Here is a 72089-nt window from a genome sequence, read left to right as displayed (position 1 = left end):
GCATTTTTAGGGGGACACCAGCAAGCTCCCAAACCTTGGCATAGAGACTTATTATTAGTTATGGATGCTTGGCCTAGCTTAGGTTCATCTCTGGCTAGCTCTTTCAACTTAAATTAGCCTGTTTATCTGCCTTATGCTCTGGGGCTTTATACCTTTCATTCTTTCTGTAAATCTTTCCTGCTCTCTCCATGTCTGGTTGGGGGCTGCCAGGCTCCTGGCCCTGGGTGTGTTCCTCTCTTTCTCCCTCATTCTCTCCTTCCTTCCTCCCTCTCTTTCTTCTGGAGCATAGATTTCTGATCCTGTTTATTCTCTCTGCCCACCATCCCTGTGCATACCTCTTCAGCCTAGGTGCTGGCCATTCAGCTTTTCATTAGACCACTCAGGTACCTTAGGCAGGCAAAGTGAAACAGCAACACATCTCTTCATAATTAAACAAACGCCGGATAAACAAATGTAACACATCCTTACATCATTAAACAAATGCAGCAGATACAAATATCACACCTTCACATAAGATAATATTCCACTTCATAAACAAAGGTAACAAATCTTTGTCCAGTTAAGATAATATTCCACAGCATATTACTCTTTCATTTATCCTTACTTGATTTCCCAGGGCATGTGGAGAATACAGAGATAATATAACAAAATACTACATAACCTGTCTTACTGACTCTTCCCTTGCTGTGAAGCACTATGACCAAGGCAACTCTTTTTGTTCTTTTTGTTTTTCCAGACAGGCTTTCTCTATGGAACAGACCTGGCTGTCCTAGGAACTCACTCTGTAGACCAGGCAGGCCTCACACTCACAGATCTGCCTGCCTCTGCATCTCAAGTGCTGGGATTAACAGCAAGCAACACTACCACTGATTTAAACATTTTAACAAATTAAACCCAAAAGACTTCAGTCCAGCAAACATGGAGAGTCACAAATCTGTCTGATCACAGCCCAGACCAGACTCAATTGGGAGAAAATGGGGCCAAGCAACATCTTGTGTCTGGGGACTGAGGAGAAGGTGAACGACCTGGATGACAACAACTGGCTTCAACGGTTACAGTCAGTTGGGGAAACTCGTCCATGGACTCAACTGTCTCTGGTTGGGGTCGTGGAATTCCTTCCTCTGTTCCCTAGCTGCATGGGGCCTACCTGCCTAGGACAAGGGACCATCTCCTCCTACATACATGCAAACCTAAATAAAGAGTCTCTTAAAGGAAAGGGTGTAACAATGCCCATTTAACCACGGAGAGATGTGGACCCCACTGAGAACTGTGCCTAATGGAGGATGGACTTCCTTAGCAGGGAGCAGGACTAACCTTGAGTAGAAAGCAACCATCTGTCTATTATGTCAATATTATATTATGTCAATATTATATTATGAGAGTGCAGAATTGGAGTTACAGATACAGCAAAGACAAATTAAAGTCTAACAATTTATGGTACAAAGTAAATTGCATGAGAAACAAAAATAACATGAGAAAATGTCTTCATGAATGTAAAATTGATCATCACAGGACTGAATCAATAGTCCATAAACACTGTGACACCATCTGACTTCTAACTTTGAATGAAATTGCAATAAAGACTGCAATGAACTGGGCGGTGGTGGCGGCACACACCTTTAAAGGAAGCACTTGGTTGTTTGAGGCCAGCCTGGTCTTCAGAGTGAGTTCCAGGACAGCCAGGGCTACACAGAGAAAACCTATCAAAGGGAAAAAAAGAAAAAAAAAGACTGTACTGTCTGGGAAAGAATAAAGAGATCAACAGAACATGAAAGCAATCTTAGAAATAAAAACACAATAAATATAGAGTCGATTTTGCCACATGAGGCCAGGAATCATACTAAGTCTGGCCTTAATGACACAGGTAAATGAACCACTATGGCATCTAAATGCAAATGTGTTAATGACACACTTTACCCCCTGCACAGAATTAACTGCAGGAGGATCCTACACCTGAAGGTTCGGTGAAAAGTGCAGAACTTTTAGAAGACACTAGGGTAACCAGGGCTCTGCAAGTTAGCAAATCTGCCTTCCCTGCCTACAGTTTTTACTGAATGAAATGAAAAAATGATCACCATGCTCACCATGCCTTGCATGGTGACTAGGATATTTCCGCACAAAGGCTCACACTCCCCCATGCTCTGTGAAGGCGCAAACACCAGCGATAAATCACTCAGAGGTCCTGCTTCTGCCTGGGTGTTGCAGGGACCTCAGGGGACCAAAGGGAATCACTCCAGACACCGAATCCTGACGCCATTTCCACAGCCCCAGGGGGGACCCCACACTGGCTCCCGTGGCTTCTCCCCACGTGGGACGGTGGCCCCTCACTCACCATGGCCGATTCCCTGCTCACCCGATCGCCTCATGTCTCCCAGCAGCCAGTTACAGCCCAGCACACAGAACAGGAGATCCACCTTTAACCACTGAGCCACAGATCTTCCTGCAGGGCAGACCGGAAGTGCCCACCCCATTCTGATTGGCAGTCCATCTGGAGGTCCTGACTGGCTACTGAGGCCTGAGTGATCTAAACAGCTCTCTTAGGGACAGTGCTGTGAAGTGAGGGAGCCCAATGATTGGCAGCCCTGGCTTTCACCCCAGGCACAGAACTGTAACAGCCCTGTAGAGATTCACATTGATGCACAACTTGGGGCTGGACTGCAAAGTCTTTTCCTGAATTATTCCTGCGCTCAGGAGGACTCTTTTCTGGAGAATTAGGTTTTGCTACGAACTGAGAAAGGACGAAGGAATCCCGCCACTTTCTGGGCTAGCAATACCTCAGGCGTGCTGTAGAAAACGCGCTATGATTTTCATTTTTGTAAAAAAAAAAAAAAAAAATTATGATTAAAAAAAAAACACCTATACACTAATATGCATTCTCTTAAACTGTTATTCTGTAGAAAAGGCCCATCAATATAAATACAGGATTTAGAGAAGTAAACCCTACAGAATCAGAGTGATCTTTTTACTTATATCCATATTTACTAGAGAGCCTCAGTACTCTAATGACTAAATTATATATAATTTATTTAATTAATAATAAAAAGAGAAATTTATATATTTTTAATTATTTAAATAATAAATATATATGTTATTGCCCATTTGACATAGGAGTTTACTGCGGTGATATTGTATCCTCCAACATATTCTGCACCCTAATAAACTTACCTGGGGTCAGAAAACAGAACAGCCACTAGATAGACATAGAGGCCAGAAAATGAGAGCACACACCCCTTTAATCCTAGCATTCCAGAGGCAGAGGTCCATCCAGATCACTGTGAGTTCAAAGCCACACTGGAAAGAGCCAGGCATGGTGACACATGCCTTTAATCCCAGGAAGTGATGGCAGGAAACAGAAAAGTACATAAGGCATGAAGACCTGTTGTGGGATGTTCTGTATGGCAAATATGTTGCTAATTAGTCAATAAATAAAACACTGATTGGCCATTGGCTAGGCAGGAAGTGTAGGCGGGACAAGGAGGAGAATAAAGCTGGGAAGTGGAAGGCTAAGTCAGAGAGACACTGCCAGCCGCCAGGATGACAAACAGCATGTGAAGATGCCGGTAAGCCACGAGCCATGTGGCAAGGTATAGATTAATGGAAATGGATTAATTTAAGCTGTAAGAACAGTTAGTAAGAAGCCTGCCACAGCCATACAGTTTGTAACCAATATAAGTCTCTGTGTTTACTTGGTTGGGTCTGAGTGGCTGTGGGACTGGCAGGTGAGAGAGATTTGTCCTGTGGGCCAGGCAGGAAAACTCTAGCTACAAATGATGTCCAACGTGGTGGCAAAAGTTTCCACCTAAAACCCGAGAAAAGATTCTAAAACGGAGCTAAAAACAGCTTCCTAATTGTCTCTCTCAAATGAGCGGCAGCTGCCGGTTTGAGGTACTTGTGGGTTCCTAGTGTGCGTGCTCCACCTGCCTTATGGCGGGAATGAGGCCTCTGCAAGTGGCACATTAAGCTGCATGGTGGATTTAGCCTTTGCTAGTACAAAACAAAAAAAGAGGTTTCTGGGCTACACGCTGCTTGGATAAAAGCATAGACCCGCATAGACCCACAATAGCTCCCAGAGCTGGTGGTAAACCACCGCCATGTTGGGAAGCTGAGGTGGGCTGAGCCAGCAGCTACAGATGCTGCAGTTTAAAGCAATAGATTCACAATAAGACAGATTCAGATGTAATAGTTTACAATGTGTGTAAAATATACGTAGGCTTGAAAGAGACAAAAACGGTGATATATACAGTTATAAAAACAAATAAATAGTTTTTTAAAATAAAGTCTTTAAAGAGACAGTAAAATTAATATAAAAAATAAGCCACGTAAAGATGAATATTACACAGAGAATCTGGATTGTGTTGTCTTTGGGATTTTTAACTGCAGAAAAACATTTGATTGTAAAAGCTGTTGAGTTATGCCAAAATGTATATTTTAAAGGTACCTTGACTTCAAAATTTGGATATAAGGATATGTTGCTTTGGAAAGGAGACTCTGCTTTTGTTTCCACAGAAAGCCAAAGGCTATGGATTTGTTCCAGATTTAGAAACATCAGGTTTGACCAGCCAAGACCCCCTGAAAGGTCTCCGATGACACCAAGGCCCAGATGATCCAACATCCAGAATGGTTTGAAGGCAACTGGCTCAGAAGATACAGCCTCACGGACTACTCCATGATCCTTAAATTTTCTTTGTGTCCTCATAAGATACAGCGCCCCCCTCCAGCAGGAAGTAGTAAGAGAAGCTATGCCCAAATTCCCAAATTATATGTAATTTTACTTTCTTAAGGTTAAAACCTTCCTTTTGGAAAAAAAAGTGGGGGAAGTGCTGTGGGATGTTCTGTATGGCAAATGTGTTGCTAATTAGTCAATAAATAAAACACTGATTGGCCATTGGCTAGGCAGGAAGTGTAGGCGGGACAAGGAGGAGAATAACGCTGGGAAGTGGAAGGCTGAGTCAGAGAGACACTGCCAGCCACCACGATGACAAACAGCATGTGAAGATGCCGGTAAGCCACGAGCCATGTGGCAAGGTATAGATTAATGGAAATGGATTAATTTAAGCTGTAAGAACAGGTAGTAAGAAGCCTGCCACGGCCATACAGTTTGTAACCAATATAAGTCTCTGTGTTTACTTGGTTGGGTCTGAGTGGCTGTGGGACTGGCAGGTGAGAGAGATTTGTCCTGTGGGCCAGGCAGGAAAACTCTAGCTACAAAGACCAGGAACTAGAATGGTTTTTAAGCTTTTAGCTGTCAGCAGCAGTTCAGGTGAGATCCATTTGCATGAGTACTCAGAAGCTTTCAGTATGAGGAAACAAGATCAGCTGAGGAATTGGCAAGGTGAGGTTGGATGGGGCTTGTTCTGTTTCTCTGATCATTCAGCGTTCACCCCAATACTTAGCTCTGGCTTCATTTATATTAATAACACCTTTTAAGATTCGTGTTACAGTCTACAGATTTGTTTTCTCTGACTTCTGCATCATTAGTAAAAATAAGTAAAGCAAATGAAGAATACTTATTTTTACATCATGTTTCTATTGTTTCATTTTCTTTATCAGGGTCTCATTCTGCAGCCCTGACTGGACAGGACCTTGATGTGCTGACCAGACTAGCCTAAAAATCATAAAGAAAAGTTTGCCTCTGCTGTAGAGTGCTAAGATTAAAGGTTTGCTACTCCCTTCATGATTTGTAGTAATTCTGCACAGTTACTAATGAAATAAATAGCAGCTGTTAAGATTCAGCCTCAGATCCTTTCATTCTGCTTCCCTCACCAACTCCACACCTTCACTTTGGACCTGAACCTAGACAGAGCTGGACTCTGGCAATAAAGTCCCTGTCAAAGAGTTTTTATAATGGGGAGAGAGAGAATTTTCTGCTGGACAAATATGGTGATATTGTGTTCTCCAAAACATTGTGCACCCTAATAAACTTATCTGGGATCAGAGACAGAAGAGCCACAATATTAAACATAGAGGATAGGCAGTGATAGCACATGCCTTTAATACTAGCATTCCAGAGGCAGAAATCCATCTGTTCAAGGATACAGCCAAGCATGGTGACTCAGGCATTTAAAACCAAAAATCGAGCCTTTAATCCCAGGGAGTGATGGTAGAAAGGAAAGATATATAAGGTGTGAAGACCAGAAACTAGAAGCATTTGCCTGGTTAAGCTTTCAGGCTTTCAAGCACCACAGTTCAGCTGAGAGCCATCTGGATATGAGGACACAGAGGCTTCCAGTCTGAGGAAACAAGATTAGTTGAGAAGTTGGCCAGGTGAGGTTAACTATGGCATGTTCTGTCTCTCTGATCTTCCAGTATTCACCCCAATACCTGCCTCAGGTCTGATTTTATTAATAACAACTTTGAAGATTCATGCTACATCTGGTGCCCAACGTTCGTGATATGAATTCATGAAAAAGCTGCTTGCCTGTGGCCTTGTGGGCCCCAGCTCAGGCCCAATCTACACTAGACTGGTTGTGGTGGCACACGCCAGTAGGATTTACTGAAGGAGGGACAGGCAAGAGGTCCTGAGTTTTAGGCCAGCCTAGTAGGCTTGGGAGAAGCTTCAGCCTGGGCCAACCACAAACAGTGGTGGGACCATGGAGGCAGTGGCTGCTTTTCTGAATTGCCACTCCTTCTCATCCTTTTGGTGACTGTGGTGATGCTGCTATCTGGGACAAAGGGTTTACTGCTGCTTGTTCAGAGAATAATTGCCTGGACCATCGTGTTACAAGAAAGCATCAACAAAGGTCAATTTGGAAAAGGTTGGCAAGACTAATGGTGGGGAGAAATTGCTGTGAAGATTTTCTCTTCTAGGGAAGAACATTCATGGTTCCGAGAGACATACATTTATCAGACTGTGATTGCTCCAAATCACAGAGGAGACACAAACACACAAAAAAAGTCTGCAGGGAACCATGACCACGCCTAACAGCAACTTTGAAATCTTCAAAAGGAAGACAGGACTCCACAAAGATGATTCCACATGGACTATGGTAAAGCCATTAAGCTGATTAACACCACGGAAAGATCTGCTTTGGACTACAAACTGCTCAGAGAAATTTCGAGATGGCTAGCTGAGATGATTGAGCCTGACAGACTACTTGAACAAGGACTTGAAACAATATTTTGCAGCGACTGGACAAATGATACAGGACTTGACAATTAACCCAGAAATTTTCTTTTCAGAATTCCTTAAAGATGTCTTCACCCCAAGAAAGTGGGAAGTAATTTTAAGAAAAAGACACCCACATTCCCAAGAAGTGGTGTGGGTAGTTTTTGGTCATTTAATGAGTTATGGATATTGTCATTGTTTACAATGGTTGGTTGCAAGTTGTTGATTGTTAATAGTCAGGAAAAAACTGAACAAGGAGATAAGAGTCAGAGGTTTTGTTTTAAAAAAAAGAAAGAAAAAGATAAAAAGAGAATATAGATATGAAGTAGATCGAATCTACTCTGAGAAAAAAGATAAAGAAATGATAGGATAAATGGGTAGATCACTGAATCTACACTAAAAAGAAAAATAGGAAGATATAAAAATGACAAAAGGTAAATTACTGAATCTATTGTGAAAAGAAAAAATACTTTTAAAAAGGAATTACTTGTTTTAAATAGGATAAGTAATGTTATTTTTCTATGAGTTTATCAAATGTTACTGGACTGGACATTGTTAATATATACAATGGAATATTTGTCTGAATCTGTCAAATGTTAATGGACTAGACATTGTTAATGTAATTTTTGACTGTATATATTGTATATACTTATTAGATAGTTTTTTTGTATTAGTTATAAGCTTTTTTAAATTTTAGACAATAAGAGAGGAAATGTGGTGGGATTGTGTTCCCCAAAATATTGTGCACACTAATAAACTTCTCTGGGACCACAGACAGAACAGCTACAATATTAAACATAGAGGATAGGCAGTGGCAGCACATGCCTTTAATACTAGCATTCCAGAGGCAGAAATCCATCTGTTCAAGGATAAAGCCAAGCATGGCGACTCAGGCCTTTAAAACCAGCCTTTAATCCCAGCAAGCGAGCCTTTAATCCCAGGGAGTGATGGTAGGAAGGAAAGATACATAAGGTGTGAAGACCAGAAACTAGAAGCATTTGCCTGGTTAAGCTTTCAGGCTTTCAAGCACCACAGTTCAGCTGAGAGCCATCTGGATATGAGGACACAGAGGCTTCCAGTCTGAGGAAACAAGATTAGCTGAGAAGTTGGCCAGGTGAGGTTAGCTGTGGCTTGTTCTGTCTCTCTGATCTTCCAGTGTTCACCCCAATACCTGCCTCAGGTCTGATTTTATTAATAAGACTCTTTAAGATTCATGCTACAGATGCATCTTGGCCACAAAGACTAAATTTATTCTAGACCTTTAGACTTCCAGGCCAGCCATGGACCTTTGATCCTTTCACAGGATCTGACTGAAACTCAGATCTCTTCTCCTGATCCTTTAATGGATGCTTAATTTCATGATATATGAACTAATGGAGCACATTTCATAATTTTGAACTGTATCATTAGGTGTGCTTGAATGAGAAAAAGAATAAAAAGGAAAGGACATGACTCCTCCTAAGTATGGTGGAGGAGAAAGTTTATTGTAGTTGTGTGGAAGAGCATAGTTAGAAGCAGGGATGTCTGAGGGAATCTAGAGTGGATAAGGCCAGATTTAGCTGGGTCATGTGGAGATAGAGAGAGGGGAAGGGAAGAGGTGGGAACCAGGTGGAGCAGTCAGGAGGACAAACATACAAAAGAGACAGGTGACCAAAATGTCTAAATTACATATAGAAGAGCCTCTGGGGGAAGGATAGTCCTGCCTCTGGGCAGGGGAGTTCAGGGAAGGGGGTTCAGTATGCCAGCCATACCCTGTATCAGGTAGAGACTGAAGGATTCTGGGAGAAACTGTTGACCAAATCCAGATTTGGTATGATAGTCACCTCAGCTATTTGTCCCAAGTTTGAAACTTAACATCCCAGCCTTTTATTGATAGACAATCAGGCAGCAGTTAGAGGCTTCTGCAGCATTTGATTGCTTAGAAATCTGCTGAAAGAGATACATATGAGCAACATAAGATAAAGCTAAGGAGGTTGGGGGAAATTTTTTTCTTAGGTGTCCATTTGAAACCTTTAGGTCCACAGTCCTTGTCACTCTGGGAGGGGAGTCCCAAGACCAGAGAAAGGGGAAGATTCCACCCTCAGGAATAGTCAGGTGGGGAAGCAGGCTGTTGATTGACAAGAGTATATATCTGGAGTCCATTTCACATGTGACAGGTGGATGGAAGTAGATGACCTGAAGCTTATAAGAATTTTTAAGTTTATATGAAGAGGTACAAGTTTTAGATATGTTAGCATTACTACTGTTTAATACTCACATCCACATTGTAGGAAGAGCAGTAGACTCATGCCCTTGTGTCATGGTAAAAGCTTGGGGACCCAAAAATGATTCTGGGTTAAAAGCATGAACACTCTTTAAGGTGATATCAGAGAGGAGAGAAACATCCTGGAGAGTAGAAGGGCATTAGCTCAATTGGTCTTGATTTTTAATATGAAAAAAGCAGGGCCTCTTCTCTCTATCCAGAAGACTGGATGTATGTAGATTATTCTGGTATTTTAGCTCAATAAGAAGAACTTTTAAGTCTGTACCTCAAAAAAAACCAAATGGAGTTTAAAATCTCAAGCTTGTGACTCTGACAATAGAAGCAAAGCTTTCCCAGAGCTACATTAATAGCTTATCATAACTGCATTGATTAATAAGACTTTGAGTTTTGAAGTCTTACATAAATGTAGCATGATGAGAGTCAGAAATTTGAAGCATTATTCAATCTCCTTAAGACCAATGGGGATCAACTGAAAGCCATTCTCCACCACCTGACCCAGTCTTGACAACCCAAGAATATGAATGACAACTCTTCCTCAGATATTAAGGGGTCACATATATAGATAAAGCCACAGCCTAGGCCTTCTTCCCCAAACCCATTGGCTAAATGGAATGATTTTCCACAATACATAGGACTTTGGCTGCCAGACCCAAGTCTGAAATTTTGTTCTGTGGAGGAGCAACTTGGGGGAGTGACATTATTTTAACTAGGCAAAGTATGGCAATGAATCCAAAAATATTCAGTTTGAGGAAAGCCCTGACATCAGGTAAGGCATAGAGCAATTTTCCCAGTGGTTAGTTGCTCCAGGATGGTCTGTCTGTATGCTGTGAATATGTATTGCTCTTGTTGGTTGATAAATAAAGCTATTTTGTCCAAATGCCAGGTAGAATAAGATTAGGGATTACATTCAAACTAAGTAATGGATTAGGAAGGGCGGGGCCAGGGAAGAACCTATAAATATACAGCTATGGATAGAAATGGGTTAATTTAAATGTAAGAGCTAGATAATAATATGTCTGAGCCATCAGCCAAATGTTTATCATTAAGATAAGCCTCTGAGTGGTTATTTGGGAATAGGCAGGTGGGAAAGATTCATCCATTGACAGTTAGTGTTACCACAATCCAGACAGAGTTGCCCTGTGCTATCTATATTCTTTGAATGCCTTAATGGTTCCTTCTATGTTTGGGCAATTCTATCTGCAACAGGGAGCCTAAACATTTTCTTTTAGTTTTTCAAGACAGGGTTTCTCTGTGTAGTTTGGTACCTGTCCTGGAACTCACTCTGTAGACCAGGCTGGCCTCAAGAGCTTAAGCATTTTAAATGCCATATTCTACAGATCTCTGAAGCATTTTAGAACCACCTGTCTATTAGGTATGTCTGAATAGACATACTTTGCTTGCTTCTAGTCACTTGATTTAGGATTAAGTTTGAAAATATAGACAAGGGGCTAAATAAGGCTTATTCATATAATTAATTACATTAGTACTTAGAATGACTACATGTATAGTTCTGATCATATTTAAGAATTTTATCATTTAAAAGGTGACTAACCATTAACTTGTAATTCTTAATTATCTCTAAAATTTACAGTAAGTTAGGAGCTTTCATAAGACTAGGACTTTACATTCCAATTGTATTTAAGGTGACTGACCATACCTGGCATTTCTTAATCATCCCTAACAGGTTACAATAAGTGAGTAACTTTCATAAGAGTAGGAATATATGTTCCCTCCCTTTTAGGTTTTTGCCTTAAAAATGTTTTTGTATTGCAGCTCTTTTAGTATCAAAATAAAACTTTTAGCCTCAGTATAGTCCATAGAGAGACTGGAAACTCTACTGATCCTTTTATAGTGTATCATGAATGAAAATGGGTGCAGTAAAGAAACCAAAAAACACATTCTGAGCATGAAAAGATATTTTCATGTCTAGTATATTGAGTTCTTTACATATTTTAGAGATCAGCCCTCTTTCAGATGTGGGGTTGGTGAAGAAGGTCTTTTCCCATTCTGTAGGCTGTTGTTTTGTCTCACTGAGAATGTCGTTTACCTTACAGAAGCTTTTGAGTTTCAGGGAGTCCCATTTATTAACTGTCAATCTCAGTGTCTGTCAGACTAGTGTTGTAATCAGGTAGTAACCTCTTGTGCCAATGCATTCAAGGCTACTTCCCACTTTTTCTTCTATCAGGTTGGTTGTAACTGGATGTATGTTGAGGTGTTTTATCCTCATGGGCATGAATTTGCCCAGGAATGCACAAGGATGACCTCAGCTAAGACCCTTAGCAATAGTAGAGAGGGTGCCTGAACTGGCCATCTACTGTGATCAGATTGGTGACTACCCTAATTGTCATCAGAGAGCCTTTATGCAGTAACTGATGGAAGAGATGCAGAAATCCACAGGCAAGCACTAGGACAAGTTCCAAGAATCCTCCTTAAGAAAGGGAGGAGGGATTGTATGAACCAGGGGGTCAAGTTCATGTTGGAGAAACCTACAGAGACTGCTGACCTGAGCTGGTAGGAGCTTATAAACTCTGGACCAACAATTAGGGAGCCTTTATGGGAACGACCTAGGCCCTCTGCATGTTTATGATAGCTGTGTAGATTGGTCTATTTGTAAGTCTCCTAGCAATGAGATCAGGGCCTGTCTCTGGTGCTTAGATGGCTTTGGGAACCAGTTCCTCATGTTGAATTACCTCAACCAGTCTTAATCCATGGAAGGAGCTCAGACCTGATTCAACCTCATGTTCTATGATTTGTTCAAGACCATGGGTGTCTTGTCCCTTTCTGAATGAAGATAGAGGAGAAGTGGATGGAAAAAGGGTAGATTGGAGATGTGGGGAGGTAATTGGAGGAGGGCATGGAGGCAAAACTATAGTTAATATGAAAAATAAATTTAAAAAGTTAAATAAAAGTTTTATATATAGAAAGGCAATATAATGGTTCCATATAAGCACACATTTGTGGTGGAATTATCAAGTTTGATAATTAATATATATAGCTATTTTTTTTAAAAAAAGAGAGAGGACTAATGTGAAAGAAAAAGAAAGTTACAGAAGGATTGTGAATGTAGAAAGGATATAACAGGAGGAAACATTTGGAATGAGCAACTTGAGGCTGGAGTCTACTTAACCAAAAGTTGGAATGGATGAAACATTGGTTGTTTGGGGACAGGAATGGAAAGGAGAAAAAAAGTGGAGAAAAGGCTCAATGTGCTGCTTTACCTCAGTTTCCTTGCTCTAAAAATAATAAATAAATAAATAGATAGACAAATAAATAATAAATAAATAAATAAAACCTTATTGAAGCATGACAGTAATACTGATCTACTGGCACCTCCATCTCAAGAAAACACTAGCAGGACAAACCTGCATAGGAGGAAAGCCAGGAGCAGCCCTGACTGTTCCTGGAAAAGGGCAGCACCTGTGACATTTCTTAGTGCTGATGTGTCCTCTGTTCATTATTACATCTTCTTTTAAACTTGAGAAGCAACAGCAAATCTCCAAATTATTTTAGATTAGAATGGATTTTTGTACAAAGATAAATTCCTAAGGTTACAACATTATACTTAAACTAAGAAAAGTTAACTAGAGATCTATGTCTAAAATTGTAAAATCCTGATCTTATAAAAGCTACTAGCTTGTTGTATACTGTTAAAGATAATTGCCGGGCGGTGGTGGCGCACGCCTTTAATCCCAGCACTCGGGAGGCAGAGGCAGGCGGATCTTTGTGAGTTCGAGGCCAGCCTGGTCTACAGAGCGAGATCCAGGAAAGGCGCAAGGCTACACAGAGAAACCCTGTCTCGAAAAACCAAAAAAAAAAAAAAGATAATTAAGACATGTAAATTAATGACCAATCACCATCTGAGGATCAAATCCTTTAAAGTGCTAAAAGCTAAGTTTGTAGTCATACAGAGTACAAATGTGATTCATTTTAAAAACAAGATTTGCCCTTCTATATATGTTTTCAAATAAGCCTAAAACAATTAACTAAAAAAAAGTTGGCTTAAAATCAGGTATACTTAATAGCTGGTTGCTTGATCAAATTATGCATCTATCCAAAAACTCACTAGGAAAATAAGAAATTATATCTAATAAATGAATCTTTAAGAAAAAGAAATTTTATAGTCTTCTATTATTCTAACATTGTTTTGAAATTTACATTTTTGAACAAAATAACAAAAAATGAGTGATAAGAAACAACATAAACAAACATGGATGCATTTTTAAAAACAGGAGTAAATTGAAATCAAGAAAATTGAAAAAATATTTCTTCTTGATAACATGATGGCTAAATAAACGCAACCATAATTTTATGTTCTTACATCTCCTGGGAGGCCAATGGGGAATTATACCAAAAATTCAATCTATAAAATTATTGTAGTGGGTAGCCATTCCAGCTTTGATCTGGAAGTTCCAACCCCCATTGAGGCTTAGGGAACTGTCACACCTACAAGGCAGGGCTGAGAGAGGACCCTGAAGATCTGGATGGACCAGCACTCCTGGTTCCTGGACCCTGGTCACTGGAGGTGGACCTATCAGAGTTCTCCAGAGAACACCGCCAGACTGTGCCACACCTTTCCCAGACCCTGTTACGTATCCCTTCACTTGTAAGTTACCCCACAAAATAAACCTCCCTTTTAACTATGTGGAGTGGCCTTAATAATTTCACCAATATCTGGTGCCCACGTAGGGCAAATTATTGAGGGGCAGGGATTTTATCCTACAGAAAAAAGGAAAACAGACTGGAACGATGTCCGATGCTGCAGTGCAAAATTCCCTTCTGTCAAAATTTCTATCTTCTATCCCTTTGTCAATTTCTATCTGTGAATAAGTATAAGGTATAGTGTAGTAATAGAGTGTAGGAAAAACTTAAAAGTGTAAGATCGTGTACAAAAAAATAAGTAAGGCAACTAGACAGAAAAACTCCAATTTTCTAATTGGGGGGCTATGAACACAAACTGGGGAAAAAAATCTTTCTTTGGGCTTTACAGCTAGTAAAAAAGCTCTTCTTTGAGCTTATGGGGAAGAAAAATTTTCCTACAGAAGCTTTTGACCTGGGGGTAGCTGAAATGCTAAGTCCAAGCAGCAGGAGAAAGTGTTTTCTTCCTGGGGCAAAATGGGGCTGTAAAAAGCCAAAGTTTAAAGTTTACAAGTTTTGGGAGTAGTTGGTCTTTCTCTCTTTTCAGAAAAAATCTTTCTCTTAAACTAAAACTTTTCTTGGAAAATATGGAGGAAAAATCTCTCTAAAAAGCCTTAATCTTTCTCTCTTAAAAAACTTAAAAACTAAGCCTTTAACTTTCTCAAAAGGACAAATTAGAATCACCTGAAGATATTAGTATGGGGACCACCTGTGATTAGCTCTAAGGGAAAACAACAAACCTCTTAAGATAGCAAAACCTCTCTAAGTTCTCTTTCAATCTTTAAAAATCCATCCTGCAACACAGGAGGCAGGGATGGAGTTCCTAAAAACCTCTTTTAAGCTCTGTCTCTTCAAGCTAGTAAAAGACAGTGGGTCAGAGTCCCCTGAGGGAAACATTTGGGAGAGTGTGGGTAAAGAACTGCAGAGAACCCAAAAGGGCAGGAAACTTTACCTGAGAAAAGCAAAAAAGCAAAGCTTTTCAGTTACAGCCCAGCTGAGGCATCAAGGGTTTTGTTTGAGTGAACATTTCAGAATGAAAGGGTGCTCCTAATTTTCCTAACCAAAGATCCCCTGAAGCAATGCAAACTCTGTTAGCATTGTATCCTAGCTTCTGACCAAAAACCCAGACGTAACTGGCCAGCATCTCTGAGTTGAAATGCATTTCAGGGATACTAGGATTGCTGCAGTTGTAAACTTCCTGGAGCACAGACCTGAGGCAGGAAGGTGCAGGACCCATGGGAAGACTGCTAATGAACAAACAAAGCTAAAGCCAGTGGGAACAGCACAGTTGCCAGCTTTCCTACAAGTCCCGGGTTTATAGGTCCACAGCTGCAAAAGGGAATCTGAGAAAAAGCTTTCCTATCAGAGTAAGGACCTTTCTGGGAAAACAGTAAAGCTGAACTGTGTCTGAAGCAGTTGTGCTGTTGAGTCAGAACTCTGTCTGGGGAAAAAGCCCATGTAAGGATTCAGTCCTTAATTACGTATTCAGCCTCTATGTTGTCCCATCCTAAAAAGCGTGTGGGCCCTCTGTGCATTCTCTGTCTCCTCTCCTTTTGCACTCCTTCCTCCCATCAACCACCCCTCTCTCCCTCCCCCCCTCAGTCTGTCTCTCTCCCCCCCAATAAAGCTCTAAAAAGGTAACCATGGCTATGATTCTTTCAATCACCACACTCCTCTGCTGGCATGGCTGCCATGGGCGGCGACCAGCCAGGAGGGGCAGCGCCATAGAATAAACAACATTGGTGCCGTTCAGACTCGGATACACCACCGAGCACCGAGGACCTGCTGTGACCACTGCCACCTCTATCCCCATCCAGCGCCTCTTCCCCCATCCAGCGAGACAGAGAACCTGCGAGATCTTGAGACCTCGAGCACATGCGCACCACTTATGGCCTCTGCTGGACCCCCTCACCTCTACCACCATGATTCTTCACCACAGTAAGTCCGCTGTTCTGATGGCTGTAGTCTGAGCTATATTCTTTAAGACAGACACCCCGGGGCTTGTCCTCGGGCTGTACTGGCAATGGCACATTTTCATTCCTGATGGGGAAAGTAAATGCTGTCTCAGGTCTACTGGGTGGACCAACTGCTGTGGGGCCGCAGGCCTTCACATCCCTTGATGAACAGGATGGCAAACTTGAGCTGATTCATGGATCTCTCTCCACTCTTTGGGGTCACCCAAGATTGTAGTCTGATCCCGGTTTGTTATTTTAATTTTTTATTTTTTTCTTGGCTATAGCCATGGGACAAAGGGGCAGATACATTGGCAGATAGGGGCGGGCACCAGTAAACGTGGCCACATAACAGCGCAAACCTGGCCACATAACAGAGTTGCAGGAACTTCTGCCAGTAAATGGGCAAATAAGAGTTAGTTTATCTCCAAGCTTTCTGCTAAAGTTCTAAACCCTTCTCCTTCCCCACATGTGCATCTGCCACTTGCAACCTTTTCTGTCTGACTTCCCTGGTCGGTGGGCGGGCTCAAATGGGCAGGCTTGGGAGGTTTCTACAACTCACCCTAACTCACCTTAACTCCACCCACTCATTCTCAAACTGCCTTGAGAAACACAGAGGAGTCTAGAAGCGGCTAAGATCCATACAAATAAGTTTACAATAATCAGGATGGCTCTTAAGCCAAAAAAAATCAGCTTATAGCCTACTGACAGATCTTCCAAACGCTGTCCTTAAGCCATCAATCATCAGAAAAAAAATTTCAGGACATGGAGTAAAATCTGTCTCTTGTTCCCCAGACCTCCCCGACTGAAACTTAAGCATCTGGAGAGCAAGGCTCCTGACCCCACAGACAAAAGAGCCATCTGTGGCATTTAAGGTGTGCCAGGGAAGAGATAAAAGGCCAGAAACAAAATTGCCAAGTGCTGGCACTCGCTGACTCCCAAAAGCTGTTGGGTCCCTGTTTTAAGTGAGGAAAAGGCCACGGGCTAGCAAATGCCCTGCCAGGCCATCAACAGCCACCTAGAAAGACAAAGAGTCAGCTGACTGCCCCCAGGCACCAAGATGAATGGGCACATCAAGCTAAGACCTCCAGCAGACCTAGGCTTGGCTACAGACATGGCAGGGAACCCAGAATGCAGCACGGAAGGGATCTGTTTCTTTCCTTCTGGACACCAGAGCCACTGACTCAGTCCTGGGAGTTTTGGAATGCCACCTCTCCTTTATGTCGGGTACAGAGGACAGCCTTACCACCTCTGGAAAGATTTAATTGCACTTTCAGAGTTACTTAATGAAAAAAGATTTTCAACTAAAATAAGAGCTCATTGCTTCACTTCAGATCCACTGCCTGTGTTTCTCACATGCATACAGACAGGGCCCTGATGTTTGCCTTGTTCCTAATTTCAAAAAATAATTTCTCATGTACCACAAGCTTTTTTCTTCCCAATTCCCTGTTCTAACTCACTGTTCAGCTAATGGTACAGGACCACCACAGAACCAGAGTCCAGAGATAATCAAATAAGAAACTGTAACAGCTAAAAGGTATTTACACCCCCAGACCCAAAACCATCTGGGTGCTACAAAAGACTTTAATGTAAACATCTATTACTATGAGATGCTTTTAACAATTGATCATCTGTCTCCTAGATGCTGAACTAGTAAAGGAAACAGGTGCTTTAAAATAATCTGTCTCTTATAAAGCTTACCATGTTTCAAAATCCATAGTGGCAGGCCAGATCTACCTCAGATAAATGCCAACTCAAAAATAATAATGATGCTTTTATCTCTCTTAAGTTTTTTTCTGTGTCACCAGCATCTTGTCAAACAGAAAGTTCACAGCCACAGCCAAGAGGGATACAAATGAGCAAACAGATGACAGGCAGCATTCCACAACACCTGTCTACCTTGGAAAACTCCCCTTCTCCATTCCCCCAGAGCCAATTGACATCCAAGAGTCAGCTGGAAGCAGTTTTTGAAATGAACGACACCCCTAGTCCCATCTACCTGCTTTTTTTTTTATAATAAGGGAAAGTCTGGGATGTAAGTATTCAGTCCTTAATTACATCATCAGCCTTTGATGGTGAACCAGCCTAAAAAGTGGGTGTGCCCTCTGTGTGCTGTCTCCTCTCCTTTTCTGCTCCTTCCTCCACTTGGCCCCCCCTCTTTTCCTTCCCCTCTGTCTCTGTCTCTGTCTTTGTCTCTCTCTCTCTCCCCCAATAGAGCTCTAAAAAGGTAACCAAGGCTGTGATTCTTTCAATCAGCCAGCTCCTCTGCTGGCATGGCCACCATGGGCAGTGACCAGCCATGAGGGGCAGCGCCATAGAATAACCAACAGCCCCGCCAGGGCAAAATAGAACTATCCAGGAGTAAACCTTTCTTTTCTGTCAGAGAAATCATCTTTTTGAGAAAAGCTTTGTTTCAACTGACTCCTTGAGATGAGGGAGTGTAGCCCCTCTATCCTTGAGCACCCAGACAAGCAAACACAACCCACTCGGGGACTGGGCCAGGTGAAGGCCTGATGAGGCAAAACACCTGTCCTAATGGGAGTTGAGAAACGGCAAAACCCTCCCTTGTTAGATTTTCAGTCTGTACGCAAACCACACTGTAGTTGGAGAGCTTTTCTCTCCAGGTCCCACCAAGTCCTGCCAGTTCCAGAGCCCACTTATAAAAGAAACACACAGATGTTTACATTATTTAAACTGCTTGGCCATTAGCTCAGGACTATCATTGTCTAGCTCTTACTCTTATATTTAGACCATTTAAATTAATCTATACTTTCCCACGTGGCTTGTGGCTTACTGGTACCTTACATCTTGCTTGTCCTGGCAGCGGCTCCAGGCAGTCTCCCTCTCTGCCTTCCTGTTCCCTCAATTCTCCTCTCTGTTAGTCCCGCCTATACTTCCTGTCTTGCTACCAGCCAATCAGTATTTATTTACACAGAGCAATATCCATAGCACCACACAGACTCCTAAAACAGAAATGGACAAAAATCCCCTACCTTCAGTAGCAGGGAAAGCTACCACTCTAATGTCAGAAACTGTTTCAGGAGTAGAGGGAATAAACTGAGACCAAACTGGGTACTGTCAGGGAGAAAGACTCTGAAGAAACAGAGGGGACAGATTCCTCCCCAGAAAATGCATGACCTGTGAAAGCTGCTAAGAATTTGAGGCAGATTGGGGTGGGGGGAAAGCCCCTACCCCCTAAGGAAGCTAGCAGAGGTACAGAGCTGCAGACAGATTCCTGAAGCTCTGCATCTCGGGGGAAAGGGACAAGCAAAATGAGAATAAAATCAGTGGGAGAAAATCTCTCCGAAGGAGCTATGGAAAAGCTCTGTTGTAAATGTTTTTCACTGACTGGCTAAAGCCAAGACAAGCCCTGAGGAAAGTTGCTATCAGGAATGCCAGCCTCAATGCCTGCCAACAAGGCATCTGCAGTTATGATTTGGGGCCAGTGTCAAATGAAGGAGAGACACCTGTAGAAGCCAGCTGAGGAGAGAATAGAAAACTCCCAATGTGCCATAGCTGAAAATGAAAATGCTTGTTCATACCTCCCGTTGCAAAAGCAAAAAACTTTGTTCAAACCTCCCAGGCAAGAATTTGTAAGCAAGTCTGGTAGAAGAGATCCAGTTGACTCTCAGACCCAAAAAGAACTATGGGAAATGAAGTCCAAAAGCTAGCTCTCAATTAGGGACTGATATAAGGGAAATGCATTCTGAGAAAGGGAGGTTTTTAGCTAAAGATGGCCACATTACCCTGAAATACTTTGGTCAGCTTGAAAATACATTCACGGTAAACTTAAAATACAGCTTTTAAAAGAATGAGGAGGAAAATCATCTAAAAGTTTAAGTGTCAGTTCCAATGAAATATTGAAAGGATATGGAACTAGATGCTTCAGGGTTTGGGGCTCCACTGGTAAAATGCCTTATTTACCCCAATAGCTGTGCAACGTTTTTACCGTAGTTAGATGACAAAAAGTTACCTTCCAGAGCAAACAAGCCACCTAAAATCCTTAAGAAAGCAGTTTATACACTGAACATTGTTTTAGATATGAAGAAACTTATGGGAAAATAAAGTTCTTTGCCTTTTGAAAAAATGCCTGCAACGAGTAGTTCCTTTGCAAATCTAATAAGGAGACAAGAAAACAGGCATTCAAAAAGAAATGACTGCTTTATAGATGGGAACAAACTTCAGAAAATCTAGCTGTCTTACAAAAGAGTTGCTTCACCTAAAATTTCCTTATAAGAAATCAATGCTAAATATCACAGCTGCTAATAACATCAGGACCCTCTTCCTGAGACTTAGAGGCTGGCCCCCAGCTCCCATCTTGCTCCAGACTTCCCTTTTGGAACACTGGTGAGTACCCTTCCTTGCCCCAGACCCCATCCCTGGGCACCAGCCACTCCAGGGAAGACCTGCCCAACTTGGCCCCAGGTTCTGGCCACCGGGCAGGTTCCCTGCTAGCCCCACCGGGAAGGATCCCCTTCTCCAAGACCCCTGGCAGACCCTGCAGTCTCCACGCCCTGCCCCCACGCCCATCCGCCTGAGCCCCAAGCCTCTTCCTGAGACTTAGAGGCCGGCCCCCAGCTCCCATCTTGCTCCAGACTTCCCTTTTACAACACTGGTGAGTGCCTGTCCTTGCCCCAGACCCCATCCCTGGGCACCAGCCACTCCAGGGAAGACCTGCCCAACTTGGCCCCAGGTTCTGGCCACCGGGCAGGTTCCCTGCTAGCCCCACCGGGAAGGATCCCCTTCTCCAAGACCCCTGGCAGACCCTGCAATCTCCACGCCCATCCGCCTGAGCCCCAAGCCTCTTCCTGAGACTTAGAGGCCGGCCCCCAGCTCCCATCTTGCTCCAGACTTCCCTTTTGGAACACTGGTGAGTACCCTTCCTTGCCCCAGACCCCATCCCTGGGCACCAGCCACTCCAGGGAAGACCTGCCCAACTTGGCCCCAGGTTCTGGCCACCGGGCAGGTTCCCTGCTAGCCCCACCAGGAAGGATCCCCTTCTCCAAGACCCCTGGCAGACCCTGCAGTCTCCACGCCCTGCCCCCACACCCATCCGCCTGAGCCCCAAGCCTCTTCCTGAGACTTAGAGGCCGGCCCCCAGCTCCCATCTTGCTCCAGACTTCCCTTTTACAACACTGGTGAGTGCCTGTCCTTGCCCCAGACCCCATCCCTGGGCACCAGCCACTCCAGGGAAGACCTGCCCAACTTGGCCCCAGGTTCTGGCCACCGGGCAGGTTCCCTGCTAGCCCCACCGGGAAGGATCCCCTTCTCCAAGACCCCTGGCAGACCCTGCAGTCTCCACGCCCTGCCCCCACGCCCATCTGCCTGAGCCCCAAGCCTCTTCCTGAGACTTAGAGGCCGGCTCCCAGCTCCAATCAGCTCTCTTTATAAGATCAATTCTATTGCATTTGGGATATTTGCTGTTAATTTCTCCCAAAAAATTACTGCAAGCTTTTTGCCAAGGTTCACTTTCTATCCGTAATTTTTCAATGTCCTCCTTAGTTAAAGGTACGACAATTTCTGCTGGGTCTATTCCTGCTAATTGACGAAGTCTCAATTTTCCTTTCAAAATCAAGTCAGAGATTTTTTCCACATAAGTTTTTAATTTTTTATTTGGTTTATTTGGTAAAAATATCCATTCCAATATAATATCTTCCCTCTGTATTAATATTCCTGTTGGAGAATGCCTAGAAGGTAAAATAACCAAAATGCAATGCAGTTTTGGATCAATACAATCCACATGCCCTTCATGTACTTTCTTTTCTACCAAGGCCAATTCTTTCTCAGCTTCAGGTAATAATTCTCTTGGACTATTTAAGTCCTTGTCACCTTCTAAGGTTTTGAACAAATTATTCAGTTCATCATTTTTTTACCCCAACAATAGTTCTTAGATGAGAAATGACTCCAAATAATCTTTGAAAGTCATTAAGAGTCTGTAGTCTATCTCTCCTAATTTGCACCTTTTTGGGGTCTAATTTTTTGTAGCTCTATTTTATATCCTAAATAATTAATAGAATCTCCTCTTTGTATCTTTTCAGGAGCAATTTGTAATCCCCAGAAAGGCAAAATTTTCTTTACTTCTTCAAACATTCTTTCTAAAGTATCTGCATTTGAGTCAGCTAGTAAAATATCATCCATATAATGATAAATTATAGATTTAGGAAGTTTTTTACGTACCACTTCCAAAGGCTGTTGTACAAAATATTGGCACAGAGTTGGGCTATTCAACATTCCCTGTGAGAGAACCCTCCATTGAAATCTTTTAACAGGTTGAGAATTATTATAAGTAGGCACTGTGAAAGTAAATCTTTCTCTGTCTTTTTCTTGTAAAGGTATTGAAAAGAAACAGTCTTTTAAATCAATAACTATGAGAGACCATCCTTTTGGTAACAGAGTAGGCAAAGGAATTCCAGATTGTAGAGAGCCCATTGGCTGAATTGCTTTGTTAATTGCTCTAAGGTCTGTTACCATTCTCCATTTACCAGATTTCTTTTTAATAACAAATACAGGAGAATTCCAAGGGCTCGTTGATTCTTCAATATGATGACCATTTAACTGTTCTTCTACCAGCTCTTCTAAAGCCTGGAGTTTCTCTGTTGTTAAATAAATTTAAAAAGTTAAATTAAAGTTTTATATATAGAAAGGCAATATAATGGTTCCATATAAGCATACATTTGTGGAATTAATGTGAAAGAAAAAGAAAGTTGCAGAAGGATTGTGAATGTAGAAAGGATATAGTAGGAGGAAACATTTGGAATGAGGTACTTGAGTCTACATAACAGAAAGTTGGAATGGATGAAACATTGGTTGTTTGGAGACAGGAATGGAAAGGAGACAAAAAGTGGAGAAAAGGCTCAATGTACTGCTTTACCTCAGTTTCCTTGCTCTAAAAATAATAAATAAATAAATAAATAAATAAATAAATAAATAAATAAAACCTTATTGAAGCATGACAGTAATACTGAACCAATGGCACCTCCATCTCAAGAAAACACTAGCAGGACAAACCTGCATAGGAGGAAAGCCAGGAGCAGCCCTGACTGTTCCTGGACAAGGGCGGCACCTGTGACATTTCTTAGTGCTAATGTGTCCTCTGTTCAATATTACATCTTCTTTTAAACTTGAGAAGCAACAGCAAATCTCCAAATTATTTTAGATTAGAATGAATTTTTGTACAAAGATAAATTCCTAAGGTTACAAAGCTATACTCAAACTAAGAAGAGTTAACTTAGAGGTCTATGTCTAAAATTGTAAAATCTTAATCTTATAAAAGCTACTAGCTTGTTGTAAACTGTTAAAGATAATTAAGACATGTAAATTAATGACCAATCACCATATGAGGATCAAATCCTTTAAAGTGCCCAAAGCTAAGTTTGCATTCATACCGAGTACAACTATGATTTATTTTAAAAACAAGATTTGCCCTTCTATATATGATCTCAACTTAAGCCTAAAACAATTAACTAAAAAAAAGTTGGCTTAAAATCAGGTATACTTAATAGCTGGTTGCTTGATCAAATTATGCATCTATCCAATAACTCACTAGGAAAATAAGAAATTATATCTAATAAATAGATCCTTAAGAAAAAGAAATTTTATACTGTTTTATTATCAAATGTTTTTTTGAAATTTACATTTTTGTACAAAATAACAAAAAATGAGTGATAAGAAACAACATAAACAAACATGGATGCATTTTTAAAAACAGGAGTAAATTGAAATCTAGAATGTTTTTAAAATATTTCTTCTTGTGTGGAGTGTTTACCCACCAACCCCACAGCTCTCCCGAGTTTTCTTGAGTGTGAGCAGCAGGAAATATTAGATAGAAGGATTTATTGCGGAGATAAACAGATAGAAAATAAAGGATAGCCTCAAGAGGGCCTGGAACCTATTCCAATGGTCACCAATGCTCTCTGCCCCAGGGTTTTTATAGAGACACCCAGGGGTGGAGCAAAAGACCTCCTCCCCCAGCACAGCCAAATGCAGACCATTTCAGACACCTGCACTCAGGCCCATGGTCCTAATCATCCTCTATGCGGACATGCTGGGTAAAGCCACTAGGAACCAAAAACGGGGTCCCCCGTTCTTGATAATATGATGGTCAAAAAATGAAACCATAATTGTATGTTCTTAAATCTCCTGGGAGGACAATGGGGAGTTATACCAAAAATTCAATCAATAAAATTAGATTATTGTAGTGGGTAGCCATTGCAGCTTTGGTCTGGAAGCTCCAACCCCGATTGAGATTTCGGTAACTGTCACGCCTACAAGGCAGAGCTGAGAGAGGACACTGAAGACACTGGCTGTCTTACAAAAGAGTTGCTTCACCTAAAATTTCCTTATAAGAAATCAATGCTAAATATCACAGCTGCTAATAACATCAGGACTTAAAGCTAATGAAATGTAAATACTAAATCCTGAAAGTGCTTTTTCTCAGAGTAAGCTAATGAAGGATACGTTTCATGAAAGAACATCTATGTTCTTGACTCTTTTGAATAGTAGCAGTTTTGATGAAAATACTGGGCTAGTAAAAATATCAGAAACATCACCATTGTTAAAGAACTCATGGCAAATACAGCTTTAAAAAATTAAGAAGGGGGAATATTGTACCACAGTTTGAGTATAAAAAGCAACTAAATTTCCATGATATCAAGGTTCCATCCTACAGTCTGGGGATAGTAGGAGTACAAAGAGGCTTCCAGACTGCTGAGGAGTTTGAGACAATTGTAAATATGTTTCAACAACATTTTCAGACCTGCTGAAAGCTGGAGGTCTGGAACCTGACTCCAATTTAGACAACTATCTTCTGTTGGGAAATTGACTGTTATGGAATGACTAGCTAAGCCATTCAGAAACAGAATATTCCTTACAAGGTTTTTCTCTTTTTTCATTTTGGGTTTGCTGTAAACTGAGATAACTCTTAATAGAGTTGGTATAAAACATCTGAAATGCATAGCAACAGAAGTCACTAAATCCCAGAGTTAAGAGAGCCATTAAAGAATTAAACTCTTGTTTTTCAAGAACTTTTAGAATGATAAGCTCTGAACTTTAGAAATGATTTGCGTACTTTGTCTAGTTAAGAGAATCTAATACAGAGAGTGGTGATAATTAAGAGTAAAAAGTAGAAAATTATTCTATCTTGTTAGAAATTGTCAAATCTCTAAGTGTTTAGAAATCTTTAGGTGTTTGCTAAGTTAGATATATGCTAATGGTAGCCCTATAAGTTTGTAAAATAGAGCTATAGAATTTCTTTAAGAATATAAGCTTGCAAGAAGTATCTAATGTAGTCCTAAAAACATGTAGTAATAAGCTTGTAAAAGTAAAGATGCTAGTTGTAAATGTAAGTTTAAATAAGCATAAGATGAATATAAGTAAATAAGAATTATATTTGTTAAGGTAGTCTTAGAGTTTCCTTAAGGATATAAGTAAATAAGAAGTATATGTGAGTTTATTTTTTTAAAAAAAGTGTAAATGTTGAATGTGAGTCTAAATGCTTTGCAAGATATGTTACATGTGAGTTTGTGAACAGTGTAAATATTGAGTGTGAATCTATGCTTAACGTACACGGTAAAAAAAAAAGGGGGGGGGAGAGAGACACAGAAGTTAGTGTCATAGTAGACTGCAAAGCAGGCAGTCTGAATGGTTTCAACAGCTCCAGAAGCTGCTAAGAAGCTAAGAATGGTGGACGCCAGAACCAGCCATAAGGCATTCACAGCTGAGATTCGTGGAAATTGACACAACACAGAAAAACTTGAGCTAACATTAAAAACGGTGCGGTTTAGACTACTAATGTACCTAAAAGGTCTCTGGCTTGAGAATAAAAGTTGTAGAGACTCTTGTTTGAACTAAAATTGTTAACTGCAAAAAGTTTTGGTTGTAAAACGTCTCTTCATATTTGGAAGTGAAAGCCTGATATCAGAATTTACTTTTTTTGAACTTTTTGAACTTAAAATAATGAGATAAAACTACAAAAAGATTTTGGTTATGGAATTCTTTATACTTTGAAGGCTAGTTCCAGAATTTATCATTTGAATTTTGGGACTTAAGAAATGAAATGAAAAATAGATTTCATTGCAATGGGACAATTTTGAGTTTACTTATAGTAATGACCTAGGAACTGTTTTCTGGAAATGGGTTAAAATGAACTGTTTAAATGAAGAAATTTTTTTCTACCTAGAATCAAGATGCTGTTTTGTGTATGCATATATGCTTTATTAACTGGTGATTCATGAATTGCTTTATAGAACTGTTTATGTAAACATGGAATTACTTATGGAACTGGTTTTGTGTTACAAATGGAACTGTTTAAACAGAAAAGTTTGGGTTCCTCTAACTAGGTTTGAGATTTTATTTAAAAAATTATAAAGAAAAGGAGGAGTTATGAGTGAATTAAGGTTGAATTATGTTTGCAAAAACTATGTTTGATCTATTGGTATTAATGTGCCCAAGCTGTGGGGTTTGTGGGTAAATGACCCTGAATGCTAATACCTACTGAATCTTCTCCAGTGCCCAAACACAGACTTTTAATCAAACCTCAACTCTCTGAAAACTCAGTTTTCAGTGTGAACATCTGAATGCACACACACAAAATTCTGATAATCTGTCAAGTTTAGGATTGGAAAGATGGCTCAGCAGTGAAGGCTACATTTTGCTCTTGGAGAAGACATGAATTTCATCCCCAGATCTAACGTGGTGATACACAATCATGCCTACATCCTCTTGCCTAGGATCTGATGCCCTCTTCTGTCTTCTGTGCACACCAAAAACTCATGGAGAACATATATACATAGATGCAAAACACTCATACAGTTGAAATAAAATAAGTAAATTCAGTAAATCAAAAACACAACCTCCAAATCTCTTATATGTCACCATGGATAAACAACCAGGCAAACATAGAAATGTGACAAATATCTGTAGGTAAAAGTATAAATTAGTAATTAAAAGAATCAAGAAATTAGATAAAAGAATAGAATTCCATGATTGTAGACAGGAAGCTTCATTACTATGTCAGTACAGATTTAAGCTATAGATTCAACAAAAGTCCAACAAAATGTCTAACTAGTAATGCTGTCAACAACCGAAAAATGAAAAAAGATCACCAAGAAAAACAAATGATCCACACAAGATTGAATAAATAGCATACAAAGTGACATCAACTGGCTTGAAAACTTCCTATATACCTAAAATAAGACTGTACTGTTTGGAAAAGGATAAAGACACTAAAAGAACATCAGAGAAAACTTAGAAATAAACAAGATAGAAATATAGTCAGTGTTGACAAATGAGGACATGAAAACTACCTCAAAGGATTTCATGTTACCTTGGAGAAACCTACAGGACCTCACTGGTCACCATGGGAAGTCATGGGACCTCAAGGAACCTCATAAGACCACCTGGATCACCATGGAAACTCTCACAACACCTCATAGGTCCTCTTTGCCAAGTGGTGCCATTTCCATCCATGCCTCCCATGACCTGGTGTCTTTGCCATTTATCTGCCAGTGAGTGCTTTTACATTTTTATTGCTGTATAACTATGCCACTGCACAGGCCCGATGAACTGCAGATGTTCCTATGGCCTCCTTTAGCTGTTTGTCTTAGAGCCAATTGTGGTTTAATGATTTTGTGATATCTTCTTCCTCAAACTTGGCCATTCCATCTCAAGTCTAGAGGTTGACACTTTCCATTAGTTTGGGATCCATCAATGGTTGATGAGCCATCAGTAAACCATGCCTTAGCCAAATGATTTGACCATTCTGTTGGTCCCTGCAGTTCAATAGTTGCCTCTCTTGGAGGAGGAGTGACCACTTTAGGTTCTGAACTATTTCTTCAGGGCTAACCATATCCCAGTCACTAAGGAATTCTGATATGTACCATTTCCACTGTAATACTTTTTCTTCCATGCTGAGGACTCTGCCTTTGAAGAGATCCAATCCACCATTGTAAGGGGTGCCCAGATGACCATAGGATAGTTGGCCTTCACTATCAGGTTCTCTATGCCTCAAAAAAAAAAAAAAACGTAGATTTTTTTTTCTGAGATGATATTTATCTCCTTATATGGAATGTGTTTACAATAGAATCCATATGGTAAATATAGGTGGATTCTTTTTGCTTTATGAAGAGTCCATAGATGCCAATTAAGCAATAAATATGATATCTATCATCAGGATACCATCTGGTTAAACAGTGGTCAAGGTTGCATGCACAGAGAAGAGCACAAAGGCAGCCACAAAAGCTGCTCTTTTTTTCTTGTCCATATTGGAAATTAGCTGCCTTACTAGTAATTCTGTAGAGGATTGATTACAATAACCCTTAACCACGGCATCTAACTTTTGACCCTGAGTAGTGGCATTAAAAATGTGAACTACCACGCCTTTAAGAAACAAGTAAGCTATAGAGATCTGTCTGTCTCTGCAGGGATGAAGAGCATGGGCCATCACTGCTCTCGCAAGCATCTTAGCTCCCAATATAACTCTGAGAGATTTAGAAAAACAGTTTAAGCTGTAGTAACCCTTTGAACTTACTTTAAAAAATGTAAATCTCTTAACTGTGATTTTTAACAGCAAACAATAAAAATATCCTTTTTGTTTAAGAAGAAAACTCAAAAGTTGGTGTCCAAAATGTCATGGGTCATGTTACAATCCACAGTCTAACACTGAAGCATGGAATTGAGACATGTAGTACAAGAAAACCCATGTTTCATTTCATGCCAGTAAGACAAGAGTGCTGTTGGTAAATTATCAGTTGAAATTTTTTTTTAATTTTTTCTTGTCTGATCACATGAAAGGCATTTATTAGTCTTCATATTAGCTTGGACTGAATGACCAAGCTGATGAACTATCACCTCTTCTTATTCAGCAGGTCCTTCCTATTCAAATCTTACCTTTATCAATCCTGATGGTATTCGCCACTGTTTTTCTCCTGTGAAAGCAAAGGTAAAAACTCTTCCCCATGAAACACATATCCCAGTTTCCATTCTAGGTTAATACATCTTTAAAATATACAAACTAATTTAATTCAGAAGTTCTTTGTACTATACAATATCTCTCTGTGCCTATTGTCTGTTCTCATGGGCATATAAAAATTTGATGTAGCCGGGCGGTGGTGGCGCACGCCTTTAATCCCAGCACTCGGGAGGCAGAGGCAGGCGGATCTCCGTGAGTTCGAGGCCAGCCTGGGCTACAGAGTGAGTTCCAGGAAAGGCGCAAAGCTACACAGAGAAACCTTGTCTCGAAAAACCAAAAAAAAAAAAAAATAAAAATAAAAAAAAATAAAAAAAATAAAAAAAAAAAATTTGATGTTAATAAACCACTGTGTAATCTAACTTTGGGAGTTTTGATGCTGACAGATAGTGATTAGATGAAATTTGATATTGGGGCCTCCAGAAGACCCACTCAGAAAATTTCCCAATGTCAAAGGGTTACCTTGTCTGTCCCTTCATGATCTGAATCCAGCAGTACAATGCCAGCATTTGCCAAGCCTTCTGCATACTCCAGAAGGCTGAGACCTTTTTTAATTATCTCTAGAAAAAATGATGGGCATTCTATGCAGGGGCTTTACCATGAGCCACAATATTCCCTGGATTTATTAAATAATGCACTGTACTTATGTTTATTGCCATAACTGAGTTTTGGGTCCAGAAGCTCAAAACTATATACTAAGGCCATTTACAACATTCCTGCAATCACCCCATGTTCCATACTGGTTATGTTTCCCTTTCACAGTGAGCTTACACTCACTGGTGGATACTTGTGATGTAGGTGGCATATCAGAAGTTGTAACATGTGAAGTGTTGCAGAGTAATGGGAATCACAGGGAGAGTGTAGGGAGTCATGGTGTGATGGGGCTGGCTGATCACCATTGGTAATGTCCAGGCTGATTTACCAGTGCAGGAGTCCTGGTCGTCATCCTGTAGGCTGAGGAAGGTGGTCCCTAAGGCTTTATCTTGCAGAGGTGAATGATGGAGACTGAATCCCTGAGCTGTCTCCTCAACAGCCCAGGGCTTGCATCAACTGCATCTATAGCAAGACACAACCACACACCTCTGAACATAAATCAAAAACCCACAATCATTGTCATAGATGGCTAAAGCAGGGACATGTCCCTGAGGTACCTGGACCAGGCTGGATCCAGCAAGCTATCCCTCTCTGTACAGAGATGGTTTTCTCTATGTTCCATCACCTGACCATGCTCCATAGAGCCAGTAATAACTATATTGTCTGCAGCAAGTCTGTGATTTGGCTTCTCAGTGCTTTCTCCTCCTCTTCTTCATCTTCTCCTCCTGATATCTGGCCAGCTGCACCTCAAAGGTTCCTTTAGCAGAAAGGCTTCTTTGGCAAATTCTGTATTCTGGAGGGGAAAGGGGTTTTATGAGCGGCCACCCTGAGCCAGGGTGCAACCAGGGACCTTTTCACTGGAACTTAGTACAGGGTACCAGATTCAGGACAGGAGCTGATCCAACTCAGAACCTGTGTTTGAATAACCCAGGTGCAGAAAATGTTCCTCATTTAAATGTTTGGGAAGGAAAAAATTCAAACAATTATTTTGTTATCCCTTGATGGGATAACAGATCATGTTTTGATGTTCATCAAATCTTGGCATCCAGATTGGCCTCTTCAGCGGGGGAAATATTCAGCTTCTAGGGATTTGAACTTGATCTCAGGTAAAATAAAGTACAAAAGGGGTGGAATATATAGGGCCAGAATGACAAACAAGAAAAGTAAAGCAATATGTGGACAATACAGCCATGAATTTAAGGGGATGTGATTTGTTACCACAATCAAAAACACAGATTAACTTTTAATGACTCAAGGCCCTGTGTACTCACAGCACAAATAAACCAGGCACTGTCCACTGTCTAAAATTCAGGTCAGCAAATACTTTGTCTATTTGGCTCTAGATAGAAAGTCACAATGCCTCCCCTGTCCTTAGGGTCTCCATTGGCACATCTTGGGGAATTCTAGAGTCTAGAGATGCCTTGCCATGCCCAATAACCCATAAAGTCAACTTGGAGTATAATATCAATTTATGAAATGCCCAACTTTGACCTGTGACCTGCACACGTGCACATTTACACAAAGAATACACACAAAATGATACAACTGAGGTCTAGAGAGATGATTGTGGGGGTAATGATATTTGCTGCCAAACCTCTTCTATCAGAGAAGCATCCCTGGGAAGCAAATAGTTGAAGGAGGAAATGGATTCAGGTAAGTTGTCCTCTGATTCCCACACATGCATGCCCACACCCCTACATTAATAAATACTTGGAGACTTAAAAATTTTATAAGAGTACACATGGGATACATGGGTTCAACTCCTATGAATGGTCCATTTATTGTCTTTCGACTTTGTTGAGTGACTTGACCTCCGTATGCCTATTATTCAGACAGATGTAAGTGCACCACACTTGTTACCATAGTTACAATAACCAGTTGAAACAATACCCAGAATTGCTCTAGCCACAATTGTCTTCCTTCTCTGTTTGTTTCCCATGTGAGAAGTGGAAGGATTCTGCAATACTGTGCCTACTGGGAGGTTTTTCAGTTTTGTGTAATCTCAGCTTAGTGTGCTCCACCAGTGAGCAAGAAGGAAGCCTCTTTTCCATCACTCTCCTTGTCCTTGTCCAGGGACTCCTGGGCACAGCTCTGGCCCTGACATGCTCACTCACCCTCTATATGAGGCCACTGAAGCTGCAACTAAGCCATGACCATGGTCTTGGTAGTATATATCTCTCTTTATGAGCAATGCCTCACACCGCATTTGTGGCCCTAGCCCACATGAGACTCTCAGGACATTTTGACCCCAAAGAGGATTGAATTCCTGGGCCTCTTACCATCGTTCCATGATGAAATGCTGGCATTCTATTTCAAGCAAGGTTCAGGTATATAATCCAACCCTAGAAACATTTTGATCTTGTCAAGCACCTCTGGCTACTACCTGTGAGGCCCAGGACACACAGTTAGGCCACTCTGTGCTCTGGCTTGTTCATTCCCTATTCCAGCCCTGTTCTCCAGGTACTTAGGAAGCTGAGGCCAACGGACAGGATTCAAGGGCTACAGTGTGAGTTCTAGGCCAGTCTAGGCAACTGAGATAGACCCCATCTCAAAACACACACACACACACACACACACACACAGTTTATTTTAACAAAAGTTTGTGTTTGCAGTTTTGATTTGGTTTTGAGGCAGGTTCTCAGTGTAGACCTGTATATGAAAAACTCAGCTACCTCAATGTTTTCATAACAGATGTTGGTCATTGGATAGAATACTTGCTCAGCACACACAAAACCTCTGCATAAACAGGGCATGGTAGTAAAACCTGTCATCCCAGTAACTGGAGGTGGAAACAGAAACATCTGAAGTTCAAGGTCAGACTGAACTTCATCAGCCTGTTTAAAAAAGCAAACAATAAAAATCAACGATTAACAAAAAAAAAATCACAGCTCAGTGTTCATCATGGCATGGCTCAGCAGGTAAAGCTGCTTTCAACCAAGACGGATGGACCTGGTGTGGTCCTCAGAACAGACATGATAGAAAGGAAGAACTGGGTCACACAGGCTGACATCTGATTTCAAACTATACTATACATGTGGACTCACAAAGGTAATAATAATAAAATGAATCTTAAAAGAAATGAAAAGGGATGAGAAATTGTTTAGCAGTTTAGCACCTGGCGTGGACTGCACAGTGACCATTGCTGTTTGACAAAGTTCCAGCATTTCCTCATTGCCGATCTTAATTCTCCAGCATCATTTTTATTTCAATTTTAATAATTCTCACTATGTTATGGAGTTTCCTTATGCCTTTTACTGTGGGAAATTTATTTTGCTGGCTACACTGGAGGACGGGAACATATACATAGGCAAGGCAGTCTCTTTAAACAAAATTCTTGGAAAAAATCCCCACCACCATGGAACCACACAATGTGGTTACTATGCCTACTCCCACACATGAAGCCCCATTGTGTCCCCCTGATTACACCAAAAATAGAGAACAAAGATTTACTAACTGGATACACCTAGTTCCAGGGATGAAAGCAACTATGAAAGGAAACAATGGGTTCACATCCAGAAAGGCATGAAGATACTTGCTGAATTTATCACATTTTGCCCCAGGAAAAATGCTGTAATGAGGTTGATGGCTGCTTTTATCCTGGAATCATTAAGTCTGTTTTTAACCTGCTTGAGTCTAAACTAAGATTCAGTTATAGAGCATAAAATGTGTAGTCGTTTTTCAATAAAGCAGCAGCTATACTGCTTCATGTTCAGATCATGGCAGTCTCCTTTCTCTACTGATGCCTGATCTCTTCTTTGGGACCTGAAGCCATATGAAAATGGAATTCAGCAAGTACCTCATGTAGAACACACAATTCACTTTCCAGCACCTACATGGCAGCTCACATCTGAAATTATCACATTGATTACATCCATATGGTACTGGCTAGTATGAATTCTTTCATGACTTAGAAGGCTACTCTTTTGTACAAAGGCTTTACCACATTGATTACATTCATAGGGTTTCTCTCCTGTGTGAATTCTTTCATGACTTTGAAGACTAACCTTCGGAGCAAAGGCTTTACAACATTGGTCACATTTATATGGTTTCTCTCCAGTATGAATTTTTTCATGACATAGAAGGCTATATTCTTCTGTACAAAGGCTTTACCACATTGATTACATTCATAGGGTTTCTCTCCAGTATGAATTCTTTCATAATTGTGAAGAATACTCTTCAATGCAAAGGCTTTACCACATTGGTCACATTTATACGGTTTCTCTCCACTATGAAGTCTTTCATGGGTGAGAAGATAACTCTTCTGTATAAAGGCTTTATCACATTGAATACATTCATAGGGTTTTTCTCCAGTATGAATTCTTTCATGACTTTGAAGAGTACTCTTCTGTGCAAAGGCTTTACCACATTGATTACATTTATATGTTTTCTCTCCAGTATGAATTCTTTCATGACCTAGAAGGCTACTCTTCTGTACAAAGACTTTACCACATTGATTATATTCATAGGGTTTCTCTCATGAGAATTCTTTCATGAATTTTTTCATGATTGTGAAGATGACTCTTCAATGCAAAGGCTTTACCACATTGATTACATTCATAGGGTTTCTCTCCACTATGAATTCTTTCATGGGTTAGAAGAAAACTCTTTCTTGCAAAGGCTTTACCACAATGATGACAATCATAGGGTTTCTCTCCAGTATGAATTCTTTCATGACTTTGAAGACGACTCTTCTGTGCAAAGGCTTTACCACATTGATCACATTCATATGGTTTCTCTCCAGTATGAATGCTTTCATGACTTTCAAGATGACTCTTTTGAGAAAATGCTTTACCACATTCATTACACTCATAGCGTTTCTCTCCAGTATGAATTCTTTTATGACTGTGAAGACTATTCTTTATTGTAAAGGCTTTACTACATTGATTATATAAATAGGGTTTCTCTCTTGTATGAAATCTTTTATGACTGTTAAGATTTCTCATCTCTGTAAAGGCTTTATTACATTGAATATATTCATATGGTTTCTCTCCAGTATGAATTCTTTCATGTCTGTGAAGATCACTCATCTGTACAAAGGCTTTACTACATTGATTACATTCATAGCATTTCTCTCGAGTTTGAATTCTATGCACATGATGATGAAGACTGTCACATGGAAAGGCTTTATAACTTTGATTATACTCATAGGGTTTTCCTTCCAAATGAGTTCTTTGGTATACTTCTAAAGAGCAATCAGATATAAAGGCTTTATCATGTTGAATACATTCATAGAGAGCCTCTTTGTTAGATGACTCATAATTATTATTTTCTCTTCCCACATGAGCTTTTTCATATCTTTTAAGAGAACTTGAGCAACTCAGGGTCTGACCACACTGATTGTGTTCATAACATTTTCTTATACTGTAAGCCACACTACACGTGCACAGTGAACCAGTAGAGAGAGATGAATTTCCATATTCCTGGCATTCATAAGGTTGTTCTCAAGGCAAGTTTTTTTGATAAATTCCCACTGATGTTGGAAAACCAATTAATTGTAAACTTGTATCACAGTCATCACGTCTTCTCATAGTGGGGACTACCACATATCTTCCAGTTGTTCTCAGAGAGACAGAAGTACAATGCTTCTTTCCATATCCCTTATGCTCACATGGATTATATCCAGAGTGACAGATGGCACACCTGCTAAATGAAGATAACAAATAAAGGGTATTCACATTGCATACCCATAGTCGAATATTTTGTGTGTCATACAGACGTGGAATAGAGGTTCATGTTTATACACCAAGATAACCCTGTGGTCTCTCATACAGTGCTCCTCTCAATAAACTATGCTAAATCACTCACTACAAGTATAATAGCAACACTAGCTTTAACACCAAAGCTTTGTTTATAAAAGGTCTTGGCCATACAGTAATGCCCTCATCAATCATATGATAATTGGAAGGCATGATGGTAATTGGATGCACAGTTCAACAACATGCCTCTTACATGGCTATGATTGAAACTGTGACATCCACTATGGCATTATTTCCTTGTCTTGTCCTTAACAGTGTCTTGTCCTTTGAAAACAGTGATCAGTTACCTGACATTGGAGCACATGGTGTTGTGACAATTTAATAATCATCACAAAGCTGTGCCTATTTACACAGTTGCTTCTCATTAAAAGTTCAGGGCACATTAACATTTTTTCAAACTGTTTGAAATCTCCTGCTCAGGCAGCCCCATTGCAGAAAGCCCGCCATCCACGGCTCCTCCCCCAGAGATGTCTGGAACTGTGCCTACCAGCTATTTAAGACCCAGCCCATACATCTGCCATGGGTGCTCTAGTCATCTGTTTCCTGCTTTCCTGAGAGCCACCTGGAAGTGCTCTGCTTTGCACTGCCCTGTTATTAAATCTGGATTTATTAACTCAGTTTGATTTGGCTTATTGCATCACTGACAGATGAAACCAGCAACTGGGGATCATATCCTTATCTTTTGTGAAATGGCCGGGGTGAGTAGTCATTCCCCAACCATGAGGTGTGCCTGTGGAAGGCCATTCACTCTCTCTCCCCACTCCACCTTTGCCACACTGAATGAACAGCTCAGTAAGCCTCCCATTCCCAAACCAAATGTCTTAAAGGTCCAGGACCTCTTCCAACCTGCAGACTGCCTGCTGAGCCACTGCAGTGCCAGGTGACTCCAGCCTGTTTCAGGGTGGAGACAGTCGCTGCCCTTAGAATTCCCTGTGTGAGAGAGACTTCACCAGAGTCCACCCCACACACAGCTCCTAGATGTGATTAGTGTACCCGCCCTCACAACCACATCCCCAGCAAACGGCTTGTGAATAAGTACTTGCTAAGTCCAAGTTCTGTCCCCAGAAACTCTGGGGTTGTCTCCTCCAATTTGGGGATGCAAGAATACTGCCCCCATTCCTTTCTCTGTATCTTTTTCCCAGTGTATAGTTTGGCCACACTGTGATTCTAATGCTCCCATTCCTCTCCCTCCCTAGTTCTGTTTGTCTGTCTGTCTGCCTCTCTCCTTCCTGGAATATGATCTGGTAACACTGGAATTCTCCCTGAAATACATCCATTCTCTCTGTTCCTGTCTGCTCTCATACCCTGAACTACTGCATAAACGTCTCCAGCCTGTTTGTCTGTCTGTTGCTCACTCCCTCCTTCTTCTCTCCTATGAGAGAAGCTGCCACCACCACCACCACACCACCACCACCACCACAACCTCCACCACCTCCACCACCTCCGTCACCACCTCCATCATCTCCACCACCACCACCACTACCACTGCCTTCACCTCCAGGAACACCTCCACCACTGTATCTACTAACTCCACTAACACCTCCACCACCACCACTGCCACCACAACAGCCACCACCTCACTGCAGCCCAGGGGGGGTCCCTGTTCTCCTACTCCTGACCCCTAAATATTATATCTGCCCACTCCACCCTTAAACCTGTTCTCCTTCAATACACTCTGCTACACCTTCCTCCATCATAAAAATCCCTTTTTCCGATATTCTCATCTTGCTGCTCTGACTTACTCAACTGGACAGCATGTGCTGCTACTCTGCTTTTCAGTTTCCCTCTGCAGCACCTTCTCTGGGATCTGGGTATCAGGCTGCCCGACCTGTTAGGAGCCTCATTAAAAAAAATTGTTTCTGTTAATGATTCTGTTTACTTTTTATGTGTGGTGGAATTGTGTGAATGGTGTGGCCACACATGTGTGTTTCTGACTAGTTTTGAATGCCTGAGTTTACGTGTCCTGAATGTGTCTTGCTAAATGGGTATGTTTTAAAATCTGTAGGTTTGTGACTCCAGATGGAAACTGTTCTAGAGAACATCACCAGTCACCATTTTGATTGAGGTTAAAGAAATACTTCACCACCATCTTTAATAAGGATAACCACTTGGAATGGCCCAACCAAGGAGACATTAGGTCTCCAATATAATTTGGGTTAGGATATATTTCTGTTTGATAATTTCTGTCCTGTCCTAAAAACAAGGTTTATTAAACAGGATTTAAAACAATGCTGGTTTTGACCACTGATATTGAAATATAAATTGTTAGTAATGTTAATACTTGGTATAGCCTGATATATCTTAGGATCACCACTGAAAACTACAGACTGAATCTTCTGGCTTTTACTAACATCGGTAAGCTGTAACTAATTGGGTAAACTGTACATTTAGACTTAACTTACATATGCCCTCAAAGTTAAATCTAAACAACATTTGTCTAGTATAGATATACCAAACAGATTTTGTTCCCCCATTCTCAAAAACTCTGAGAGAACTGAGAATATAGCATTCAATATAAAAGCTTTCTATGAGAGACATGCCAACTCCTGGAAACATCCTGCATCTTCTCCAAGAAGATGGATGGCCACAGAAGAACTTCCACCTGGCGGCTTGCCTCAAAAGTAACAAAGCCAGCCACACAGTGAAAAGCTGTTTTACACCTTTAACTGCTGCTGAGATCATGTCCAGACTATGAAGAAGTGGAGCAATGGGGTAACAATTGTCCCACTCTAACAAGACAGGTAGGCCTATCTCCCCAAATTTCTACTCCACAAAGAATCTGTCAGATCCTCTGCACTTGGTATCTGAACAAGTGCGACCTCTGGGACTTGTCGCCCAGTGACCATAGAGAGACTTGGGACTGCCTGGGTAACTGGAAAGCTGGCTCACTTCTGCTCATTTACTTATCCTTCTCAGTTCTGATGGTGTTTGGTGACCAGGGTACTAATAGATTTACCATTTTAACAGCACCCCAAACCCCAAACCTACAACCACCTTAGTAGCTCATTAGTACATTTCCTGTTAAAAATACAGACAGGTGTACCTCATTCACATACTGCATGGTACAGGATAAACTGGTTTCAGATATAACTTTAGAGGTTCAAAGTTTTAACTTTGATATATGCAGTTTTGACAAACTGATAAACCATTGATTAAAAATAGTCTTCAGGGGTCCTTAAATTTCTGTGGATTTTATTGGTCCAGCTTTTAGAGCTAGGTTAGCACTAGAAAGGATATAGACCCCTGCAGGCATGTTCAAATCCCTTCTGCAATCACACAACCTCCTTTGTTCAGTGAATTTAGACTTAAAAATATTCATACCTTTTAAGCCAAAGCCATAGCTTTTTAGTATGACACCAAGATGAAAATCTGTTCCAGTAGTTTTATGGACACCTGAAGGTTCCTGGGAAAAGGGCTTGGCTACTTTGTAAAAAAGTCTGGCCTGATGGAAAATAATATCAGTGTCTAGAGCCTATTTTTGACCCCACCCATTTTTGAGCATATTCTGTAGGTTCACTCCTCCTGCCAGGGCCAAGGCCAAACCCACAGGGGGCCCTGCAGATACACCAGCTCCTGCAACAGCTCTGAGGATGCCAACCACCAAAAAGAACGCCAACTGGACAAATACTAACAGGTGGATTTCACCCACATGCCTGCTCATAAAAAGGCTCCATATCTCTTAACTCTTATTGACACATTGACAGGATGGATGCTCTCCCAACTTCCAGAAAAACAGAAGATACATGGCTCCAGTACTCCTGGAACACATCATCCCTAGATTTGGCATGCCATCTCCCCAAGCTCCTGGGACTTCATTGCTGGTACCACTTCTCCAGGCACAAGTGGGCACCTACCCAGCAACTGAAACCTTGTTTTCCAAGATGTCCCAATTAAGGGCATATCTGCCCTCATGCCTCACTCATTCACCCTTGACTCTTTTGTACAACCAGGACACTTCTCAGTTGCATTCTTTCTGGCAGTCTTCCTACTACCAATGGCTATCCCTGTTCATAAGGACAGTGATAAAAAGTTATTCTTTTTTCTCCTAGCAACCCACCTTCTCCACCTCAAGAACAGATGCATGAGGTCTCCTGGATGGCTGCTATCCACATGCTTCTCCACCCATACCCCTGCTGAGCATGGGTCCACCTGACTCAAAACTCCCCCCTCTGCACATGGTCCCATCCTAGCAGGAAGTAGATAGACTTGAACCTGCTCCCATATATACCCAAAATAAAGTTGGGATGTTTACAATTTCCAGCTGATGTGGCCTCATTCCAGAAAGCCCACCATTGGTGGCTCCTCCCCCAGAGATGTCTGGGACCATGCCCATGCCTACTGGCTATTTAAGACCTGGCCCATAGAGCTGCCATGGGTGCTCTCCTGTTCTGTCTCCTGACATCCTGAGAGCCCCTGGAGTGCTCTGCTTTGCTATGCTCTGTTTATTAAATCCGGATTTATTAATTTGGTTTGATTTGTCTTATTGCATCAGTGATGGAGGAACCCAGCAACCAGGAATCCAGTACTTATCACAGACATACATATAAATCAGCTTGCACATGAAAATTACCTGCCATGTCTTGAAGAATTTTGATAATGTTCTTCAATATTGTGGTCTTCCCATTTGTACCCTAAAATACAGCACCAGACAATGTGATATATTACTGGAAATTACGAACAATTGAAAGTACTGTCTTACATGAACCTTAGAACAATGCCTGATATATTCACCAGAACTTTTCTTCTTTAACATTCAAAATTATAGGAGGGCACCAATCTCCAAGAAGGGCTTCTTCCATTAAGTTAAAAACTGACAGAAAGCTCATATTCTTACCTACAATAGCGAGGTTCCAGTAGGTTTCCACCATCACATCTTTGTAGAGACTCTTCTGGGAAGGATCCAGCAAAGCCCACTCTTCATGAGTGAAGTTCACATGCACATTCCCATAGGTCACTGCATCCTAAAGTATCCCATATATGTACATAATAGAAATGGTGAGACTGACTGCATTGTAAATATACACTTCATTGAGAATATATTTACATAATTCTGTATCAATGTATTCTATGACATGGGTCATAGAATTTCAAATGCAGTCACCAACTCATTTTGAAAGGAAACATCAAGAGAGAATGACACCTTCCATTCCAGTATCTACAGAATAGAATACGGCACAGCAGGAGAAATGTCTAGGAATATATACAGAGAGACATGCAAACAGAGTAACACTATTTAGTATACATCAGCAGAACTTTATCAAAATTATTAACTTCAAGAAAGGATAGACAATAAGGGTGGGTGGTGCACAACTCTAATCCCAAACCTCAGGAGTCAGAGACAGGTAAAATTTGTGATTTCTGAGCCTGCCTGGTCTATGTAGAGATTGCCAGGACAGCCAAAGGTACACAGTGAGACCCTGTCTCTAACCAAAAAAAAAAAAAAAAAAACCAGAAAGCACTCAGGCCTCACTCCAAATTTCTCCCTAGAGTAAAACATTCACGCCAGTTCTATATTTGTCTATTGAACTGTAAGGCTGATCATTCCCAGGAAGCAAAGCATTTTTGTTCAGTTGCTGTCTGACAGATCAATGAGTTCTCAAGAACATTAGTAAAGTAAATGCTGATCCTAAAACGGTAAAACAAACACCAAAAGGGATGGATAGACAGATGGGTCAACAGATAAGATCACACATTTGAAAATAATGTAAAAGTGTAAAACCATACACAAAGGTAGGGACAGTATTACACATCGACAATTCAGTGATTCAGGAGATCACTATTAATTTCATGAATGAATGCATTCTGGCTCTGAAAAATGACACCAATGCCAAAGTTCAAAAGTCATGACAGGGGTAAAGTTCAGCACAAGAGCAAATGCCTGACATGTACAAAAACCTGATTCAATCTGCCAAATATATAAACATAAAAATATCAGGCAACAAATATGGATTTTGACAAGGAAAAGCAAATGCTTCTACTTTTCCTTACATTATTTAAGAATGGAGTCTCGAATGTTGGTGATGGCATGCCTACATGAGAAGGAAGGGGCTGCTCACTTTCAACAAAACAAAAAAATGTGGTGAGACTATATTCCTCCACAAAGGATCCTCCTCCTAAGGAGAAGTCACCAATTGTGACTCTAAGTCACAATTGTGATTGTAAGTCACCAATGAAGGCTCAGACCAAAGACAAATGCTCAAACTCAGCACACTACCTGGAACATTTTTCATTCAACCCTCAACATTTTGACACAGGTCATGACAGGCTCAAGTCAAACCATGATAGACAATGCATTTAGTCTGATTTCAAAGATCCCCACATTATGTGATAGTCCCAATACTGTTTGAATGTACACAGGTGAAAAGGGCTCTTTAAATGCTATTATGTACAGCAGAACCTCTTAAAGGAGCTGTATCCGGGTTTTTTGTTGTTGTTGTTGTTGTTTTCTTTTCCTTTTTTTTTCAGCTTTCTCAGGATGTTTGTGGAAATTCCATGCCCCACACTGAAACACCGAATGTACCAGGTGCTTTTAAGGGAGACAGCAGCAACTTCCCACACCATGGCATAGAGACTTATTATTAGTTTTGAATGCTTGGCCTACCTTAGGTTCGTCTTTGGCTAGCTCTTTCAACTTAAATTAACCTGTTTCTCTTTATCTGCCTTATGCCCCGGGGCTTTGTACCTTTCATTCTTTCTGGATATGTTTCCTGCTCTCTCCATGTCTGGCTGGCGGCTGCCAGGCTCCTGGCCCTGGGTGTGTCCCTCTCTTTCTTCCTCATTCTCTCCTTTCTTCCTCCCTCTCTTTCTTCTGGAGCATAGATATCTGTCTGCTTCTGTTTATTCTCTCTGCCCACCAGCCCTGTGTATTCCTCTTCAGCCCAGGTATTGGTCATTCAGCTTTTTATTTACCACTCAGATGCCTAGGCAGGCAAAGTTAAACAGCAACACATCTCTTCATAATTAAACAAATGCAGGATAAACAAATGTAACACATCCTCACATCATTAAACAAATGCAGCAGATACAAATATAACATCTTCACATAAGACAATATTCCACATCATAAACAAAGGTAACAAATCTTTGTCCAGTTAAGATAATATTCCATAGCACATTACTCTTTCATTTGGCCTTAATTGATTTCCCAGGACATGTGGAGAATACAGACATAATATAACAAAATACTACATGACCTGTCTTACTGACTCTTCCCTTGCTGTGAAGCACTATGACCAAGGCAACTCTTTTTGTTTTTGTTTTTCCAGATGGGGTTTCTCTATGTAACAGTCAGCTGTCCTAGGAACTCACTCTGTAGACCAGGCAGGCCTCACACTCACAGATCTGCCTGCCTCTGCATCTCAAGTGCCGGGATTAATAGCAAGCAACACTACCACTGATTTAAACATTTTAACAAATTAAACCCAAAAGACTTCAGTCCAGCAAACATGGAGAGTCACAAATCTGTCTGATCACAGTCCAGACCAGACTCAATTGGGAGAAAATGGGGCCAAGCAACATCTTGTGTTGGGGACTGAGGAGAAGGAGAATGACCTGGATGACAACAACTGGCTTCAACGGTTACAGTCAGTTGGGGAAACTCGTCCATGGATTCAGCTGTCTCTGGTTGGGGTCATGGAATTCCTTCCTCTGTTCCCTAGCTGCATGGAGACACAGGCACCATCTCCTCCTACATAAATGCAAACCAAATTAAAAAGTCTTTTTAGGAAAGAGTGTAACAGTGCCCATTTAACCATGGAGACTTGAGGACCCCACTGGGAACTGTGCCTAATGGAGGATGGGCTTCCTTAGCAGGGAGCAGGTCTAACCTTGAGTAGAAAGCAACCATGTGTCTATTATGTCAATATTATATAATGACAATGCAGAATTTGAGCTACAGATAGAGCAAAAGTTCAATTAAAGTCGAACAATTTATGCTACAAATTAAATTGCATGAGAAACAAAAATAACATGATGAATGAAAAATTGATCAACACACGACTGAATAAACAGTACATAAACACTGTGACACCACCTGACTTCAAACTTTGAATGAAAATGCAATAAAGACTGCAATGAACTGGGCAGTGGTGGCAGCACACACCGTTAAATGAAGCACTTGGCTGTTTGAGGCCATCCTGGTCTACAGAGTGAGGTCCAGGACAGCCAGGGCTACACAGAGAAAACCTATGGGGGAGGGGGGATTGTGCAGTCTGGCAAAGAATAAAGAGAACAGAACATGAGAGCAAACTTAGAAATTAGAACACAATAAATATAGAGTCAATTTTGCCACATGAGGCCAGGAATCATAGTAAATCTGGCCTTACTGACACTCATGACTGAAAGATTTACAATAAGCCCCCATGGTCAGGCGTGTATGCATATGCCTGGTGGACACTTCCGCCTAGCTAGGTCCAGGTCCAGATAGCCATTTCCGGGTCAGGGCATCTCGCGTGACCAAGATCCATGACGTCCCACTAGCCACGTAAGGCACAACGTGGCCATGTGGTCTGCGCGCTTGCGTGTAGTAGTGACGCTGATCTGTCCACGCCCAGCCTTTAAAATCTGGCGCCATGTTCCCGGTTCCTTCTTCTCCACACACGTGTTTCCCGCAGGCCTGTTCACTCTCTGTCCCTTTAATAAAACTCTTGTTAGCGGATTCTGTCGTGTTTCGTGGCATTTCCTTGCAGGGTAAGCACACAACGCAGCCGAAAAACTAACAATGACTGGACCACCCTGGCATCTACATGCAAATGTGTTAATGACACAGACTCTACGCCTACACAGAATTAGCTGCAGACTGATCCTACACCTGAATATTCAGTGACAAGTGCAGAACTTTTAGAAGACACTAGGGTGACCAAGGCTCTGCAAGTTAGCAAATCTGCCTTCCCTGCCCACAGTTTTTACTAAATGAAATAAAAAAATGATCATCATGATCACCATGATCATGCAAAGCATGGTGACTAGGATATTCCCGCACAAAGGCTCACCCTCTCCCATGCTCTGTGAAGGCGCCAACCTCAGCGATAAATCACTCAGAGGTCCTACTGCTGCTTGGGAGTTGCAGGGACCTCAGAGGACCAAAGGGAATCACTCCAGACACTGTGTCCTGAGGCCATTTCCACAGCCCCCGAGGGGGGGGGACCCACACTGGCTCCCGCGCCTTCTCCCCACGTGGGATGGCCGCCACTCACTCACCATGGCAGATTCCATGCTCACACTGTCTCCTTATGGCTCCCAGCAGCAGTGATCACAGCCCAGCACACAGTACAGGAGACCCACACTTAAGCCCTGAGCCACAAACCATCCTGGAGGGCGGACCGGAAGTGCCCTCCCCATTCTGATTGGCAGTTCATCTGGAGGTCCTGACTGGCTACTGAGGCCTAAGTGATCTAAACAGCTCCCTTAGGGACAGTGCTGTGAAGTGAGGGAGACCAAGGATTGGCATCCCTAGCTTTCACACCAGGCACACAACTGCCCCAGTCCTGCAGAGATTGACATTCATGCAGAACTTGTGGCTGGATTGCAAAGTCTTCCCTGAACTATTCCTGCCCTCAGGGGGACTCTCTTCTGGGGAATTAGGTTTTGCTGAGAAAGGACAAAGGAAACCTGCCACTTTCTGGGCTATCAATACCTCAGGTGTGCTGTAGAAAACGTGCTATGATTTTCATTTTTGTAAAAAAAAAAAGTGATTAAAAAAACTGTACACTAATATGCACTCTCTTAAACTGTTATTCTGTGGAAAAGGCCTAGCAATGTAAATACAGGATTTAGAGAAGTAAACCCTATGGGATCAGACTGAGCTTTTTACTTATAACTATATTTACTAGAGAGCCTCAATACTCTAATGACTAAATTAAATATAATTTATATATTTAAATAAACAGATATATATATATATATATATATATATATATATATATATATATATATATATATATATATTTGCCCATTTGAGTCTACTGTGGTGATATCATGTCCCCCAATATATTGTGCACCCTAATAAACTTATCTGGGGTCAGAAAACAGTGCAAGGACCAAGCAGATGCCATAACAGGCTGCTCAGTCTTCTCTCAGAGATCAGACCTCAATTTCAGTTTCCTGAGACTTGAGCAAGCAGTTTCTGGGAGGGCCATGAACAAAAGACATAGTCCTTGCAGTAGTTCTCTTTCTGTATGTACTCTGACTGCTCAAAGTTCAGCCAGATGTTTACTGTCTGGGGCCCCTCACCAACTTAGAGTTATGTGCATGATTTGCTAGGCCAGCCAGTCCCCATGGCAGCTCAAGGACAGAGCCTGGACCACTGAGCCAGTCCCCACAGTCAGTACATGCTTGGCCAGTCAGCCCCCAGGCTCAAGGACAAAGCCTGGGACTTGTGCTGGACTGCCCCCAAAGTGATAATTGTAACCACCAACCAGTAAATTCAAAGGTTACATACCCTCACCCAATTAAAAGAGAACAGAGATAAAAATAAACCAATCTGAGTTACACCCATGCAAAAATGCCCCCAAACCCCCTGAAGGGCTTGTGGTTTTTGCCTTTCAAAAGCTAGCCACACAAAGAAAGAGCAACTCCTCCCTGCCTCACTGTATTGGGTGTAGGAATGAGTTCCCTGTCTAGACTTGTATCTACAATAAACCTTGCTGTTGCATTCTGGACATCCAAGGTCTTCGGTGGTCTCTTTGGGGTCACAATCTGGGCATAACAACGGAACAGCCACTAGATAGACATAGAGGCCAGAAAATGAGAGCACACACAAACCCCTTTGCTCCTAGCCTTCCAGAGGCAGAGATCCATCCAGATCTCTGTGAGTTCAAAGCCATACTGGATAGAGCCAGGCATGGTGACACATGCCTTTAATCCCAGGAAGTGATGGCAGGAAGCAGAAAGGTATATAAGGCATGAAGACCAGGAACTAGAGTCTTTTTTAAACATTTAGCTTTCAGCAGCAGTTCAGCTGAGATCCATTCGCATGAGGACTCAGAAGCTTTCAGTCTGATGAAACAAGATCAGCTCAGGAATTGGCAAGGTGAGGTTGGATGGGGCTTGTTCTGTTTCTCTGATCATTCAGCGTTCACCCCAATACTTAGCTCTGGCTTTGTTTTTATTAATAAGACCTTTGAAGATTCGTGTTACAGTCTACAGATTTGTTTTCTCTGACTTCTGCATCATTAGTGAAAATAAGTAAAGCAAATTAAGAATACTTATTTTTACATCATGCTTCTATTGTTTCATTTTCTTTACCAGGGTCTCACTCTGCAGCCCTGACTGGACAAGAACTTGATCTGCTGACCAGACTAGCCTAAAATTCATAAAGAAAAGTTTGCCTCTGCTGTAGAGTGCTAAGATTAAAGGTTTGCTCCACTCTGCATCACTCTAGTAATTCTGCACAGTTACTAATGAAATAAACAGCAGCTGTTAAGATTCAGCCTCAGATCCTATCAGTCTGCTTCCCTCACCAACTCCACACCTCCACTTTTGGGCCTGAACCTCGACAGAGCTGGACTCTGGCAATAAAGTCCCTGTCAAAGAGATTTTATAAGCGGGAGAGAGAGAATTTTCTGCTGGACACATCTTGGCCACAAAGACCTAATCGTGTCTAGACCTTTAGACTTCCAGGCCAGCCATGGAACTTTGGGACTTGTCCTTTCACAGGATCTGACTGAAACGCAGTCTATTCTCCTGATCCTTTAGTGAATGCTTAAATGAATGCCTAATTTCATGGTATATGAACTAATGGAGCAAACTTCATAATTTTGAACTGTATCATTGGGTGTGCTTGAATGAGGAAAAGAAATAAGAAAAGGACATGACTGCTCCTAAGTATGGTGGAGGAGAAAGTTTATTGTAGTGGTGTGGGAGAGCATAGTCAGAATCAGATTTTGGCACAGTGGCACCCAAGCAACTTTTGCTCAAGTGAAATGGAAAGATCCCTCCTCGGGATTATGGAAGGGTCCTGATCCTGTTCTAATATGGGGTCAAGGACATGTTTGTGTGTTTTCACAAGAGGAGAATGAAGCTCGGTGATTACTGGAGCGTCTGGTAAGGAGCGTGGAACTAAGGAAGGGTCAGCTCCAATGACGTTCCTATAAAGGAACCAGAATGAAAGTGGCTCAATTAATGTTGCTGAGGTTTTGTCACTGGTTAATGCAAACAGTGAGGAAATAGAGTTTGGAGCTGTGCTGCTTTTGGCTCTACTAGCTCCTTTAGAAAAATACTTTAAACCACCTAATAGCTGTGCAGTCTTTGACAAAGAGCTTTACAGCAGCTAAATATGGTAATTTCACTCTCAGCATGAAGTGAAGTTTTCTGGTAGAACAAACCAAAAGTACTGCTGTAATAGAAATGTTTGTCTGAATTGAAGCACTTAGGGGAACTATTATGAATTTGGGTAAAGGGACAGCCTCTAGCTAAAACCCGTTTACCGCTGACAGTGCATCTCTGCCGGTTCCGGAAGGGCTAAGAGAACTGGCAACTTTGGGGTGTGGCTTCTTCCCAAGAATGTTACAGTCTCCTAGCAACAAGTATCACAACTCTATAATGACAACACTCACTAAATCCCAGTGTTGTATAGCAAAGCTTACTATAAACTCTAAACTTTAGAAATGATGTACATACTTCCTGTCTAGTTAAGAGAATCTTTTAATAGAGATAGTGAAAATAATTAAGAGTAAGAAGTAGAAAAAGATGAAAATAAGATATGTGAGTTGTAGAAATTATTCTCTTGTTAGATCTCTGTGTTAAGAAATCTTTGGGTGTTTGCTAAATTAGATATATGCTAATGGTAGCCCTATATAAGTTTGTAAAATAGACCTATAGAGTTCCTTTAAGAATATAAGCTTGCAAGAAGTATCTAAGGTAATCTTAAGACATGTAGTAATAAGCTTGTAAGATGCTAGTTGTAAATGTAAGTTTAAATAAGATGGAATGAATATAAGAAGTAATAAGAAATATATTTGCTAAAGTAGTTCTATAGTTTCCTTAAAAAGTATAAATAAGTAGATGTTAATATGTTATATGTGAGTTTGTAAAAATGTGTAAATGTTGAGTGTGAGTTTATGCTTAAGCACATGTTTTATGTGAGTTTGTGAAAGTGTAAATATTGAGTGTGAATCTATGCTTAATGTATATGATAAAAGAATCTGAGACACAGAAGATAGTAGACTGCAAAGTAGGCAGTCTGAATGGTTTCAAAAGTTCCATAAGCCACTAAGAAGCTAAGAATGGCAGACGCCATAACCAGCACATCTGGAGCTGAGATCTGTGGAAAATCAATGCAACACAGAAAAACCTGAGCTAACTTCAAAAATGGTGCGGTTTAGAATACTACTGTACCTAAATAGATCTCTGTCTGTGTGAGCAAAAGTTGTAGAGACGCTTGTTTGAACTAAAATTGTTAACTGCAAAAAGTTTTAGTTGTAAAACGTCTCTTCATATTTGGAAGTGAAAGCCTGATACCAGAATTTATTTCTTGTTTGAACTTTTTGAACTTAAAATGAGATAAAATGCCGGGCGGTGGTGGCGCACGCCTTTAATCCCAGCACTCGGGAGGCAGAGCCAGGCGGATCTCTGTGAGTTCGAGGCCAGCCTGGACTACCAAGTGAGTTCCAGGAAAGGTGCAAAGCTACACAGAGAAACCCTGTCTCGAAAAACCAAAAAAAAAAAATGAGATAAAACTACAAAAAGATTTTAGTTATGGATTTCTTCATATTTGGAAGGCTAGTACCAGAATTTATCATTTGAATTTTGGGACTTAAGAGATGAAATGAACAACAGAGATTTCATTGCAATGGGACAATTTTGAGTTTATTTATAGTAATGACCTAGGAACTGTTTTCTGGAATTAGGTTAAAAATGGAACTGTTTAAATGAAGAAATTTATTGTTTCTACCTTGACTCAAGATGCAGTTTTGTGTATGCATATATGCTGGTGATTCATGTATTGTTCTGTGTTTAAAATGCAATTGTTTTGTGGAAATGTTTATGTAAAAATGGAATGACTTATGGAACTGGTTTTGTGTTATAAATGGAACTGTTTAAAGGGAAAAGTTTGGGTTTTCTAACTAGGCTTGTGAGTTTACTTAAAAATTATAAAGAAAAGGGAGAGTTAATACTCCTTAGTCTACTTAATTTAAAAAATTGTTTGAATGGATTAATGTCATGTTTTGTTAGCAAGAAATGCAAATGGGTATACTAAGACTATTTTTAAAGTGTAAAGAGTTTTATGAAACTGCTTTTGGATGTTTTGCTAAAAGTTTTCAAAGTGTTAATGGTTAGATTGAGAATACCGCATTTCAATATGGGTTTATAGGAATTGTGTAAGTTTGGGTTCCTCTAACTTGGTTTGAGATTTTGTTTAAGAAATATAAAGAAAAGGAGGAGTTATGAGTGAATTAAGGTTGAATGTCTGTTTGCAGAAATTATGTATAACCTATTGATATTAATGCACCCTGGTTTTGTGGAGTTAAGGAAATATTTAAGTTTGATGTGAATACATTGAAATTTTTCCTATGTTCTGTTAGCAAGAAAATTCAAATGATTAAGAGATAAAGTTGTAAGACGGAGAAAATTGTTAACTATATATAGCACCATATATGCTAATTCAAATGGTTCTGTTAAGAGTTTGCTTTGTGTTGTAAGACTGGGAGATTGTGACTATGTATATTCCAATATTTATGTTAACCTGTTAATGGTAATGATGAAGCTAAGGGATTCTTTAAGTTTGTAGTTGCCTTAAGGGTTTTTGGTTTAGAAAGGGCTTGAGGCAGCTAAGACTGCTGTAGTCACCTTGGACCTAATTCCAAAGAGAAATGCCACCTTTATCATCTTCTACTCACATACTGGAAGGTGTAACAGCCATGAAAATTGCTGTAAGCCATTAATAATGAGTTATTTTTTATATATTAAGAAAGGGGGCGCTGTGGGAGCCCATTTTTGGGTTCCTTTTGGCTTTACCAGGCATGTCCCCATAGAGGATGATTAGGACCATGGGCCTGAGTGCAGGTGTCTGAGATGGTCTGCACTTGGCTGTGCTGGGGGGAGGCCTTTTGCTCCACCCCCTTGGCATCTCTACAAATACCCAGGGGCAGAGACAGTCAGGGCCCATTGGAAAAGGTTCCAGGCCCTATCGAGGCTATCCTTTATTTTCTATTTATCTCCACAATATTCTTGACAATATAAATCCTTCTATCTAGTATTTCCTGCTGCTCACACTCAAGAAAACCCTGGGGAGCTGTGGGGTTGGTGGGTAAACACACCACAACCTGTCGCCCCAGGGGGCCTCTTGCAGGCCCCCAAATCAAACGTGGTACAAACCTTTCCAGCCACTGTGGAAGAAATTCCTCCCCAGGACAACTGAATAAACCAATGCCTAATGTAAAAACCGATACTGCAATGGATGATAAAACAGCTCTGATAGATGAATTACAATTGCCAAAGAACACAATAAAACAAATATTTTGGCTGACTTCCATAAGTGAACGAAGACCAAAGCTTACAATTCAAATTAATGGCCTGGTTCTGGAGGGCCTGGTAGACACAGGTGCAGATGTGACTATAATTACAACAAAACCATGGCATCCCAATTGGCCTCTTCAAGAGGTAGATGTCCAACTTCTAGGGATTGGAACCCTATCTCAGATAAAACACAGTTCGAGATGGGTTGAATGCATAGGGCCACTAGGACAGAGAGGAAGGCTGAAGACATATGTAGCAAATGTAGAAGTAAATCTTTGGGACCGAGATCTGTTACAACAGTGGAATACCCAGATTAAAATTCCTACACTCTTAGAAAAGGAATACAGATCAACACATGTTTCAAGGAATAATATCATAACATGCTATAAAAAACAGTCACCAACTATTCAGGCTGTACACAAACAGAGCACAACTGCTGTTGAACTCTCAGAAGTACCAACTGCCTTACCTTTAAAATGGCTAACTAATAAACCTGTCTGGGTTGGATGATGGCCTTTGACAAGAGAAGCTATAAGCTTTAGAACAGCTGGTTCAAGAACAGTTAAATGCTCAACACATTGAAGAATCTACCAGCCCTTGGAATTCTCCTCTATTTGTTATTTTTAAAAAAGGCTGGTAATTGGAGAATGCTGACAGATCTGAGAGCTATTAATAAAGTAATTCAGCCAATGGGCTCCCTACAGATTGGGATGCCCTTGCCCTCTCTGCTACCCAAAGAATGGCCTATAATAGTTATTGACTTAAAGGACTGTTTCTTTACCATACCCTTACAAGAAAATGATAGAGAAACATTTCCCTTCACAGTACCTAATTATACTGTGATATCAATGGAACTCCTCCCATAGCGAATGTTAAACAGCCCTACTTTGTGCCAATACTTTGTGCAAAAACCATTAGAAATAATTCAAGTAAATTTTCCACAATCCATAATTTATATTAATAGGATGTGGATGATATCCTATTAGCCAAACCAAAGTTAGACACATTAGAAAGCATGTTTGAAGAAGTAAAAAAAAGTTTTGCCTCACTGGGGACTGCAAATTGCTCCTGAAAAAAAATACAAATTGGAGATTCTATTAATTACTTAGGATATAAGATAGAGCTACAAAAAAATAGACGCCAAAAGGTACAACTAAGGAGAGATCGATTGAAGACTCTTAATGATTTTCAAAAGTTGTTCGGAAGCATTTCCAACTTACTGGGTATCATGGGAATACCAAAGATGGACTACAAAAGTAAAAGAATTAAATAGTCCAACAGAATTATCAGCCGAAGCTGAGAAGGAATTGGCTCTAGTAGAAAAGACAATTCTAGAAGCACATGTGGATCATGTGGATCCAAAACTTAAATGCATTCTTGTCATATTCCCCATCAAGATATTCCCCCACAGGTATTTTGATGCAGAGGGAAGATATTATATTGGAATGGATATTCCTACCACATAAACCAAATAAGAAATTAAAGACTTATATAGAAAAGATTTCTGATCTGATTCAAAAAGGTAAATTAAGACTTCACCAGTTGACAGGAATGCACCCAGCAGAAATTGGAGTACCTTTAACTAATGAGGAAATTTCATCACTATGGAAAGATAATGAATACTGGCAGAGAGCCTGCAGTAACTTTTTGGGAGAGATTAATAATCATTATCCCAAAAGTGAAAGAATAGAATTCATAAAGAAGACTGAATGGGTCCTTCCTTACATTGTATGACAAAAGTCAATTTCTGGAGTCCTCACATTCTATACTGATGCAAATAAATCAGGGAAAGCAGGATACAAATCAGGAGACTTAGGTAAAGTGGTACAAAGTCCATACAACTCTGTATAAAAGGCAGAACTATATGCCATTCTTATGGTATGGATGGACTTCACAGAACCCCTCAGTATAATCACTGACTCTCAATGTGTAGAGAGAGTTGTTTTACATATTGAAACTGCTGAATTTATTCCTGATAATACAGAATTAACTTCATTATACATACAATTGCAGGAAATCATCATAAAAGGGGAACGTCCTATGTATATAAACACATATCAGATCCCATACAGGTCTGCTGGGACCTCTAGCACAAGGTAATGATGAGATTGATCAGTTACTAATAGGTAATGTGCTAGAAGCCTCAGAATTTCATAAGAAACACCATGTAAATAGCAAAGGTTTGAAGAAGGATTTCTCCATCACTTGGCAACAAGCTAAGGATAATGTGAAAAAAAAATGTCCTACTTGTTCCTTCTATAACCAAACTCCATTACCTGCAGGGAGCAATCCAAAAGGTATACAAAGAAATGAAATTTGGCAGATGGATGTGTTTCATTTTGCAGAATTTGGAAGATTAAACTATGTACACCATACCATTGACACCTATTCAGGATTAGAGTGGGCAACTCCGATGAGTTCTGAAAAGGCTGATTCAGTGATTACATACCTACTAGAAGTTATGACCATCATGGGAATACCTGTACGAATTAAGACAGACAATGCCCCAGCATATGTCTCCAATAAAATGAGACAGTTCTTTCCTTATTACAATATAAAGCATGTTACAGGTATACCACACAATCCTACAGGCCAAGCAGTCATAGAAAGATCCAATTGAACTTTAAAGTATATGCTAAATAAACAGCAACTGGTAACAATGACTCCTAGAAATAGATTCCATAGTGCTCTGTTAATCTTGAATTTTATCAATGCTGATGAGAAAGGAACAACAGCTGCAGAGAGACATTGGACAACAGACAAAAATCCTGAGATAAACCAACTGGTTTATTTCAAAGATGTGTTGACCTCAGAATGGAAACCTGGATATGTCCAACATTGGGGAAGGGGTTTTGCTTTTGTTTCTGCAGGAGAAGAAAAGCTATGGATACCAACAAAATTAATAAAAATTTGATTCAAACAGGATAAACCCCTTGATGAGGAGAAGTAAAAGCTCATCCACCAATGTGACATCTCTATGAATTGTAAGAAAAAGTTGACAATCAAAGGTTGGGATAGGGTTCTGTTTTTGTCTTTCCAGGATAATGGAAATACCCATCTTCCAGAAATCATAAGGCCTTGGATATCCAGATGTTTACAACAGAAAGAAAGAATCTATTGGTACCAATCTACACAGGGTAAAATCTCACTGTCCAACATCTATATCTCTATCAATCTAGAAAAGTTGTGGTTCCAATTCAATTATAAACCAAGCTGGCTTTGGAGATGGAATTGGCTCACTCCTTCTCTAAACCCAAGCATATTGCTAAAAGAAAAGGTTGAGAGATTCTTCAGTCCCATATCAGAAGAGCCCTCTGGTGTGGGTCAGAAGGAAACCAATAAAAAGTGACCATTGTCTTCACGATTCTGATTCTCTTACTCTTGATTTCTCAGAATCGTTTCTTACATGTCATGTCATCTTTAAATCCAAACTTTCATTTTGATAAAAAATAAGTTTTTCCAATAGCAATCTCTGAAGTCTCCAGAAGGAAGATGGAGCCCCAACAACAACTCTATCCAAACTAGATTAATGCCATGGTAATCATCATCATACTACACTCTTGCCAAAATTTCAAACAATCTTACCCATTACTCTGAGACTTGCTGTGGAATCTACAGTTACTCTAACTGAGATTTAACTATCTGAGCTTTCTTACAGTACCCAACAGAGATACCATCATCCCCTAAACCGCAGGAATCAATTCTAAGAAAATGACGCCCCTTCTCCCTAAGGTTTCATATATCTCAGGGTTATGGATGGTGGTTTAGGGTTGGGGGTGGAAGAAAATATTAAACTCAGTATTCTCATTAAGAAAAGAAAAAGTGTCTCACAGAAAAAGGGAAAAGAAGAAATAGAATGGATAGGAAGACGATATTATGGTAGATTGTTGTATATACTAGTAAACAAATTTAGTAAAATAGCAGCCTTAGATAATTTGCACTGTCATGAATTCTTATATGTTTATACTAATGTAAACTATTTTATATTCCTGTTTAAGAAAATTTGGGCCAGGTGGTGGTGATGCACGCCTTTAATCCCAGCACTCGGGAGGCAGAGGCAGGCAGATCTCTGTGAGTTCGAGGCCAGCCTGGGCTACAGGGTGAGTTCCAGGAAAGGCACAAAGCTACACAGAGAAACCCTGTCTCGAAAAACCAAAAAAAAAAGATAATTTGTATATTGATACAAATACAGAACTATATTTGTTATAATGTATATATATTTCTACTCTTATTTGAAATATTTGTATATTGATACAAATATAAATTTATATCTGTCATACTGTATGTATGTTCTACTTCTTTTTAGGATATTCTGTATATTGATATATATTTAAGATTTTTGTCAAATAGCATATTGCACTATACATTCCTACCTCTGTTATACATATCTTGTGTATTGTCACAATTTTGAAGTCATCGTCCTTTACCGTACGTTTGCTTATAGACCTTTTCCCTTGTTTACATGAAGCCTTAGTCCTTAAGTTATTTAGGTAGATAAGACTTATAGATTTATAGTCACCTATGCTTGTCATCTCTATAGTTATTTTAGTTAGGTTATCCAGATTTACAGATACATAGGTCGGATGGACAGGTAATCTTCATAGACCTAGAGAAGATGGCATTTAAATAACTTAGAATTCTGTTGACATGAGACACAATTGCTCCTGGCAAAAATAATTTGATTCCAAGAGAACGTTGGGCTTCTAAGACATTTCCATTTGGAAGTTTGTGTTCATGGCACAAAATGGCCTATTGAGCAAAGAACTGCCCTTGCCTCAACTGCTGACAATATAAGTGCTGTCCTTCTGGGTTCTATATGAAAGAAGACTTGGCAGGTCATAGGGAGCAACAGAATAATGAGCACCCCCCCCCCCCATGGCCTCTGCATCAGCTCTTTCCTCCAGGTCTCTGCCCTGTTTGAGTTCCTGTTCTGATTCCCTTTGATGACATGGAAGTGTAACCCAGATAAACTGTTATCTCCCCAATATGCATTTTTTTTTCATGGTGTCTCATGACAGCAAATAAACCAAAACTAAGACACCTACCTGACAACTTGCTTTAAAAAGAAATAACCATTTGTGGAAAATCAAAAGAAGTTCTTAATGACTGAGAGACATCAAAAATGTAGGAACAACAAATTAGTGACCTATGTACAAAAAAATGAAATAAAAGAGAAGAAATGTGGTGTTTTGAATGATAATGGCCTCCCTTAGCCCATATGTCTGAAAGCTTAGTCATCAGGGAGTGATACTACTAAAAAGAAATTAGGGGGTGAGGAGTTGTTGGAATAGGTGTGGTCTTGGTGGAAGACGTATATCACTGGGGGTGAGCTTTTAGGTTTCAAGGGCCAAAGCCAGGCCCACTGCTTTTCTCTTTTCCTGCTGCATGTGGATCTGGAGGTAGAAGTATCAGCTACCATGGCTGCCTGGGTGCTGCCACGCTCCCCACCATGATGATAATAGAATAAACATCTGAAACTGTAATGAAATGCTTTCCTTTAAAATACTTGCCTTAGTCATGCTGTCTCTTCACAGCAATAGGACACACAGAGACAGAAACTGGTGCAGGGAACAGGGTACAGCTGTGACAGGCCAGACCATGCTGCTTGTTGGTAGATTGTGGACTTTGGCAATTTGGATTAAGAAAATGGCTGAATATTTTAAGGGAGGGATAGTAGGCCATATTAGAAAGAGCTTGGAGGCAGTGGTGCAGAGACAAATGTAGACAATGATGGTCCTCTCAAGAGAATTTAGTGGAGAATATTAGTAAGGGCCATAGAGACTATTCCAGTGCTATTATGACAAAGAATGTGGCCACTTTGGGCCCTGCTTTCTGAAGGAGACTAAATAGAAGAGGTTTACATTAATGGCATTGGGAGAGGAGATTTCAAGACAGACTAGTATTTACTCGACACAGTGGTTATTTGTGGTCACTCTTGTGGAGATTTACAATGAAAGGGAACAATCTTTGCCCACATGTCAATCTGATTATGATACCTACTGAATGATCTCCAGTGCCCAAACACAGACTTTTAATCAAACCTCAACTCTCTGAACATTCAGTTTTCAGTGTGAGATTCTGCATACACACACAAAATTCTGATAATCTGTCAAGTCTAGGAGTGGAGAAGTGGCTCAGTAGTGAAGGCCACATATTGCTCTTGGAGAAGACATGAGTTTTATCCCCAGATCTAATATGGTGATGCACAATCATGCCTACATCATCTTGCAGAGGATCTGATGCCCTCTTTTGTCTTTTATGGGCACCAAACACTCATGGAGAACATACATACATGGATGCAAAACACCCATACAGTTGAAATAAAATAAGTAAATTCAGTAAATTAAAAACACAAACCCCAAATCATTTATATGTCACCATGGATAAACAGCCATGCAAACATAGAAATATAACAAACACCTGTAGGTAAAACTACAAATTAGTAATTAAAAGAATCAAGGAAGTAGATAAAAGGATAGAATTCCATGACTGTAGACACAAAGATTCACTACTATGTCAGTACAGATGTGAGCTATAGATTCAACAAAAGTCCCATAAAATGTCTAACTGTTAATGCTATCAACAACAGAAAAAAGAAAAAAGATCACCATGAAGAATAAATGATCTACACAAGACTGAATAAATAGCACACATATACAAACTAATTCAATTCAGAAGTTCTTTGTACTATACAGTATCTCTCTGCACCTATTGTCTCTTCTCATGGGCATATAAAAATTTGAAGTTAATAAACCACTGTGTAATCTAACTTTGGGAGTTTTGATGCTGACAGATAATGATTGGATCAAATTTGATATTGGGACCTCCAGAAGGCCCACTCAGAACATTTCCCAATGTCAAAGGGTTACCTTGTCTGTCCCTTTATGATCTGGATCCAGTACAATGCCAGCCTTTGTCACACCTTCTGCGTACTCCAGAAGGCTCAGACGTTTTTGAATTATCTCTAGAAAAAATGATGAGCATTCTATGCAGAATGTTCTATCCACAACATTCCCTGGATTTATTAAATATTGCACTGTACTCATGTTCATTGCCATAACTGAGTTTTGGGTCTAGAAGCTCAAAACTATCTACTAAGCCCATCTACCACCCTCTTGCCATCACCCAATGTTCCACACTAGTTATGTTTCCCTTTCACAGTGAGCTTACACTCCCTGGTGGATACTTGTGATGTAGGTGGCATATCAGAAGTTGTAACATGTGAAGTGTTGCAGAGTATGAGAATCACAGGGAGAGTGTAGGGAGTCATGGTGTGATGGGGCTAGCTGAGCACAATTGGTAATGTCCAGGATGATATACCAGTGCAGGAGTTCTAGTCATCCTGCAGGCTGAGGAAGGTGGTCCCTAAGGCTTTATCTTGCAGAGGTGAATGAAGGAGACCGAATGGCTGAGCTGTCTCCTCAGCAGCCCTGAGCTTGCATCAGTTGAATTTATAGCAAGACACAACCACACACCTCTGTACCTAAATCAAAACCCGAACTTCAGTGGTCATACATGGCTGGAGCAGGGACATGTCCCTGAGGCACCTGGCCCAGGCTAGATCCAGCAAGCTATCCCTCTACGTACAGAGAGAGTTTTCTCTATGTCCGATTACCTGACTGTGTTCCACAGAGCCGATAGCAACTAGATTCTCTGCAGCAAGACTGTCATTTGGCTTCTCAGTGCCTCCTCCTCCAAGAGGTAGCCAGGATAGCCTGTTGCACCTTCAAAGCCTCCTTCAGCAGAAAGGCTTCTTTGGCAACTTGTGTAATCTGGAGGGGGCAGGGGTTTCATGAGGGGCCACACTGAGCCAGGATGCAACCAGGGACCTCTTTACTGGAACTTGGTACAGGGTACCAGATTCACGACAGTAGTTAACCCAACTCAGAACCTGTGTTTGAATACCCCAGGTGCTGAAAATGTTCCTCATTTAAAAGTTTGGGAAGGAAAAAATTCAAACAATTATTTTGTTACCCTTGACAGGATAACGGATCATGTTTTGATGTTCGTCAAATCATGGCATCCAGATTTGCCTCTTCAGGGGGGAAGTATTCAGCTTCTAGGGATTTGAACTTGATCTCAGGTAAAACAAAGTACAAAAGGAGTGAACTATATAGGGCCAGGATGACAAACAGGAAAAGTAAAGCGATATGTAGACAATACAGCCATGAATTTATGAGGATGTGATTTGTTACCACAATCAAAAACACAGAATATCTTTTAATGACTCAAGGCCCTGTGTACTCACAGCAAAAGTAAACCAGGCACGGTCCACTGTCTGAACTTCAGATGAGCAAACACTTTGTCCATTTGGCTGAGATAGAAAGCCATAATGCCTCCCCTATCCTTAGGGTATATCCATTGGCATATCTTCAGGAATTCTAGAGTCTGGAGATGCCTTTCAATACCCAATAGCCCATAAAGTCAACTTGGAGTATAATATCAATTTATGAAATGCCAACTTTGACCTGTGACCTCCACACATGCACATTCACACAAAGAACACACACAAAATGATACAACTGAGGGCTAGTGAGATGATTCTGGTGTTAAAGATACTTGCAGCCAAGACTGTTTTTCTATCTGAGATCCTTCCCTGAGAACATGGCTGAAGGAGAAAATGGATTCAGGAAAGTTGTCCTCTGATTCCCACACATGCATGCCCTCCCCCCTATATTAATAAATACCTGCAATCTTAAAAACTTTATAAGAGTACACATGGGATACATGGGTTCAAATCCTGCTAATTGTCCATTTATTGTCTTTCGCTTTTGAGTGACTTCACCTCCCTATGCCTGTTATTCAGAAAGAAGTAAGTATACCACACTTGTTACCATAGTTACAATAACCAGTTGAAACAATACCCAGAATTGCTCTAGCCACAATTGTCTTCCTTCTCTGTTTCAGCTTCCCATGTGAGAAGTGGAAGGATTTTGCAATACTTTACCACCTGGGAGCTTTTTCAATTTTGTGTAATCTCAGCTTAGTGTGCTCCACCAGTGAGGAAGAAAGAAGTCTCCTTTTCATCATTTCCTTGTCCTTGTCCAGGGACTCCTGGGAACAGCTCTGGCCCTGGCATGCTCACTCAGCCTCTATATGAGGTAACTGAACCTGCAACTAAGCCATGACCATGGACTCAGTAGTGTATATCCTCTCTTCATAAGCAATGCCTCACACTGCATTTGTGGCCCTAGCCCACATGAGACTCTCAGGACACTTCGACCTCAAAGAGGATTGAATCCTGGGCCTCTTCCCATCCTTCCATGCTGAAATGCTGGCATTCCATTTCAAGCAAGGTTCTGGAATATAATCCAACCGTGGAAACATTCTGATCTTGTCAGGCATCTCTGGCTACTACCTTTGAGCCCCAGGACACACAGTTAGGCCACTCTGTGCTCTGGCTTGCTCACTCCCTGTTCTCCAGGTACTTAGGAAGCCGAGGCCAAGGGGCAGGATTCAAGGGCTACACTGTGAGTTCTAGGGCTGTCTAAGAAACTAGATAGACTCCATCTCAAAACACACACACACAGTTTATTTTAACAAAAGTTTGTGTTTGCAGTTTTGATTTGGTTTTGAGGCAGGTTCTCAGTGTAGACCTGTAGATGAAAAACTCAGCTACATCAATGTTTTCATAACAGATGGCGATCATTGGATAGAATACTTGCTCAGCACACACAAGACCTCTGCATAAACAGGGCATGGTAGTAAAACCTGTCATCATAGTAACTGGAGGTGGAAGCAGAAACGTCTGAAGTTCAAGGTCAGCCTGAACTTCATCAGCCTGTTTTAAAAAACAAACAAACAAAAAATCAACAATTAACAAAAAAATGTCAGTGCTCAGTGTTCATCATGGCATGGCTCAGCAGGTAAAAGTGCTTGTAACCAAGACAGATGGACCTGGTGTGGTCCTCAGAACCCACAGGGTAGAAAGGAAGAACTGGGTCACACAGGCTGACATCTGAGTTTAAAGTATACTGTTCATATGGACTCACAAAGGTAAAAATAATAAAATGAATCTTAAAAGAAATGAAAAGGGATGAGAAATTGTTTAGCAGTTTACCACCTGGCATGGACTGCACGGTGACCATTGCTGTTTGACAAAGTTCCAGCATTTCCTCATTGCCGATCTTAATTCTCCAGCATCATTTTTATTTCAATTTTAATAATTCTCACTAAATGTTATGTAGTTTCCTTATGCCTTTTACTGTGGGAAATTTGTTTTGCTGGCTACACTGGAGGATGGGAACATATACATAGGCAAGGCAGTCTTTTTAAACAAAATTCTTGGAAAAAATCCCACCACCATGGAACCACACAATGTGACTACTGTGCCTACTCCCACACAAGAAGCCCCATTGTGTCCCCCTGATTACACCAAAAATAGAGAACTTAAACATTTACTAACTGGATACACCTAGTTCCAGGGATGAAAGCAACTATGAAAGGAAACAATGGGTTCACATCCAGAAAGGCATGAAGATACTTGCTGAATTTATCACTTTTTGCCCCAGAAAAAATGCTGTAATGTGGTTGATGGCTGCTTTTATCCTGGAATCATTAAGTCTGTTTTTATCCTGCTTGAGTCTAAACTAAGAATCAGTTATACAGCATAAAATGTGTAGTTGTTTTTCAAATCATGTGAGTCTCTTTCCTCTACTGATGCCCGATCTCTTCTTTGGGACCTGAAGCCCTATGACACTGGACTCCAGCAAGTACCTCTTATAGAAAACACAATTCAGTTTCCAGCACCCACATGGCAGCTCACATCTGAAATTACCACATTGGTTATATCCATATGGTACTGGCTAGTATGAATTCTTTCATGACTTAGAAGGCTACTCTTCTGTACAAATGCTTTACCACATTGATTACATTCATAGGGTTTCTCTCCTGTATGAATTCTTTCATGACTTTGAAGACTAACCTTCTGAGCAAAGGCTTTACAACATTGGTCACATTTATACGGTTTCTCTCCAGTATGAATTCTTTCATGACGTAGAAAGCTACTCTTATGTACAAAGGCTTTACCACATTGATTACATTCATAGGGTTTCTCTCCAGTATGAATTCTTTCATGATTGTGAAGAATATTCTTCAATGCAAAGGCTTTACTACATTGGTCACATTTATAAGGTTTCTCTCCACTATGAAGTCTTTCATGGGTGAGAAGATGACTCTTCTGTGCAAAGGCTTTACCACATTGATTACATTCATAGGGTTTCTCTCCAGTATGAATTCTTTCATGACTTTGAAGATAAATCTTCTGTGCAAAGGTTTTACCACATTGATTACATTTATATGGTTTCTCTCCAGTATGAATTCTTTCATGACCTAGAAGGTTACTCTTCTGTACAAAGACTTTACCACATTGATTACATTCATAGGGTTTCTCTCCAGTATGAATCCTTTCATGCTTGTGAAGACGACTCTTCAATGCAAAGGCTTTACCACACTGATTACATTCATAGGGTTTCTCTCCACTATGAATTCTTTCATGGGTTAGAAGATAACTCTTTCTTGCAAAGGCTTTACCACAATGATGACATTCATAGGGTTTCTCTCCAGTATGAAGTCTTTCATGACTTTGAACACTACTCTTCTGTGCAAAGGCTTTACCACATTGATTACATTCATAAGGTTTCTCTCCAGTATGAATTCTTTCATGGCTGAGAAGATAACTCTTCATTGCAAAGGCTTTACCACAATGATTATATTCATGGGGTTTCTCTCCAGTATGAATTTTTTCATGACTTTCAAGATGACTCTTCCGTGTAAAGGCTTTACCACATTGATCACATACATATGGTTTTTCTCCAGTATGAATTCTTTCATGACTTTGAAGATTCCTCTTTTGTGCAAATGCTTTACCACATTCATTACACTCATAGTGTTTCTCTCCAGCATGAATTCTTTCATGACTGCGAAGACTATTCTTTCTTGTAAAGGCTTTACCATATTGATTATATAAATAGGGTTTCTCTCTTGTATGAAATCTTTTATGACTCTTAAGATTTCTCGTCTCTGCAAAGGCTTTATTACATTGAATATATTCATATGGTTTCTCTCCAGTATGAATTCTTTCATGTCTGTGATGATCACTCATCTGTACAAAGGCTTTACTACAATGATCACATTCATAGTATTTCTCTCGAGTTTGAATTCTCTGTACATGATGATGAAGACTGTGACATACAAAGGCTTTATAACTTTGATTATACTCATAGAGTTTTCCTTCCAAATGACTTCTTTGGTATACTTCTAAAGAGCAATCAGATCTAAAGGCTTCATCATGTTGATTACATTCATAGAGAGCCTCTTCGTTATTGGTTCTTTGGTGTGTTTGACGATGCCTGTCAAGCCTAAAGCCTTTAGTAGATGTCTCATATTTATTATTTTCACTTCTCACATGAGCTTTTTCACATCTTTGAAGAGAACTTGAAGAACACAGGGTCTGACCACACTGATTGCACTCATAACATTTTCTTATACTGTGAGGCACACTACATGTGCACAATGAACCAGTAGAGAGAGATGAATTTCCATATTCCTGGCACTCATAAGGTTGTACTCCAATGAAAGTTTTTTGATAAATTCCCACTGAAGTTGGAAAACCAATTAATTGTAAACTTGTATCACAGTCATCACGTCTTCTCATAGTGGGGACTACCACATATCTTCCAGTTGTTCTGAGAGAGACAGAAGTACAATGCTTCCTTCCATGTCCCTTATGCTCACATGGATTGTATCCAGAGTAACAAATGACACACCTGCTAAAGGAAGATAACAAATAAAGGGTTTTCACATTGCATTCCCATAGTTGAATGTTTTGTGTGTCATACAGATGTGGAATAGAGGTTCATGTTTATACACCAAGACAGCCTCCTGGTCTCTCATAAAGTGCTCCTCTCACTAAACTATGCTAAATCACTCACTACAAGTATATGAGCAACACTAGCTTTAATACCAAAGCTTTGCTTATAAAAGGCCTTGGCCATAAACTAATGCCCTCATCAATGATATCATAATTGTAAGGCATGATGGTAATTGGATACACAGTTCTACAACATGCCTCTCACATGGCTATGATTGAAACTGTGACATCTACTATGGCATTATTTCCTTGTCTTGTCCTTAAAGGATTGCTTTACAAACAGTGATCAGGTACCTGACATTGGAGTACATGGTGTTGTGACAATTTAATAATCATCACAAAGCTGTGCCTATTTACACAGTTGCTTTACATTAAAAGTTCAGGACGCATTAACATTTTTTCAAACTGTTTGAAATCTCCTGCTCAGGCAGCCCCACTGCAGAAAGCCTGCCATCCGTGGCTCCTCCCCCAGAGATGTCTGGGACCATGACTACCAGCTATTTAAGACCCAGCCCATACATCTGCCATGGGTGCTCTCATGATCTGTCTCCTGCGTTCCTGAGAGCCACCTGGGAGTGCTCTGCTTTGTGCTGCTCTGTTTATTAAATCTGGATTTAGTAATTCAGTTTGCTTTGGCTTACTGCATCACTGACAGAGGAACGCAGCAACTGGGGATCATATCCTTATCTTTGGTGCAATGGCCAGGGTGAGTAGTTCTTCCACAACCATGTGGTGTGGCTGTGGAAGGCCATTCACTCTCTTTTCCCATTCCACTTTTACCACACGGAATGAACAGCTCAGTAAGCCTCCCATTCCCAAACAAAAATGTCTTAAGAAGTCCGGGACTTCTTCCAACCTCCAGACTGCCTACTGAGTCATTGCAGTGGGAGGTGACTCCAGCTTGTTTCAGGGTAGTGACAGTCATTGCCCTTGGAACTCCCCTGTGTGAGAGAGACTTCACCAGAGTCCACCCCACACACAGCTCCTAGATGTGATTTGTGTACATTGCCCTCACAACCACATCACCAGCAAACAGCTTGTGAATAAGTACTTGCTAAGTCCAAGTTCTGTCCCCAGAAACTCTGGGGTTATCTCCTCCAAATTGGGGAAGCAAGAATACTGCCCCCATTCCTCTCTCTTCCCTGTTACTCTGCATCTTTTTCCCAGTCTACAGTTTGGCCACACTGTGATTCTAATGCCCCCATTCCTCTCCCTCCCTAGTTCTGTTTGTCTGTCTGTCTGCCTCTCTCCTTCCTGGAATATGATCTGATCACACCGGGATTCTCCCTGCAATACATCCATTCTCTTTTTTTCCTGTCGGCTCTCACACCCTGAACTACTGCATAAATGTCTCCAGCCTGTTTGTCTGTTTGCTGACTCCCTCCTTCTTCCCTCCCACCAGAGATGCTGCCACCACCACCACACCACCACTATTACCACCACTAACCTCCACCACCTCCAACACCACCTCCACCTCCATCACTACCTCCACCACATCCGTCACCACCTCCATCATCTCCAACACCACCACCACCACTACCACTGCCTTCACCTTCAGGAATACCTCCAGCACTTATCTACTAACTCCACTATCACCTCCACCACCACCGCTGCCACCACCATCACAGCCACCACCTCGCTGCAGCCCAGGGGGCCCTGTTCCCATATTCCCCACCCCTAAAATTCTACCTGCCCACTCCACCCTTAAACCTGTTCTCCTTCAATACACTCTGCTACACCTTCCTCCCTCCTAAAAATCTCTTTTTCTGATATTCTCATCTTGCTGCTCTGACTTACTCAACTGGGCAGCATGTGCTGCTACTCTGTTTTTCAGTTTCCCTCTGCAGCACCTTCTCTGGGATCTGGGTATCAGGCTGCCAGACCTGTGAGGAGCCTCATTTAAAAAAAATGTTTCTGTTAATGATTCTGTTTACTTTTTATGTGTGGTGGAAATGTGTGAATGGTGTGGCCACACATGTGTGTTTCTGACTAGTTTTGAATGCCTGAGTTTACGTGTCCTGAATGTGTCTTGCTAAATGGGTATGTTTTAAAATCTGTAAGGCTTGTGACTCCAGATGGAAACTGTTCTAGAGAACATCACCAGTCACCATTTTGATTGAGGTTAAAGAAATACTTCACCACCATCTTTAATAAGGGTAACCACTTGGAATGGCCCCACCAAGGAGACATTAGGTCTCCAATATAATTTGGGTTAGGATATATTTCTGTTTGATAATTTCTGTCCCGTTCTAAAAACAATGTTTATTAAACAGGATTTAAAACAATGCTGGTTTTGACCACTGATATTGAAATATAAATTGTTAGCAATGTTAATACTTGGTATAGCCTGATATATCTTAGGATCACCACTGAAAACTACAGACTGAATCTTCTGGCTTTTACTAACATTGGTAAGCTGTAACTAATTGGATAAACTGTACATTTAGACTTAACTTACATATGCCCTCAAAGTTAAACCTAAACAACATTTGTCTAGTATAAATATACCTAACAGATTTTGTTCCCCCATTTTTAAACACTGTCATAGAACTGAGAATATGGCATTTAATATAACCGCTTTTTATGAGAGACATGCCAACTCCTGGAAGCATCTTGCATCTTCTCCAAGAAGATGGATGGCCACAGAAGAACTTCCACCTGGAGGCTTGCCTCAAATGTAACAAAGCCAGCCACACAGTGAAAAGCTGCTTTACACCTTTAACTGCTGCTGAGATCATGTCCAGACTATGAAGAAGTGGAGCAATGGGGTAACAATTGTCCCATTCTACCAAGACAGGTAGGCCAATCTCCCCAAATTTCTACTCCACAAAGAATTTGTCAGATCCTCTGAGCTTGGCATCTGAAGAAGTGCTACCTCTGGGACTTGTCGCCCAATGAGTATGGAGAGACTTGGGACTGCCTGGGTAACTGGAAAGCTGGCTTACTCCTGCTCATTTACTTATCCTTCTCAGTTCTGATGGTGTTTGATGACCAGGGTACTAATAGATTTGTGAGTTTAACAGCACCCCAAACCCCAAACCTACAAGCACCTTAGAAGCTCATTAGTACGTTTCCTATTAAAAAAACAGACAGGTGTACCTCATTCACATACTGCATGGTACAGGATGAACTGGTTTCAGATATAACTTCAGAGGTTCACAGTTTTAGCTTTGATATATGCAGTTTTGACAAACTGATAAACCATTTTCAGGGGTCTTTAAATTTCTGTGGATTTTACTGGTGCAGCTTTTCGAGCTAGGTTAGCACTAGAGAGGATATAGAACCCTGCAGGCATGTTCAAATCCCACCTCCATTCACACAACCTCCTTTGTTCAGTGAATTTAGACTTAAAAATATCCATGCCTTTTAACCCAAAGCCATAGCTTTTTAGTATGACACCAAGATGTAAATCTGTTCCAGTAGTTTTATGGACACCTGAAGGTTCCTGGGAAAAGGGCTTGGCTACTTTGTAGAAGTGTGGCCTGATGGAAAATAGTATCAGTGTCTAGAGCCTATTTTTGACCCCACCCATTTTTGAGCATATTCTGTAGGTTCACTCCTCCTGCCAGGGCCAAGGCCAAACCCACAGGGGGCCCTGCAGATATACCAGCGCCTGCAACAGCTCTGAGGATGCCAACCACCAAAAAGAACGCCAACTGGACAAACACTAACAGGTGGATTTCACCCACATGCCTGCTCATAAAAAGGCTCCATATCTCTTAACTCTTACTGACACATTGACAGGATGGATGCTCTCCCAACTTCCAGAAAAACAGAAGATACATGGCTCCAGTACTCCTGGAACACATCATCCCTAGATTTGGCATGCCATCTCCCCAAGCTCCTGGGACTTCATTGCTGGTACCACCTCTCCAGGAACAAGTGGGCACCTACCCAGCAACTGAAACTTTGTTTTCCAAGATGTCCCAATTAAGGGCATATCTGCCCTCATGCCTCACTCATTCACCCTTGACTCTTTTGTACAACCAGGACACTTCTCAGTTGCATTCTTTCTGGCAGTCTTCCTACTACCAATGGCTATCCCTATTCATAAGGACAGTGATAAAAAGTTATTCTTTTTTCTCCTAGCAACCCACCTTCTCCACCTCAAGAACAGATGCATGAGGTCTCCTGGACGGCAGCTATACAAATGCTTCTCCGCCCATAACCCTGCTGAGCATGGGTCCACCTGACTCAAAACTCCCCCCTCTGACATGGTCCCATCCTAGCAGGAAGTAGATAGACTTGAACCTGCTCCCATATATACCCAAAATAAAGTTGGGATGTTTACAATTTCCAGCTGATGTGGCCTCATTCCAGAAAGCCCACCATTGGTGGCTCCTCCCCCAGAGATGTCTGGGACCATGCCCATGCCTACTGGCTATTTAAGACCTGGCCCATAGAGCTGCCATGGGTGCTCTCCTGTTTTGTCTCCTGACATCCTGAGAGCCCCTGGAGTGCTCTGCTTTGCTATGCTCTGTTTATTAAATCTGGATTTATTAATTTGGTTTGATTTGACTTATTGCATCAGTGATGGAGGAACCCAGCAACCAGGAATCCAGTACTTATCACAGACATACATATATATCAGCTTGCACATGAAAATTACCTGCCATGTCTTGAAGAATTTTGATAATGTTCTTCAATATTGTGGTCTTCCCATTTGTACCCTAAAATACAGCACCAGACAATGTGATATATTACTGGAAATTACGAACAAATGAAAGTACTGTCTTACATGAACCTTAGAACAATGCCTGATATATTCACCAGAACTTTTCTTTTTTAACATTCAAAATTATAAGAGGGCACCAATCTCCAAGAAAGGCTTCTTCCATTAAGTTAAAAGCTGACAGAAAGCTCATATTCTTACCTACAATAGTGAGGTTCCAGTAGGTTTCCAGCATCACATCTTTGTAGAGACTCTTCTGGGAAGGATCCAGCAAAGCCCACTCTTCAGGAGTGAAGTTCACATGCACATCCTTATAGGTCACTGCATCCTAAGGTATCCCATATATGTACATAATAGAAATGGTGAGACTGACTGCATTGTAAATATACACTTCATTGTGAATATATTTACATAATTCTGTGTGCTTGATACATTCTATGAAATGGGTCAGTAAATATCAAATGCAGTCACCAACTGATTTTAAAAGGAAACATCAAGAGAGAATGACACCTTCCATTCCAGTGCCCACAGAATAGAATACGGCACAGCAGGAGAAATGCCTAGGAATATATACAGAGAGACATGCAAACAGAGTAACACTATTTAGTATACATCAGCAGAACTTTATCAAAATTACTAACTTCAAGAAAGGACAGACAATAAGGGTGGGTGGTGTACAACTCTAATACCAACCCTCGGGAGTCAGAGACAGGTAAAATTTGTGATTTCTGAGCCTGCCTGGTCTATGTACAAATTGCAAGGACAGTCAAAGGTACATAGTGAGACCCTGTCTCTAACAAAAAACAAAACAGAAAGCACTCAGGCCTCACTCCAAATTTCTCCCTAGAGTAAAACATTCACGCCAGTTCTATATTTGTCTATTGAACTGTAAGGCTGATCATTCCCAGGAAGCAAAGCATTTTTATTCAGTTGCTGTCTGACAGATCAATGAGTTCTCAAGAACATTAGTAAAGTAAATGCTGATCCTAAAACAGTAAAACAAACACCAAAACAGAGTGAGTATATACAGATGGGTCAACAGATAAGACCACACATTTGAAAGTAATATAAAAGTGTAAAACCATACACAAAGGTAGGGACAGTATTACACATCGACAATTCAGTGATTCAGGAGATCACTATTAATTTCATGAATGAATGCATTCTGGCTCTGAAAAATGACACCAATGCCAAAGTTCAAAAGTCATGACAGGTAAAGTTCAGCACAAGAGCAAATGCCTGACATGTACAAAAACCTGATTCAATCTGCCAAAAATATAAACATAAAAATATCAGGCAAGAAATATGGATTTTAATAAGGAAAAGCAATTGCTTCTACTTTTCCTTACATTATTTAAGAATGGAGTCTCGAATGTTGGTGATGGCATGCATACATGAGAAGGAAGGGGGCTGCTTACTTTCAACAAAACAAAGAAATGTGGTGAGACTATATTCCTCTATAAAGGCTCCTCCTCCTAAGGAGAAGTCACCAATAGTGACTCTAAGTCACAATTGTGATTGTAAGTCACCAATGAAGGCTCAGACCAAAGACAAATGCTCAAACTCAGCACACTACCTGGAACATTTTTCATTCAACCCTCAACATTTTGACACAGGTCATGACAGGCTCAAGTGAAACCACGTTGCAAAATGCATTTACTCTGATTTCAAAGATCCCCACATTATGTGATAGTCCCAATACTGTTTGAATGTACACAGGTGAAAAGGGCTCTTTAAATGCTCTTTGTACGGCAGAACCTCTTAAAGGAGTTGTATCTGGTTTTCTTTGTTCTTTTTGTTTTGTTTTCTTTTCTTTTCTTTTTACTTTTTTTTCAGCTTTCTCAGGATGTATGTGGAAATTCCATGCCCCACATTGAAACACCGAATGGACCAGGCATTTTGGGGGACAACAGCAAGCTCCCACACCATGGCATAGAGACTTATTATTAGTTATGGATGTTTGGCCTACCGTAGGTTCATCTCTGAGTAGCTCTTTCAACTTAAATTAACCTGTGTCTTTATCTACCTTATGCCCCGGGGCTTTGTACCTTTCATTCTTTCTGTAAATCTTTCCTGCTCTCTCCATGTCTGGCTGGGCGCTGCCAGACTCCTGGCCCTGCGTGTGTCCCTCTCTTTCTTCCTCATTCTCTCCTTCCTTCCTCCCTCTCTTTCTTCTGGAGCATAGATGTCTGCTCCTGTTTATTCTATCTGCCCACCAGCCCTGGGCATACCTCTTACGCCTAGCTATTGGTCATTCAACTTTTTATTTACCACTCAGGTGCCTTAGGCAGGCAAAGTGAAACAGCAACACATCTCTTCATAATTAAACAAATGCTGGATAAACAAATGTAACACATCCTTACATCATTAAACTAATGCAGCAGATACAAATATAACACCTTCACATAAGATAATATCCGCATCATAAACAAAGGTAAACAAATCTTTGTCCAGTTAAGATAATATTCCACAGCACATTACTCTTTCATTTATCCTTACTTGATTTCCAGGGCATGTGGAGAATACAGAGATAATATAACAAAATACTACATAACCTGTCTTACTGACTCTTCCCTTGCTGTGAAGCACTATGACCAAGGCAACTCTTTTTGTTTGTTTTTGTTTTTCCAGACAGGCTTTCTCTGTGGAACAGACCTGGCTGTCCTAGGAACTCACTCTGTAGACCAGGCAGGCCTCACACTCACAGATCTGCCTGCCTCTGCATCTCAAGTGCTGGGATTAATAGCAAGCAACACTACCACTGATTTAAACATTTTAACAAATTAAACCCAAAAGTCTTCAGTCCAGCAAACATGGAGAGTCACAAATCTGTTTGATCACAGCCCAGACCAGACTCAATTGGGAGAAAATGGGGCCAAGCAACATCTTGTGTCTGGGGACTGAGGAGAAGGAGAACGACCTGGATGACAACAACTGGCTTCAACGGTTACAGTCAGTTGGGGAAACATGTGGATGGACTCAACTGTCTCTGGTTGGGGTCATGGAATTCTTTCCTCTGTTCCCTAGCTGCATGGGGCCTATCTGCCTAGACACAAGGACCATCTCCTCCTACATACATGCGAACCTAATTAAAAGAGTCTTTTTAAGGAAAGGGCATAACCACGCACTTTTAATCATGGAGACTTGGGGACCCCACTGGGAACTGTGCCTAATGGAGGATGGGCTTCCTTAGCAGGGAGCAGGTCTAACCTTGAGTAGAAAGCAACCATGTGTCCATTACGTCATTATTATATTATGACAATGCAGAATTGGAGCTACAGATACAGCAAAAGTTCAATTAAATTAAATTAAATTAAAAGTTCAATTATTCCTGCACTCAGTCTAACAATTTATGCTACAAACTAAATTGCATGAGAAACAAAAATAACATGAGAAAATGTCATCATGAATGAATAATTGATCATCACAGGACTGAATCAATAGTCCATAAACACTGTAACACCATCTGACTTCTAACTTTGAATGAAATTGCAATAAAGACTGCAATGAACTGGGTGGTGGTGGTGGCACACACCTTTAAAGGAAGCACTTGGTTTTTGAGGCCACCCTGGTCTACAGAGTGAGTTCCAAGACAGCCAGGGCTACATAGAGAAAACCTATGTGGGGACGGGGGCAGACAGTACTGTCTGGGAAAGAATAAAGAGATCAACAGAACATGAAAGCATACTTAGAAATAAAAACACAATAAATATAAATTCAATTTTACCACATGAGGCCAGAAATCATAGTAAGTCTCACCTTAATGACACAGGTAAATGAACCACTATGGCATCTACATGCAAATGTGTTAATGACACAGA

General features: G+C 40.8%; 4 protein-coding genes across 4 annotated transcripts in view; all 4 read right to left on the bottom strand.

Annotated features, from left to right (window-relative positions):
- LOC128115150 (zinc finger protein 431-like) overlaps positions 1-2335 on the bottom strand; it is a 15452-nt gene extending 13117 nt beyond the window's left edge. The window contains exon 1 of the mRNA XM_052745650.1: positions 2210-2335. Within this exon, the coding sequence (XP_052601610.1) occupies positions 2210-2335 (126 nt within the window). The remainder of the gene's footprint in view (positions 1-2209) is intronic.
- Positions 2336-15661: 13326 nt separating this feature from the next.
- On the bottom strand, positions 15662-34456 carry LOC128115149 (zinc finger protein OZF-like). The gene is given in 5 exon segments (XM_052745649.1): positions 15662-15852; positions 32278-32347; positions 33374-33598; positions 33601-33953; positions 34033-34456. Coding segments are annotated over 5 exon segments (1263 nt in total).
- A 5379-nt stretch (positions 34457-39835) lies between these two features.
- Positions 39836-44482, bottom strand: LOC128115148 (zinc finger protein 120-like). The gene is made up of 3 exons (XM_052745648.1): positions 44468-44482; positions 40104-40230; positions 39836-39900 (listed from the first exon to the last, which is right to left on the bottom strand). The coding sequence occupies exons 1-3, from the start codon at positions 44480-44482 to the stop codon at positions 39836-39838; spliced, it is 207 nt and encodes a 68-aa protein (XP_052601608.1).
- A 15762-nt stretch (positions 44483-60244) lies between these two features.
- LOC128115830 (zinc finger protein 260-like) lies at positions 60245-68858 on the bottom strand. The gene is made up of 3 exons (XM_052746925.1): positions 68470-68858; positions 68206-68266; positions 60245-63495 (listed from the first exon to the last, which is right to left on the bottom strand). The coding sequence occupies exons 1-3, from the start codon at positions 68501-68503 to the stop codon at positions 61461-61463; spliced, it is 2130 nt and encodes a 709-aa protein (XP_052602885.1). The 5' UTR covers positions 68504-68858; the 3' UTR covers positions 60245-61460.
- Positions 68859-72089: the final 3231 nt, after the last annotated feature.

The sequence above is a fragment of the Peromyscus californicus genome, unplaced genomic scaffold (genome assembly GCF_007827085.1).
Source record: "Peromyscus californicus insignis strain IS unplaced genomic scaffold, ASM782708v3 Scaffold_1__1_contigs__length_55948999, whole genome shotgun sequence".
Taxonomy (NCBI): domain Eukaryota; kingdom Metazoa; phylum Chordata; class Mammalia; order Rodentia; family Cricetidae; genus Peromyscus; species Peromyscus californicus.
Note: the sequence above shows the minus strand (reverse complement) of the source record. Positions and strands in the feature narration are given on the sequence as shown.

Excerpts from the sequence above, each read along its gene's own strand:
- LOC128115148 (XM_052745648.1), bottom strand. Across the intron at positions 39,901-40,103 it reads CTGGAACCTCGCTATTGTAG|GGTACAAATGGGAAGACCAC; the intron begins GTAAGAATATGA and ends GCTGTATTTTAG.
- LOC128115830 (XM_052746925.1), bottom strand. The coding sequence starts at position 68,503 with ATGCTGGAAACCTACTGGAACCTCACTATTGTAG. Across the intron at positions 68,267-68,469 it reads CTGGAACCTCACTATTGTAG|GGTACAAATGGGAAGACCAC; the intron begins GTAAGAATATGA and ends GCTGTATTTTAG. Across the intron at positions 63,496-68,205 it reads AATTCTTCAAGACATGGCAG|CAGGTGTGTCATTTGTTACT; the intron begins GTAATTTTCATG and ends ATCTTCCTTTAG.